The sequence below is a fragment of the Cornus florida genome, unplaced genomic scaffold (genome assembly GCF_030987335.1).
Source record: "Cornus florida cultivar Cherokee Brave unplaced genomic scaffold, ASM3098733v1 CherokeeBrave_3.0.0_Hap2_Chr01, whole genome shotgun sequence".
Taxonomy (NCBI): Eukaryota; Viridiplantae; Streptophyta; class Magnoliopsida; order Cornales; family Cornaceae; genus Cornus; species Cornus florida.
In genome coordinates, this window is record NW_026775571.1 from 80,671,683 (window position 1) to 80,743,771 (window position 72,089).

The following is a 72,089-nucleotide window of genomic DNA, read 5'->3' on the forward strand; positions in this document are numbered from 1 at the left end:
AGGTTGTTGAGTTATGAATGTAGTCTATAGGTTGTAGGTGTGTATTACAGGTGTTTTGGTATGATCTAAGGGAGAGTGTTAATTATGGTTGGTTGAGATGTGATTCCCATTCTGGGAAACTATAGGATTGTGTCACGAGTAATTGACTTTCGGTAAGTTGATTGCATGGCTTGGTCGATAAGCAAGGTTCTAGGTTGGCACGGTTGTCGAGAAAGTCTCGAGGTGAGATATAGTAGTTAGTTTTAGCTGTATAGTGTAGGGTTGCATGCTAGGGTAGGTTGTATGGGGTCATTGAAGTACTCGGTTGTTTGCGAATGAAGTGATAGATGGTAGGTATTGTGTTACTAAATGAATTATGTTTTGAAATTGAAAGTTGTGGACAAGAGTTGAATTTTATGTTGCGTCTAGGGTATGAGGAGGTAGTGTTGGTTGTTTGAAGATCCGAAGAGGTAGACTGATGATCAGAATAATTGGGACGAGGGTGATTTGTAGGTCTAGTTGGTAGCCCCATTTGACTTTCGTCGGGGCCAAGGGTGTTCTGAGGAACGATGAAGAGGGGAGGTAATGACGTTGAACCTAGGGTATAAAGTTTCTCTTTTAAATGCGTAAATTGTCTTAGGAAGAGTGGTTTGAGTGTTCAGTTTAGCGTTAGTGATTGATTGCATCATTGATGATTTTAAGGAAACAATTGGGTGTTGAGCATTCTGAGATTTGTGCTCTTTTTGTTTTGAGGATTTGTCGGTGTGGCATTATCGTATGGAGGTTCTTTTCTAGTGGTAAATAGTGATTGATGTGGGGAGCATCGAGAGTAATGGTTATCTTCTTGTTATGATAGTGTTGTCTTAAGGATATTTGAGGAATAATTACTTGGTAGTGGCTTAATAGTCCGGTGGGATGATAGGTTTAAACTGTTGTTTAGAATGAGTGACAATGAAGGTGTAATAGTGTGATGTTTAGTGCTGATAAGCGAAACAATTTGAGGTATAATCAGAATGTGGTTTAGGGATTATGAGTTGTTTGTTGTGTGTTGTCGGGTAATTGATGAGATTGTGCACTAGTTGAGGTAGTTGTGGATGGCTTAGACTTAGAGTTAGTGAGGATGGTGTTTCTAGTTAGGCACCTTTTTCTTTTGAAGAGTCAGTAGGTTGTTATGACTGAGGTCACTGGTCTTGTGCACACGGTGATTGAGGCAGTGTCGCCTGGGTATGTAGAGATGAAATGGATGGTAAAATGTCGCTTCACGGTGTAAAGGTTGTTGGTTGGGAGTAACTGATTCTAGGTAGAACAAGACGCGGTGTCTGAAGGTTTGTGATTGTTTCTAGTATTAGTGTGCCATGAGCGTCGGTGTTCTTATCTGATTGGTTTTGGTTAGTATGAGTGTCGCGGTGTATCGTGTGTGAGGTTTCTGTGTGATAGTGTTTGACGGTTTGTTTATGGCGAGGTATCCTAGATTTGGGTTCGTAGTTCCGAACGGGTATCCAGTTGGTTCTCCTCCTTATGTGTAAGGAGTTCATTTCATCTTAGATGAGATTGGGTGTCTATGGTTGGACGATTGGTGAGTAGTGTATGATAGGGTGTCAGGTGCACTTGGGTATAAGTTGTCAGTCTCTTGTGAGAGCGGGGTCGTTACCCTTTCCGTTTGTTCTAGTCCTGGCAAAGACATCGTTTGTCGCAAGCTTTGTTCCCCATCTAAGAGTTGTGCTCGTCCGTGAATGGGTTGATCGTGTGTGGTTTGTTATGTTGTTAGAGTTCATCGGTAAGGTTTAGCTGGATAAGTTAACTCACTCCTATAGAGGGAGGTGGAATCTTTGGTTTTTGTAGTGCTTGTTCTAAGAGTGGTTTTGACCGGTGGAATGTGAGGTACGAGTTGCCGAGTGGAGATTGTTTTTTCGGTGTCTTGTATTACCCGTGATGGCTAGGGGTATGCCATGAATTGTAAGCTTAAAGATGGCTAGGTGATGTGATATGAATCATGTACTCGGGTGTTCTATAGATGTCTGAATTGATCGATACCTTGAGGACAAGTGTCGATGTTGTCTTAGAATTTTGTGATTAGAGAAAGTGAATACGTGATTCTATTGAGGAATAATAGGAATGATTGACTTTGGTTTTGAGGTTTCAGGTATGAGATAGTCGTATTGCGTATTTTGACGAGGTAAGAATTGAATCGAATGATCTTAGGGAGTTGTTTGCATGGTATGGGTGTTATGAAGAGATCAAAGATCTTATGCGCTGACCGATGATTATGGTACTTGGTGTCGTATTGCTATTAGCCTGTTATGGGTTATGTGATTGAGGTATGAACGGATTTTAAAATTGGTATGTGACTGTATAGTTGTTGAGGTTATGTAAAGCGATGGATTGATTAGAGAGTGGATCTCGTGGTTGTTTTGTGGACTATGTGGGGTTGTATTTGAGGTTTAGACCTGAGGACAGGAATGATGTCTGTGTTGAGATTGGATCAATGATGAGAATGGCCTAGCCAACCATTTCTCCTGAGTCAGTCCATCTTTAGCACGATGTCGGGTCAAAGGTCTATAATTATTTTAGTTTGTCAAGAACAGTGAGAGTACGGTATTGCGGGCTATGTCGGTGTAATAATGTGGATTCAAGTGGTTGTCTCGGGTAACGAGGTATGTTAGGTAAAACCAAGTTTCTGATAAAGGGTTATGGTATGATCATTGATTATTAAAGATCTTGTTTTGAAGATTTGGGTTCTAAGTGTAGGATAATATGTTTCATTGTTCTGATGACTAATGATTATGTAGCTGTTGGGAGAATTGTAATTAGATTTGGGAATGATAAGTATTGTGATTGTTGATTTGTATGGTTGGTAGTCATTTATAAGGATATGAGGTAGTGTAATTAAGTGTTAGATAGTGAGTATTGGTTTGACAGGGATGTATAAATTAAAGTTAAGATTAATTGTGAGTTAGAAGGGATTCCTCATCTGAAGTCTAGTGTGTCCATTGAAGGATGAGTTGGGTTTGGACGTTGTCGTGTTTGGTAGTCTAATGTCTGTTCTTTTTTGAGCTTTGGAGCCTTTAGTGTCAAGGTAGAGTGGATCAATCTCCGTCTTGAGTCGAGTATAGTGTTGAACGTACTAGATGGTTTTGTGTTGCGATGTCATGAGAAATGGGTACCCTCATAGGGTGGTGAGCATTGGGGTTTTGTGGTAGTAGTGGTTCTGTTACCTAGTGACATCTGGTGTCGAAGGCAATAATGTTGGTGAGTTCATGATTTTGGGGTTTTGTGAGGTTTTCTTGGAAAGGTGTGTGGCTGTGAGCTCCTTTTTTAAGGAGAGTAGATTTCGAGAACGAAATCTTTTAAGAAGGGTAGATTGTAATGTTTCTGATTTTCGCCATTTTCTTTTTCTGGAAATTTTTATTTTTGCAAGGGCATTTTCATATTTTCTCGTTTTGCGTACTGGACACCGTGGGGTGTGCCGGGAATGTCCGAGAGTTGATTGGGGCATTCGATTGAGTTTAAGACTCTTGGAAATGCACCGGTTGCTATTTAGGTGTTTTTCCATTTTTCGGGCCGGAGGGTCTCGTGTGGGACCCATTTCTGGAATTATCGTGCACGGGGGTGTTGGTTGAGCCCACTTGTATTTCATTTAATTTATTTAGGTGTGTTTTAAGTGGTATTTGTATAGTTTATATGCATTTATGTGTGCGTGGTGGAAAAGAAAAGAAAAGAAAAAGTCAAAAATGAATTTTTGTGGTGGGACCCCCACTAATGTAATTTGTGTGGCCAAGAGGCCACTTCGCCTCACAATTTCTCTCCCTCATTCTCTCTCCTCGGCACCATCTCTTCTTCCCCTTTTCATTTCATTTTTTTCTTTCACTTTGCTTCAAGATTTCAAAGTTTGATTTCTTTTCAACTGGTAAGAAATTTTAGGTGTCGTTTGTGGCAAAACAGACAGCTCGGTGAAATCTACATGTGGGTAGAAGCAATTTCCCCATTTGGCCAACCTTGGGATTTCGAAATTAAGGACTAAAATTGGGGTTTTCTCCTTCATTGAGGTAGGGGTGTTCTAATGCATAATTTCTTGTATTTTTGTGAGTTTTCTAGCTTTCATGTCTAATATGTTCAATTGGTATAAATTCTTGCAAAATCGTTTAAATGATAAATATGGAATATATATGACTACTTGTTAGTTGTTTTGTGGTGATTAAACATGCCTATATGAAGTTGAACCCATGTCCTAAATGTTTATTATGCGAAGTAAATGTTGAATGAAAGCTTGAGTTATATACTTTAGAAATCTGCTTTGTATAGAATGTGTGAAAGTTTTATGGTTTAATTGATGAGTTGAAGCATGAAGCATTCATGCATCCATTGGGAAAGAAAAAGGGGAAAAGTATTTTGAAAACAAAGGAAATTGAATATTTTTTTTTTTTTTTTGGAAAAATATTTTCAAAAAGTGGTTGTGAAAACCGGACACTTAGGAGTTGCCTAATGGTGTGTGGTGTTAGTGTAATCTAGGGCGGACTAAAGATTGAGCTAACTAGGCTGGATGCGGCACCTTGGAGGTGCCTTGTGGTTATGGATAGTTAGTCAATCCTCCTTTCGTGACGCCTTGGAGATGCCTTGGGTCGGATTACATTAACGGTTTGGAAGTTGAAAAGGAAATGTTTCAGGTATGAGAAGCGACATTCGCATGACACTTCATTAGAATATATGGTGTGTATGTGTTGGGATAATAATTGTTAAATACTTGTCGTTGTAGTTGTTGCCAAGTGCCCCCTATGTTATGATCCCGTTTCCTTTTACCTATTCCTTAGATAGATTCACGGGGTTATAAGAAGTGTGTCTTTGACACTTCCTACTGAGCATTTAGCTCACCCCATTTTTTTTAAACATTTTCAGGTTCGGGAAAAGAAGTGGCGGACGACAATTCACCACAACCTTAGCTTGGATTAGAAAAATGTCTATTTTTTACTATCTTTTATATTTAGGCCTAATTTTGTAAAGTGCTGACTTAAAAATGTATTATTTTGCAACATGTGTAGTATTTAGATTCATTTTGTATATGGCCATTGGGGGGATGTAATTAAATTTAATTACACCGAATCCTTTAGTGTATTTTATGTAACGTGTAGTAAATTATATTAACAATGTTATTGTTGTTATTATATTAGGTGTTGAAATGTATATAAATATGTACGTGGGTGTAGTAGTGTTGGGTGGTTGGTTATCAAATGTTGTTATATCTCAATTTCTTTTGGACAGTGGGCATTTTGAGTGTGGGTAGCCCAACTAGTCGACATGAAATCCCATACGCTGACCGAATGATCTGAACCAGACGACGTGAATTTTCCACACATTGACCGGTATCTTGGCAGAGAGCTTTTCTACTGTACATGTCTCAAACCAGTCGACGTGTAACTTCCCACACGTCGACTGATATCTCCTATATTTGGGCAGTAAGTAATGTCACTGTGCATGACCCAAGTCAGTTAACGTGAAATGTATATACATCGACCAGTTCCTATGTAGTAAATGTTTGTGGCTTTTTTTCCCATTTTTCCCTTAATCACTCACTCAAGTGTATTGTCACACATTATAAGGCCAGTAAAATACAATAATTATATTTTAACCATAGAAAAGACTATATTACCTCGGACTTTATCTTATTTATTATTTGATAAGAGTAAATGACTATTATGCCCCTTTGAGTCTCAAACCATTTGAATTGTGGCAAATGACCATCTTGTCCTTTTTGAACTTTAATATATAAATTTAACGTGAAAGGACCATATGAACCTTGGATATTTTGGGTCGGGTAAAGACCCGTTTAATGATCCGGATCCAATGGATTTGGGTCGTTACATCAATCACATGATTCGTATTGGTCACTAAAATATAAAGGTTATAGCATATAAAGCCTTTGGTACCATGATTTAGTAACGGACATTAGGACACTTGAATGAGCCTCATGAAAAACTATCTTTTTTGCGAAGTGTGAAAAATGAATTTTTTTAATAATGATTATTTCAAAATAATTTTTTCCGGTAATTACTCTTACACTTTAAATAGCCTAAACTGATTTTATGGAATTTTTTCATCAATTCTACATAAGCCTACTCAGAGAATTAAGTTTTACCAAAACTGTTGGGAACCCCAATTTGTACTAAAGCTGAATTTGATTTTTAATTAAATTTCTATGATCAAACAGAGTTTTAAAGGTTAAGTGAGATCCAATCCATACGTGACTTTACAATAAGAAAATCTGGTTTCAGTAACTATGTACGTTGTTTTATATTTTGGGTATGTCTCAGATTTGAATTTATGCTTCACTCCATGCATTTTCTTTATGTAAAAAATGTGTGCATATGATATTATGTTGAGTTTGATGAACCGTTAATAATTAATTAATGGATATGTGTGATAGTCACCTATTAATGAAATTGGTTACTAGTTCTGTTACTCACTGCTATATATGAATGATATATTTATTGGTTGATTTTGTAACGACCCGAACTCGAGGGTCCGAATCGCTAACCGGGTCCTTGTCCGAATCAGAGGTCAAATAAGGACACTACTATCCTTTCCTACATCAATACATAATATACGTGTCATCCCAGGGTTTTAAAAAAATAGTAATAGCAATAATAATTAAATGAGATCATAGCTACAAAATATATCAAAATAGTCCACTAACCCATCGGACCTTGTGAAGGAGCATCGTTCGCCACTTCCCTTCCGTATCCTGAAAAATGTTAATAATAAAAGGGTGAGCATAAACTCAGTAGGAAGTGTCTAAGACACACTTTTTATGACCCCGTGAATCCAAACAACGAAGGAAAAATAGAGTAGTTGGGATCATGCTAGGTCGGGAAGAATATAACCACATAGCAAAACTAACAAATCCAAATCATAAATACAAATGCCATGAAATGGAATGCAATGTCATATAATGTCGCTCCCCATTTTCAAAATCTCTTCCATTTCCTCACTTTTCAAACCGTTAATGTAACCCGTCCCTCGGTAGTCCATCAACGACAAGAGAGAAGGATTGGCTACTGTCCCTGACCCTTGGTAACCCCGCGGCGTCATTTGGGGACAGATAGCTCAATCATGCTAGGGCGATCTCCCTAATTCCCTCTAGGCTACATTAACGCCACGGACTCTCGGTACCCCCTTGGCTTCCGGGTTTTTCACAAAACCATTTAATTTCAAAATCCTTTCCCAAAATTATTTTCCATTACTTTATAAAACAACTTTTTTCCCATTTTATGCCCAATGATAAATGCATGAAATGTCACATGTTATCCAATGTCAATATATAATTATACACATTTCATTAACATTATGCTCGCAAGTTTATAATAAATTCTCACACCAAGTCATATTCTCATTCTCATCAAATATAACTTTATAAATAAATGCAGCATAAAAATAATTCAACTAAACATTTATATTTCATTACAATTCATTTAAATATACACCTAATCACATACAACACATAAAAAAAAATACCTCATCAAGCTTCATTTGCATATAGATTTCAAATAACCATAATAATATTCATAATTTAGTGAACAATTCAACAATTTATATAAAGAAAATTCACAAAGGGTAAAGAAATTGTAACTTAGAAACCCATACGTCATTTAGATGCAAAAACCCCCACATGGGTCCAAAAATTTGAAATCCCTAGAGTTGGTCAAACAAGGAAATGCTCCGATCAAAATGTAGATCTTGACGAGCTCTTCAATTTGCCGCAAACGATACCAACAAACTCGAAAAGATGAGGGAGAAATCAAAATTTGAATATCTGCTTGAAAAAAAAAAAAAAAAAAAAAAAAAAGGGGAAATGAGAGAGAAAACAGCGTGAGGGAGTGAGGGAATGAGAAAAATAAGGCCTACCAAATGGCCTTATGCCATTAAAACTGTGAAATGGGTGGTGAGCCCCACCAATTTTTTCTTTTTAAAATTTTCTTTTTAACTTTATTTTTACACCACAATTATATATATGCACATACACCATGCCACATCCACATAAAACATAATAAATAAAAATGAATGAGATACAATTGGACCTAAACAAAACCCCCGTACGTAACAATTTTGGTAATGGGTTCCACTCGGGATCGTCTGGCCCGAAAAACAAAAAAAATGCCGAAATGAAAACTCTTACATTTCAAAGAGTCCTGAACTAAATAAAATACCTCAACCAGCTCTTGGACACACCCGGCACATCCTGTGTTCGGTACACACAATGAGATTTATTTACTTAAGAAGCATGAAATTGTTTTGTCATGCATGATGGATACTTGATATATGAGTAACATGAATACTTTGTAATGTGGGGGTAAGTATAGCTTCTTAAAGTTACAAGATTTATCGTACTTGTAAAACATTGAAGGTCTGATTATTTATGTGAAATACTAGAACTTTAACTTAGAGCATGCAAATTGCAAAGCTTAAGAATGCTTGTGCAAATTTACGAGACGATAAAAAAAAAATTGAAACGGAATGCCTCTTGGACTTCTAAGAAAAAAAAGTATAATATTGAAAAGGAATATCTCTTGGACTTCTAAGAAAGAGAAGTATATGTTACATTATTTGAGTTACTAGCAATGGTCTACAAAGAAGATTGAATGGCTGAGAATTATGATTAAAAAATAATAATAAAGTTATGGCCACAGCTGAAGCCATCTATATTCTTTGTTTATGCTGGTTCTATTTAAAATATAATGAAATGTCTAGACATATTGGCTTGACAAATAAGTATGTCAATCGGTTACATTAAAGAATATATTTCGTAAGTCATGACTTGGTAGATTTTAATAATATCAAAATCTAGTGAAATATTTACATCTAGTGGAATGAGGGCTAAAACCTTTTTCTTGAAATCACCAGTAATGGTAACCCGACTTTGTATTAGAATACCACTAGTTCAAAGTTTAATGGGTAATAACAAGTTACTGATAAGTGATTGTACATGCACTGAAAAATAATTGTACAATGCCCCTTCTAGGATGTTCAGTGCGTACTGCTACGTTTTTTGAGGATGAGTAGTATACTCTTAAACAAGTTCAAACTAATGTGAAGTGTCTAAAGTAGTAGGGACACATATTAGAACTTCTCCTATATGAACATAAGAAGTGGTGCCGCTTTTAGCAAGGATTATTTGGGTTTACTCTTATAAATGTTTATGAAACCAGGATAAGCACATGGCCATAATAGTGCTAAATAAATTATAAACATCTCAGAGAAACTGGATATGATTACGCGTGTGGTATTTTTGGTTTTAACATTAAGAAGAATTGGTTTAAGCTGCGGCCACCGCTGTTCTTCGTTAAAACTTTAAAGTACTTACACTAATTGAAGGTTTAAATCGAGAGATACCTTCTTGTATACCTGATGATATTACTATAATTTTGACTAGTAGTTATATATTACAATATAGTGGGGGATTGTTGAATATATTGTGATATATATATGGATGAATATTTGGAGTGGAGAAGGGCAGTTAAGTGAATGTACCAAAAGTCACGTCTCTTGAGTTTGTACCAAAAGTTATGCCTGTTGGATTTCTACGAAAAGATATAACTTTTGAATTGGAACTAAAAATCACAACCTTTACACCAAGAGTCATGTCTGTTGTATACACCCCTATGTACTTTATAAATAGGGGTAGGTAATTCAGATTTGATATAAGAATATAATCCTTAATATATTCTCTCCTACTCTAGATTCAGTCATTCTTACAACAGTTTCAACAAAGTGTTTAAGGGAATTATTCTGTATTGCTAACGGCGGATTCCGGCTTTATTGCATCCTGGAGGTGTTTTGCTATGAAACCCGATAGCAAACTCAATTAAAGTGGGGGCAAATAACACCTTAAGAAAAGTGACTATACGCCTCAAAGCCATAAATCATTCTTCATTCTTTAATCTTATGTATTTGACTCAACAATTGTTGATCCACCACTTGAGCACAACACACGACTTAATCTACATGATGGCACACTCTTTGAGATGGTACATTATATCGACAATTGGTTGATAGTACTGTAGTTTAGCTCACCGTCACCTGTCCAGACATCTCTCGTGTCATCCACATATTTAGTCAGTTCATGGTTGCTCCCAGATTTACTCATTTTACTACTGTCCTTCGCATCCTTCGCTATCTTAAAGGCACTATTTTTATGGGCTTTACTTTTTTTATCAGTCGTCACTTATCCTTCGTGCCTATTTAGATGCCGATTGGGCAGGTGATCCTACAAATCGTCGTTCCACCACAAGCTATTGTTTTTTTCTTGTGATTCACTTATCTCTTGGCACAGCAAGAAACAAACTGTAGTTGCTTGATCTAGCACAAAAACTGAATACATGGCATTTACTGATACTACATCTGAGCTTTTGTGGTTCGTTGGCTCCTTCAGGACATAGGAATTTCTTCATCCATTGCCACTCCTATTTATTGTGATAATAGGGGTGCAATTCAAATTGCGCACAATGATATTTTTCACGAGCGTACCAAACACATTGAGATCGATTGCCATTTTGTTCGTCATCATCTTCTTCAGAATACCTTATAGTTGCGGTCCATTACTTCTTATGATTAGATAGCAAATGTCTTCACCAAATCGCTTCCGTCAAGCCGCTTCAAGGATCTTGTTTCCAAACCCAAGATAACTTCATGTAACCCAGCTTGAGTTTGAGGGGGGCTGTTAGAATATATTGTTAGACTGTATTATACCTACTAGGTTTAGGTTATCATATTATTTGTTACCATACACATATAGGGTTTACTTGTTCAACATGCATAACCCCTCCTAAAACCCCTCTTGTATTCATTAATCTTACACATCAATACAATATATAATTTCTCTCCCTCTTTATTTCTAACAATGCCAAATGTCAAGTAGGCCTTTGACACATCGATTAGATGAGTTCTTCATGCCAAAGTTACCTGTTGAATGAGCAACTTAAGTTTGACATATCAGTTGAAAATGCTCTTAGGTATCTAAGACCATCATTTCTACGTGCCTAGGTACAATGCATGGACTGGGCATACGAAGAACCTTTGGGTAATAGAGCTACTTAGGACTATAAAATATAAATACCAACCTTAAAGAAAGCCTTAAAGGAATAGACCAGAAGGCATTAGCAAACTCACATTTACACACTCGTCACAAATACAAACATCCTACATTCACCAATATTCTCAACGGTCCTCGTTCATCCAAAGCTTATTTCTAGGTCCCTCATATTGTGTAATTGATATCACCTTTTTATTTATATTCTACATCGTCGCGAGAACGAATCCTTATTGCGTCAGCTTGTATTAGATTGTTCTTAGTTGTGAAAACATAACGGTTAGTAGAACATGGGAATGCAACGGCTAATTGCATGTATTAACTTTTGTTGGGCCTGGGCCTTTTGATCACTTTTGGGCTTCCTGTTCTTAGCCTAGAAATAGCTTTGTAATGCCTATTGGGCTTGTTTGGCCCCTTTTGCTCATGGACCAATACACATACTGTACATACACTTGTATCAAATTGCTTGAAAAAAAAAAAAAAAGAAAAAAAAAAAAAGAAGAAAAAAGAAAAGAGTCAAGACATTCTAACTAATGGTTATTAGGCTAATTGTATGATTACTGTGTTTGAGCCTATTACGGAAATACTGTAGTATGTGCGTTTGCTTGAACTTTAACGAAATGGAAAGAAATACCTTTAAAACTTGAAGACATAATGCACTTAAACAAAACAAGTACTAAGAACAGTTGAACAACACTTCTCATTCTTTATTTCTACAAAGTACATAAAATCATCAGCAAATAGAGCAATTCATACTACCTCCCTCACACCCAAACAGGAATGATCCAAACAATTTTATTCGTGGATGGCTACAATTTATTTATACTTAAAAACTCAATGCATCAGTGGGAAAAAGGAGGAACACCAGAAGGTTAATCATTCATGAGCAACTACAACTAATTGTTTTCCGACGTTGCGGCCACTAAAAAGTCCTACAAAAGCTGCAGGACCATTCTCAAGGCCTTCAACAATGTCTTCCACATATGTTATCTTCCCTTCTCTAATACAAGGCAGAACAATATCCAAGAACTTGGAATATTGGGGATAGTAATCGTACACTACAAATCCTTCCATACGCACTTGCATGTAGATGAGGCACATCAAATTTTTTACTCCTTCGGGTTTATCAACATTGTATTGTGAAGTCTGTCCGCAAACAACAATCCTGCCATGCTTCCTCATGTTGAGGAGCGCCGCATCCAACATTTCCCCCCCAACATTGTCAAAGTAAATGTCAATACCTTCAGGACTGTACCTGGCAACAGAACAATAATGTAGTCATCCCATTTAGTGTTTGAAGCAATTTTGCTACGTCGACAATAACATCCACTTATATACAGATGCAACCAAATCACTTCTATATGTCATATTATCGCGGTGGCCTTAGTGGGATGCCTTTAAATGTAATGTACGGGAATATGTCTTACATAATCTTGCATTCAATTTTGCTTATCCATCCGATGATATACCTTTCTCCTGCCACGACAATATGGATGCGTAGTCAAAGCTAAAGAACAAGAGAGTTTGAGAGGAAATAGTTGGGGTGCTCTCTCAAAGACCAGGGAGGTTCATTTATACTGGATTATTTATTTATTTATCTATAAAGATTGCCTTCTGATTTAGTAAACCGTTGAACCATGTAACACTCATCTATTTTCTTCTTCTTCTCTTTTCTTTCTTGTTTCATTTTCTGCATTAATTAATTGGTTTCGTGTATTATGCATGCTGTAAACCAAATTCTCAATGCTATATATTTTGATATGACAACCTTAAATCTTTAAAGCATGAGTAACTCACAAACCATGCAACCAATGCACTTGAGTTTTGAAGCATTATTTTGGGCTTGAATAAGCAAAATAAAGGTACTGACCTTTTCAGAGCTGCATCCAAGTCATGCTCTTCCTTGTAATTGAAATACTCATCAAACCCAAACTTGTTCTTCAACAAATCAACCTTATTCAAAATAAAAGCTAAAATGTTAGGTATTCTTGAGGATTGAATCATCTAACTGCAATTTTTTTGCCCAAAAAGAATAAATAAAAAAATCAGAGCAAATTGGTAAAGCTAAAAACATCTGTATTGGGATATTCCATTCCGTAAGAATTTTGCCAATCTAGTTTCTATTATTATATTATAGGGATGTAGCAGTTATTTGAAATTTATCCTGTGGATCATTCGTTGCACAGAGACAAGTTGGTAATTCTCCTACCTCTACCCTATACTGTCTCCCCTCTCTGAATTTTACTCCAGTACATATTTGTGAATTGAATCTCAAATTCTATCATTTTAAATTATCAATTCAAACAAAACCTTAATATTTTCACTGAATGAGATAGGCACATTATTTGGAGTCCATGAAGAGTTCAACCATGCAGTGGGAAGAGAAATACATAATTATTTAATATTGATTTATATGCGGTTTTGAATTATGCATTGAGAAATGTCAAAAACCAATGGCAAAGACATTCAAGCAAGAAATAAAATCATTGCAGGGAAAACAGTTCAATGACAATTTAGAATGTGTAAAATAAAAGAATAAAATAGAGATGGTTTTGCAACTGATCTCATATGGAATTAAAATTTAGTTTTAAATTTTGAATGAATATATAATATGCATGACAGGATGACGATGCCCACAATTAACGAGTATTGTCAATGAAGAACTGAAGCATTACCTTGCAGATATCCAACAAAGCATCCACCAACCAAGAAATGGCTACTGAAAAAAATGAAATGCTTCAGAGAAAAGACTCACCTTTCCTTTACTTCCAGCACTTCCAACAACATAGCACCCCATCAACTTCGCAAACTGCCCAACAAGCTGACCAACTACACCAGATGCTGTAGAGACAAATACATATTCTCCTTTCTTAGGAGTACCAATCTCATAAAAACCAACATAAGCAGTCATTCCATGCATGCCTAATAAGAAACAAATGCACAAAAATTAGATGGAGCATTAGAAATATTAATGACATAACTATAAGAAAGATGTATCTTATTCTGATACTCTGTGATGTTGGCATATTTATCATTAACCAAAAACTTAGCTCTAGAGGTATGCTGGGTACATATGGGTAGGTATGCAGCACTACCAATAGTTTAAGTTTTTTGGTCAACGGGCAAGCACTCGACCCGTTACATTTGGTCTCATAGCCAGACCTAGTCCTTGATCCGAGTCTAGGAGGTGTCCGGTATAGGTAGGCAGGGTGGCTCAAATGCAAAAAGGGTGTCGCAAGTTTGGGTGAGGGAGAATGTTAGAGATTCTTGTCTCATATCGAATCCGGATGGGGAAGAGTATTGGGTATATATGGGTGGACTAATTTACCAATAGAAAAATAACCTATCCCCCAACTTCACTCTATTCAAAGGCCTAGTATGCAACAGAAGTCAACAATTCAACAAATTAACTATGTCAAACTGCACTTAAACAAGATCTGCATCTATATCAGCTATAACTAGGAAAAAATCATCAAATGAGAAATTCTAATTTTGCAGATATATAAATTTTAATGACAACATGCTAGATACTTTACCCAGAACTCCTGCATAGTATGAAAGAGGTACATCAGTATGTTCAATTTTGAAAATGGAATCAGGTGCAGTGATGAGACTGTACTCTTCCCATCCAGTTATCCCCCAAACCAAGTCACCCTTCTTGAAGTTGGGGTGTCCTGAATCCAAAACTTTTGCTACTCCTTCCCCAGTTATCACCTGAAATAATTTCACCATGAAAATTCATATATAAAAGCTTAAGAATCTGCAGCATGTCAATCGGACTGAACATGCATGAAAGCCACTGCTAGTTCCATACTTTTGAGTAATTTCACAATTTAAACTCTATCTGTCTACCTTTATATCTATGATTTTAAAAAGCAAACAACAAATTCTATTTATCAAATGACTTTGAGCACCATGTGAGCTTCCTTTTGAAATTCCCTTATAACTTATAAGATTGAGTCAACCAAGTTTAAACTCCAAAAATTATATATCTGTACAGAGAATGTACTAATATAGTGCTATATATCATTGCATATATCCATACGTTTTGATCTCTATACATAATTTTTGTTGTCCATTGATTTATTATATTTTGCAACTTTTCCAAAAAGATACTAAAATCTGTCAATATATATTATATCCATAACATGACCATGTTTTGCGAATCCTGATATCCTATTATCCATATTTTATTCGTTGTTTAAAGTAAAACAATTGTAGAAATTGCAATGCCTCCATTACCTAGCGTGTTCTCATTAATCAGAGGTGATGAGACAGGTGCATTACTCACACAAATTGATTGCGTCTAGACTCAAAAGCTGGGTCTTCCAACTTGGAGCCGAAACTTTTACCACTGCATCAAGCAATGGAACCTAAAGAATTGTATTTCCCTGATACAAAAAAAAAATTCACCCAATTGCCCTATTTCACAAAATCAACAAACAATTCTGTCTTGGCATAATCCATGAATGAAAATGATGATGATAAATACTGTAATTCCAAAAAGAGATACAGGGCAACTGGTTTCCCTAGCTAGTGGATCTACTTATTATTATTATTTTTTTTCCCCGAAGAATCAACGCATTGGTAACTACTTTGGACTCTACAATGGTTTGCAAATTCCAAATGCATACAGTCGCTACTTTGGACTCTACAATGGTTTGCAAACTCCGAATGCATACAATCGCTCACAAACCACGAGCATCATTTAAGTTCAAATCTCACGTTTGGTGAGTCGAAGACAAGATGGGAGTGCCCAAAGACCTTACCAGTTGAGCTAGGCCATACCAAAAAATAAAAAATAAAAAAATGGTTTACTATGATTTCATTTTACTATGATTCTAACATGTGCATGAAAAAAGAATTGTTTAATAGCCAGCGTCATGACTGAGGAATACTAGTTAATATATTCATATAAATAACAAAATATACGCATAAATAATTTAATTCGGTCCAGAGAATAATGTTTTCACAGAATCATGGTTCCAATAAACGCATATCTTCATATTCTACAATAACTGAAAATATATATATATGCACACACGCAGAGAGAGAGAGAGAGAGAGAGAGAGAGAGAGAGAGACGTACAGAACCAGGGGTGAAGGAAGTGAAGACACTTGGGAATTCTACTTTTTGCATTAAAAGTCCTTTGTAAGTGTCACACGACAAATAGAGATTCTTCACCAAAACACCATTACAACCTTGTGGTACCTTCAAGCGTATAGTCTTATCTGTGCTTATATACATATCACTCTCTTTTGGGAACCCACTTATGTAGTCTTTCAATAACACCTGTTTGTTTCTCACTTCTTCTCCTTCCGCCATTGTTATGCCACTACCTAGCTAGTAACAAACTCTCTCTCTCTCGCTCCCTCTCACTATATATATATATATATATATATATAATCAGCTAATATGTATAAGTGTCATAGTCTGGACCAGAATTACTGCATTGTCATAGTCTAAACCAGAATTGCTAACTAGGAAAGTGAAAAAAAAAAAAAAAAAAAAACAAAAACCCAGAATTGCTCTATTGTCATAGTCTAGACAAGAATTGCTCTATTGTCATTGTTTGGACCAGAGTTGCTCTATTGTCATAGTCTGAACCAAAATTAATCACTATATGATAGTTGGTACTAAAAATTTAGTTGGTACTTTTAACCTTTTGCAGTGGTTCTAAAAATCTAGTTTTTTGAAATGAAAAGAGAATCTCTTTGGAGTTGGCAGATGTGGACCCAGCTGTCTGGGAGAGTATGTACTGAAATGAAAAAGAAACAGTCTTCAACGGTCATTACTCACAAGTTTGGTTCTCAAATTTTCTAGAACTCACCCCATGTGGGATGTACCATCTAGTTGTTTGCCGCATACTTCACTCATGTCATTTACAGTGTATTTGATTTATTGTATATACAGTACTTTGTTTGTAGAATGCAACATCATTATTTCTGGAACTCAATACTTTTTACTTGTAAGTAATGAGTATTGCACATTCGAAGTAACAAGTATTACAAACTCGAAGTGATAATATAATACTTTCAAAGTAATATTGCACTTTCGAAATAATAGACATATTCTTGCCTCTGAGAGTTGTGCTTTTTTTAAAATGATTCTGAAATTTTTCGTACTTTAATTATAAGTGATTTTTAAGTACTTGAAATTTTCCATACTCAATCTTCACTTTTATCAAACAGCACTATTCATACAACTGATCCCAAGCATAGACAAAGGAGGGTCAATTTAAGTAGTTTCATAGTTAACATAAATCTTTTGTCAGGAGGATTTTATGTGTCCGGGGAAGCAGGGGAAAGGATTAACTTGAAGTCTCTTTAAGGGTTTTGAAGGTCTCAAAACAGGCTTCCAAGTCTAAAATGTTCTTCCCCAAAAAGATGAATGTTTGGTGAATGATTTGATGCTGCACTTTAAGGAATAAAACTCAGTTTTATTAATCTAACCTCATGTATTATTTTGTATAGTCCACAAATACAGGTAAACAACATTTCTCATTCTTTATTTCTACAAAGTAGATAAAACAACCAGCAAATAGAGCAATACTACCTCCTTCACATCCAAAAAGGGATGATCAAAACAATGCAATTTGAGGAGGGCTACATTGTATTCATACATAAAACTCAAAGTGCATCAGTGGGAAAAGGATGTACACCAGAAGGTTTCATCATTCACGAGCGACTACAACTAATTGTTTTCCGATGTTGAGGCCACTATAAAGTCCTACAAGAGCTGCAGGGCCACTTTCAAGGCCTTCAGCAATGTCTTCCACATATGTTATCTTCCCTTCTCTAATAGAAGGCAAGACAATATTCAAGAACTGGGAATATTGGGGATAGTATTCGAAAACTCTAAATCCTTCCATACGCACTTTATTGTAGATGAGGCGCGTCAAGTTTTTTACTCCTTCTGGTTTATCAAGATTGTATTGTGACATCATTCCACAGACAGCAATCCTGCCGTGGTTCCTCATGTTGAGGAGCACTGCGTCCAACATCTTTCCCCCAACATTCTCAAAGTAAATGTCAATACCTTCAGGACAGTACCTGGCAATCAACAATATGCTACCTCGAATGTTACTGTCCTCTTATATACAGATGCAGCCACATCATTTAATAAAATAGAGCTAATCTTGAACTAGTGTCATATTATCACAGTGGTCTTCGTGGGGTTCCTTTAAATGTAATTTACAGGAAACTCTTTTAAGTATGAGATGTATTGCATTCTTACTCATTTGATTTCTCTTTTCCATCCGATGATTGAGATCAGAGGATATACTTTCTCCTGCCATAACAATATGAATGTGTAGTCAAAGCAAAAGGACAAGAGTGTTCGAGAGGAAAAAGCTGCAGCTAGTACTCTCTCTGAGACCAATGGAGTTCCAATTAATCTAGATTATTTATTCACTCGCCTTTTTTTATATACACAACTGTTGAACTATATAGCACAGTCTCTTCAATTTACTTCTTGTTCTCTTTTCTTTCTTGTTTCTTTTTTCTGCAGTAATTAATTGGTTTCTTGTTTTATGCATGCTTTAAACCAAAATCTCAGTTCTTTATTTTGATATGACAACTTTAAATTTTTGGGTAAATGATTTCCATGCACACACTTCAGCCTATATGGTATAATCAATCTCAGATTTGCAATCAGAGACATAAGCAATTCTTCAAATAATATAACCTATACAAATGAACACAAATTACTGAATTTGAAAATTTCGGTCGTCTTTCTTATTTTTTTTATTTTTACATTTTCAAACCAAAATTCACAATGTTATAGGTTTAAATTTACAGTTCTATGTTACTATCTACAAATTTTAATTTTTGAGTTTAACAATAACAATAAATGCTGGTGCCATACCATTCATCCTATATGGTTTAAAATCAATCTCAGATTTGCAGTTAGAGGCACATATATCCATGAACAAATCAAATATTTCATACAAATAACTTTTACCGTTAGCTTCATAGATCAAATTTCAAAAGAAAAGACATTTCAGCTAGGGTGAGTTGACGATATCATAAGGTGAGAATTCTGAGAACGGGAGGCCATTTAAGGAAGTGCAAGCCATCATCATCAGAGATGGCACATGATTACTTATTATTCACTATTAGCATTTTGAGAAAGGATGACAATCTTGTGTTTTATTTTATTATGCTGTTAAATGTCAGTCATAATGATGGATTTGAAAAGAGAGTTATATTTAAAACACAAAAAAGAATGTTTTAACTCACAAGCAATGCCCTTGAGTTTTAAAGCAATATTTTGGACTTCAATGTGCAAAATAAAAACACTGACCTTTTCAGAGCGGCATCCAAGTCGTGCTCTTCCTTGTAATTGAAAGCTTCATCAAAGCCAAGCTTGTTCTTCAACAGATCAACCTTATTCAAATTAAAATCAAAACTAAAATTTTAGCTACTGTTGAGGATTGAATTATCCAACTGCAACATTTTTGCCCAAAAGAAATAAAACAATTAATAGATCAAACTAGTTGAATTTTGTATATTCCATTCCTTTAGAATTTTGTCAAACTAGTTTCTATTATTTTATTAGAGTGATGTAGCAATTAATTGAAATTCATCGCATGAATCACTTGCTGCAAAGAGACAAGTTGGTAATTCTCCTAACTCCTTTATGCTGTCTCCCATCTCTCCAAATTTACTCTAGTCAATATTTGTGAATTGAATCTCAAATTCCATCATTTTAAATTATCAATTCAAACAAAACCTCAATATTTTCACTGAATGAGACAAGCTCGTGTTACAGCAAAATTTTTGGAGTCCATGAATAGTACAACCATGCAGTGGGAAGAGAAAAATAAAATTGTTCAATATCAGGATTATATGAGGTTTTGAAAATTTTCATTGAGAATTGTCAAAAATCGTTGGCAAAAACATTCACGTAAGAAATTGAATTAAAAAAATAGGAAAATAATAGAATAAAATAAAGGTCATAGTTTTGTAATTTGTCTCATATGTAATTAACTTTCAGTTCTTAATTTTGAATGACTATATAATACGCATGACAGGATGATGATACCCATAATTAAGGAAGATTGTCAATATGCAACTCAAGCATTACCTTGCAGATATCCCAAAAAACATCCACCAAGAAATGGCTAGTGAAAAAATGAAATGTTACAGAGATAAGACTCACCTTTTCTTTACTTCCAGCACTTCCAACAACATGGCACCCCATCAACTTTGCAAACTGCCCAACGAGCTGACCAACTGCACCAGATGCTGCAGAGACAAATACATATTCTCCTTTCTTAGGAGTACAAATTTCATAAAAACCAGCATAAGCAGTCATTCCGGGCATACCTAATAAGAAACAAATGCACAGAAATTAGATGAGGCATTAGAAATATTAATGACATAACCATGAGAAAGACATATCTAATTCTGATGCTCTATGATACACAGACAAATTTAAAATTAACGTAGTTATCTCTAGTAGTATGTTGTAACGGGCCAGGCGTTTCCCATTTAATAGAATAGCTAAAATTGTTTGGTAGTGCTGCATACCCACCCATATATGTCCAAGTCTATCCCCATTCGGATAGATATGGGACAAGCCTCCTCTAACATTTTCCCCCACCTGAACTTGCAACGTTGAGATTGTACCACCCAGACTATCCCCCTGCCCCAAAATAAATAAATAAATTCCCGTGTGGGTGCTAAGCGTGACACCATATCAAAGACTAGGTCTAGCTTGACCATACTTGGCCTCTAACCCAAAAGCTTAATTTGTTGGGTTGTGTTGCGCACCTGCCCGTATGTCCCCAAGTCTTTTTCCATTCGGAGATCCACTATGGGACAAGTCCCCTCTAACGGATGTCCGTTACTTTTCAAGTGGAACTTCAAATCCCCCATAAAGGGGTAATTGTTTGTGAATGCTTGTGACCTACTTACCAAATAAAAAAGGAATATTTATATTTAGTATTATTAATTTACCAGAAGTAAAATGAGGACTTCATTCATTTGAACACTGAAAACAGGGGAGGTCCACAAATAAGTAAAATGAGGACTTCAATCATTAGAACACTGAAAACAGGGGAGGTCCTCAAATAACATATCCTCCAACATAACTCTATTTGAGACTTCTAAAAGGGAGTTGCAACATGATCAACTTTTAAATTTCAAATGCCGGCAAAGCAACCGATGCTAACAATTCAACACATTAACTATGTCCTCTCCAAACTGGCACTTAAAACAAGATCTGATCAATATCAGCTATATCTGGGAAATCATCAACTAATCAGGATTCTCAACTTAAAATGAAAATTCCACATTCAATGGCCACTATAGCAAGAAATTCCAAGGCCTGTCATATAGGTATACACAATGGATTTAAATGAGACTTTATTTAGCATTGGGATTTAAACTTTAAGGACAAAAGGGTAGATACTTACCCAGAATTCCTGTATAGTATGAAAGAGGTACATCAGTATGTTCAATTTTGAACAAGTAATCTGTTGTCGTAATGAGACTGTACTCTTCCCATCCAGTCATCCCCCAAACCAAGTCACCCTTCTTGAAGTTCGGGTGCCCTGAATCCAAAACTTTTGCCACTCCTTGCCCAATTATCACCTGCATATTTTCACCATGAAACGTCATATGTACAAGCTTAAGAATCTGCAGCATGTCAATCAAAGCAAACGTGCATGCAAGCCACTGTTAGTTCAGAGTTCGAGTCATTTCACAATTTAAACTCTGTCTATCTACCTTTCTATCTGTGATTCTAAAAAGCAATGAACTTCCTATTGATATTTCCTTATAAGGTTGAGTCAATCAAATTTGAACTCCAAAAAGTTTTATTTTATGGGAAATTCGACTGAGACAGTACAGGAATATGATGCGCGAGGATCGTCCTGATAAATTAGACCTCACATAGACCTAGAGAGGGTGTGAATAGGACTTGTTGAAACATTTTAGCAATTTAAAATTCAATTACTGATTTATCTTCAATCTGGCTAAAATTTCTTTCGAAACAAACAAATCAATGGTTGCAAACATAAATAAACAAATCAGTAAAAGCAATATTAAAGCAGCAAAATGGTTAAAAAATCGTAGGACCTAGTCCAGTAAATCAATCCACTATGAAGAAAAAGATGTACAACCACTCGAACTCCTAGTTGAACTCTAGACACAGCAAACTCCAAATCTTTAGTACCCTCCAAGATCTATAGGTCATTAACTCCTCGGTCTACAGTGTTCAATGTCCTCGAACCCCTTCAGTGATTGATCTCAACCCCTAGTCAGTCCAAACACAAATTTGGTAGACTGCACACAACAGTGTTGAAGTAGTCTTTGATGATCATCTTCGAAATGTTTCAACATATACATCAACTCACTAATACCAGCATGTATGATGAAAGATGCTTATCTCACAAGAAAAACATTCAAAACTTTATGTATGATGCGAAGAATGTCAGGTTTTGATCTTGTGGAAAAACAAAGAAAGATATGAGAGGTTTTGAAAAATATGAATGGAAGAATAAAAACTCAATTCAGTGTAAAACATATTTTCGATTCAAAATTAGAACTTTGAATTAAGAATTACGAATATGAATGCATGAAATTTACCTTTTAACCTTAGTAGACGAAGTTGACGAATTTTTCTTTATTGAAGCTCATCTTTTCATGGAGGTAATTCCACAATTAGGGCAAGTCTATCTATCTATACATATATATTGACATGTTTTGTTCTACAAAATTTGTCAAGGGTAGTCTTACAGATCTAACAGTACTATCTGTACATACCATGTACAAAATATCCCAATCATTGCACATGTACACATGCATATTTCATGGTTCACAGGAAACCTATATAAAACCATGTTTGGCACGGAATCGGCCTCTTCAATTTAGAATTGAAAAAAATTAGTATAACTTTAAAACTAAACTTCTTTCGATTTCAAATTCAAAACACCGATTTAGTTCTTCCAAACATAACACAATAGAAATCTAATGTCTCCCTTCAAAAGACCATGTGTTTCTTGGATTATTGTTTAATAGTTAGCATCACGACTCATGAATCAAGAATAGTTTATATAATTAAAGGGCCTTTGGCCCAATGGTATAACCTCCCCATCTTCAAAGAAGAGGGGAGGGGTTCCAGCCTCGGCGTAGACAAAAAAATATGTGTTTACTTTACCATAAATAAAAAAAAAAAAAAAAAATAGTTTTTATATATTCATACAAATAACAAAATATAGCATCAATAAATCGCTCAACTTTCAATAAATACTCCAATTTCAATTATTATCAAGCTAACATATTAAAAACAATTCAAATTAAAAAAAAAAAAAAAATTCTAACAAGAATCGCGCATACTCTTAAATTTTCTAATTTAGAAAGATAAATAAAAAATAAAACTAACAAGTTTATTTGGATTAATTTCGCTATTTTTTGGTAGATCAACATGGTGATTAAAGACAATCTTAAAATTTTAGGTAGAGACTTTTTTTTAAGATTTTGACAAAATTTTAGAAATGTAGTATAAATAAATAAAAATGGGCCGGCTGGCCCCACACAGCCGTCTCCACGTCTATATACATATATATATATATATATATATATATATATATATATATATATGTATAGAGAGAGAGAGAGAGAGAGAGGGAGACGTACAGAACCAGTGGTGAGGGAAAAGAAGGCATTTGGCCCTGGGCCTTCGAATTTTTGCATTAGATGTCGCATGTAAGGATCGCATGACAAGTAAAGATTCTTCACCAAAACCCCATTAGAACCTTCTGGAAGCTTCAAGCATATGGTATTATCAGTGATTATACTCATATCAGACTCCTTTGGGGACCCACTTATGTACGCTTTCAATAACACCTGTTTGTTTCTCACTTCTTCTCCTTCCGCCATTGTTTCAATAACAAAAACTCTCTCTCTCTGTATATGTATAATCCGGTTTGTATATGAAACTGTGTGTATATGTATATACTATCCCCTGTAGGCTGTATGTGTAATTTGTCTGGACCAGAATTGCTATATTTATAGGTGAAAAACTCAGAGGACTATTATTATTTTATCCTTTCCTTCTTGTTGGTACTAATAATAATAAATAAATAATAAAAGAATGAGAGAATTTAATTGCATGAAATGACGAGAGAACCCCTCTGGGAGTTGGAATGTGGACGCGAGCTGTTTGGAAGAATATGTACTAAAATGTAAAAGAAACAATTCCTTGAATGGTCATCACTCTCGTCACTCACAAGTTGTTTGCTTGTGAGTGTTTTTTTGCGTCCAAACCGGCCACATAACTTTCACCGCCTAGTTGAAGGACTAAACCTTAAGAAGGTTTTTTTTTTTTTGGGTAAATAAATTTTAGGGTAAATTGGATTGACACCTTTTAAGGTTTCGGTCAATGTCACTTAGATATTGGACAACGACTCTTTTAACAATGACACTCGTGGTTTCAAATGTCATATTTACCCATGATTATTTAATTTAATTAATTTACAAAATATCAGTCATGTTAATTGACAAAACTATTCTCATTATTTAGTCTCTTTCTCTACCTTAATCTTTAACTCTTTTTTTTTTTTTTTTGATTCATCTTAGTACCTAGCCGTTAACACTCTCTCTTTTTTCTCCCGGTCTCGAACATGGCTATTTTTTTTTTTTTGGTGGGTCTGGGCTGGCCATGGCTGTTTTTAAAGTTTTTTTTGGTGGTTGTGATGGTTATGGTGGTTTCTAGGTTATTAGGGCGTTTCAAAATTTTTATTTTTATTTTTTCGATGGTGGTTCTAGTAGCGTCTCTGTGTGTTGCTGGTGTTATCTTGGTGGGGTGGGGGTTTTGGTGGCGTTTGAGACGTATAAGTATGAGTTAGCCATGACTATTTTCAATTTTTTTTTTCTATTGTGGTGTTTGGGTGTGGTGGTGGTGGTGGTGTGCAATTTTTGGCTATTTAAAAAAAAATTATTTATTTTTTTTATTTTTATTTTTTTTATGTTGTGGTGGTGGTTATAATAGTATAAGTATTATTTTATTATATTAACAATATCTATGCGTATAGAAGAGATAAAGAGGTTAGTTTTATTTTTTATTTTTATGTTGGGGTGGTGGTTATAGTAGTATAAGTATTATTTTATATAAACTATATCTATACGTATAGAAGAAATAAAGAGGTTTGTTTGTTTCATTAAATTTAGTTAGTAGGTTAAATTTGTAATTTCATTATTTAAATTGAGTTGTTGACAAGTCAAATGGTTAAAAGGTAATTTCACATGGTATCAGAGGTCTAGAAGGGTGTCAATGCACATTTTTAAAACCTCAGGGGGTGTTAGTACAATTTATCCTAAATTTTATTAGCAAAAGAAGGAAAAAGAACAAAGGGGCAAAAGCCCAAACAGCCCAAAGGCTACAACCCACAAGGGAAAACAACCCAGCCCAACCCAGCAACGAGGGGAATAAAGAAGTGACCTCGTGAGACGTGAGATGTGAGAAAACAGAGGAACAAAAGGGTGGCTATTTATGTAAATGGGCCCCCAAACAAAGACCAAAAAATTATGGGTCTTAAAAAAAGGAATTTTTACTAATACATGGGCTTAAGGCTAAAATACTACAATATAATGAGGTCAAAGTCTTGATTTATCAAGAAAATAGGGGGACCACACAAACTTTTTCTTAAAGATGGAAGGAACACACAATTATTTCTATAAAATGGACTTAAATTCTACTTGGGACTACACAACAATCTATTTTACTATAATGACCCAAACTATATTTTATTATAACATACAAGCCTTAAAACATGTAATAAGCTTACAGAAAAATCCTTGAACAAACTTTTTGATATTTTTCTTACTAAATTAAAATTTAACCGTAAATTATTATTGACTTTTAGACTTCTTTAGACAAAAGATCTTATATATAAATTAAATTTAACGAACAGTATAGGATCTGATACCAAAATTAAGTTCAATCTAACCGGATAAAAGCATGCAAATAACATAGAGATAAGATTAACAATTAAATCACAGAAATGACTGCCGAACCTAATAACGCTTTGATAACACCCTGCAATAATACCTGAATACCGGCAAGACTGGGCCAACAAGCCAACAGTTCGAGTCAACTCACAAAAGAAATTGTTAAATTAAAAAAAAAACGCTGCTTGTACTGGTTGGATTCAAGAAAATTCTAGGATCTACACTGTCTGGTTAAATAAAATCTATATATTGGATCTTTTGTCAACCGAAGTCTTTTGCCCGCAAGTACTTAAAATACTAAATAGGGATAAGAAAGTTTTGAATAAGAGCAAATTGAATGATTTATTTCATAAGAAATATATACATGGATACACACTGTTTATACATGGATATATTCTCACACAATATTTTACAAAAAGAGAACACTCTAAAAAAAAACACACTAGGACACTATAGTTAGAGACTGGAATGCTTGATGGCTTTTAACTTTTTTGCTCTAAAACTCGATGATCTTTGCTTGAGCAAAGAGACTCCTTTTATAGAAAAGGTAAGAGATGAATCTTCGGTTGAGATTGCAGATGCTGCATAAACGGTTGAGATGAAAGATGTTTTAGAGATAAGATGGCTTGAAGTATTGCTGAACTATTGATGTCTGCTTTTGGAGTGTCTTATCAACTTTTACTGTTGAGAATCTACTTTCGGGGGATCTACTTTTACTGTTACGAATATGCTTTTCTTAGATGTTATTTGCAATTATTAGAAATCTAGCATATTAGACAATTTTTTGTCGGTATTGGTGGGCTGTCATTTCTGTGGGCCACATATGCATCAGTGCTGTCTGGTGAACTAGTTTATTCATTTCCGTAGGCGAGTTCGAACTATTCAAGCAACATCTTTTCTTCATTTATTATTTCTTCAACTTCTGGAGATATCTCAATTTCTGGGGGAGATCTGATAATATAGGGAATTTTGGCTTTGATGAAAATTTTCATGTTTATATTATGGTCGTAGAGTCTAAAACCAAGGTTGTAGCTTGAGTTAACTTGACGATAGGCTTTATAATATACCAAATGGTTAAAGGTAGCTGGTTCTATATCATTACGAAAGCTATTTACAAAATCAATATGTCTTGTCAAAACCTTGACTTTGGTTGGATCAGAATGAATGTAAATTTGATATTGTTCAAAAATTATAGCTCCATCTTTTACCCATTTTGGAGGAGTACTGTGGATTTGAAGGAGAGTTGGACTTTCTGGCATGAAATTATGGGTTTGTTTTTGTTCGAAAGCAATGGCTTGGTTTAATCAATTGGGAAAGTTATCTAAGGAGTTTAGATATTCTAATGGCATGTCTTTTGGTATGGAAATGCTGTTGACCATTCCTAATTCTAAGAGCTTGTTTAAGTAATAGGTGGTAGTTCTTGTAGAGAAACAGGTTTTTCTGGTTATTTCAATAGGATAGAAGAAAACAATGTCTATGTCTAACAAGATGATGGTAGGTATATAGTTGCCAGTTTGTACAAATCGTAAAAAATAATAATGATAACGGGTTCCTTTGGGTGGACTATTGTTTCTGAGGTAGTTTTGGATATCAACCCATTCTTTGAAACTATCAGACTTAACTTCTTCAAGGATAAGTTCTTTGATGTCATCAGGAAAGAGCTCAACTTGTTGTCTTAAGATTTCTCTGTAAGTTGGAGAGAAAATGGGTAATAACTTGGCATATTTGGTTTGTACTTGTAGAAATTGAACTTTCTAAAGATTTTCATCTTCATTAGTCCTTTGCTCAGAAATGGTTAGTTCTGTGGGATTCGCTATTGTTTTTTGATAAGCTAGATTCAACTTTTTAAAATGAGATATAGATGTCTCATGTTCTTGCTGTAGAGTATGATATACTTTGTTAGATGCTACAAAATATTCACTTAAAGTATTTAAATTTCTAAAGAGGGTTTTATCGGGATTATTTCTCGAAAACCAAATATTATCTAAAATAAGTTTTTGGTCTGGAAAAAGATTATGTCTAGCGCGGAACTGTTGAGCTTGGTTTTGGATAATCAAAAAAGGATTAGAGGTGCTTGGTATAAGGCTATAGCTATTGCTGCTCTTCGATTCCATCCTGCAAAATTCAACAATCAATTAATAATCGACATAGAATATTTGCTAAATAATTTTCTTTTCATTTGACATGTTCAAATATAGGTTTGAAACCTCTTCCAGTAATACAGTTAATAAAGGAACTCCATCTTATTGAAGACATCCGCTGTTGCTTTGCATTGTTTGCAAATTTGATGATGTTATCACAATCTGTTCTTATAAGAAATTCTTAATCAAGGAAGATCTGAAATTTTTCAATGAAGTTTGTGACTCCTAAAATTTCTAGATCTGTTGATGGTAAAGTAGATTGTGCTTTATTAAAGGTTCCACTAGCATGACGACAAATTTGTTCTTCATCTCGAGAAGATTATTTTGTAGGTCTTTGAAGAAGTAAACCTGCCCATCCTTGTGTTGATGCATCTATTTGAATTATTTTGTAACTATTTTCAAGTGAGAGTTGTAAGGTTTCTAACTGAGTAACTAAGGATTTAATTTTTTTTAACTAATTCTATGTCTTGAATATTAAAATATTTTTGACCATTTTTACCTAATTTTGAATACAATGGTCTTACTAATTGTCCTAACTTTGGGATAAAATTGTGACCGTAATTTAATAATCTTAAAAATGCTTGTAGTAACTTGGTTTCTTCTAATTTATCTAGAAAATCTAAAATCTTCTGAACAATATGTGGTTGTAATTCTACTTTTCCATCCTTTTATGTATAAACCTAATAATTCAATGTCTTATTTTTCTAATATCATCTTTTTACTACTTATGATGAGTCCTTGTGTTATAAATACGTTTAATATAATTTCAAGATGTTTTTTATGCTCTTCTTTAGTTTGACTGAAGACTAGAATATAGTCTATATAAATACAACAGAATTTTGAATGTCTATTGAATATAGTATCCATTTTTCGTTGGAACTCTTGTGGTGTATTTTTTAATCCAAAGGGCATAACAAACCATTCATAATATTCTTCAGGACATGTGAACGTCGTCTATTTAATGAATTCTTCAGCCATACGGATTTGCCAAAATCCTGATTTGCAGTCAAATTTAGAAAATCATTTTCTATCTTGTATTCGATTTATTAAGACATCTTTATTAGAAATTTTATAGCTCTCATCATAAGTATTATCGTTTAATCTTTTATAATTGATAACCATACGAGTTTTTCCTCTTTTATTTCAACTTGATTTCTAACCATAAAAGCTGGACTCCTATGTCTACTATTGTTTTTTTCTTATTACTTTTAGCAATAAAAGTTTTTTGATTTGTTTTTTGGAATTCTTCTTCATCGTCTAGGGTATGAGGATTATCTTGTGTTATTATAGTTATGAAAGGATTTATTATTTTTAATTTGGCTTCGATTTTATTTTTATACCAGTGTTTCTAGGGATCTTCTCCTAAAATCTCAGTGGTTTCAGCTAATCGTAAAAGATTATCTACGTTTAATTTGGGGTTTTTTTAATATAGCTTTATTATTAAGGAAAATCTTTAGTTCATCTAAATGACTAAGAAACATTAATGCTTCAGAAACATCTTCTAAGAATTCAGTTACATCAAATAAATTTTCTTTTGTAGTTTCCTCGGTCACAGGTAAAGTATTGACATAAGTAATAGCTCCTTATTCTTTTTGAAGAATATAAGGATCTTTAGATGGAATAAAGGTTCCTTTCTTAAAGAACTATAAACCCATAGGGGTATACATGAATCCGCCGGTGAGTGAGTTAATTAAATTTAATCCTAAAATAAAATTATAAGTACTGGGAATATTATTAACTACGTAGGTTTGTGGTAAAACAAAATTTTCATTATTAATTAATATAGGAATATTCTAAACACAATGAGTTATTTGTAGTTTTTCATTATTATATTAACTCATATTAACATTATAATTTAATTTTATTAACGCTTCCTCCGATACAAAATATTTTTAAATTATGCTTTTAGATGCTCCAGTATCTAACATAACGGAAGTTTGGACTAATCTTTCTTTAAATTCTAATCTTACCGGAAATTGAATTAGACTCGAGGGTTTATATATTGAATTTATGGATTCAACTAATGTATTTTCTAAGGTATTTTCATATTTTAAATAACAGTCTTGACATAATAAGGTTTTACAATGGTTTCTACAATAATGTTTTAGCTCTAATAAAAGAGTTACATTGTTTACGGTTGTAAGCTGAGAAAAGAAAATTAATGAAATCGTAATGACATGAGGGATTGCTTATAGTACAAATAAAATCTTCTATAGAATGAAATTCTTGTTCAAGATCCTCATCATAATCGGATTCGTTATCAATGCTTTCTATATTATATATGCTTTCATTGTCGTAGTTGGAATCATAAACACTTTTTAATTCATATAATTATTCCATTTGTTCCTCAATATCCTCAAGTTTGTCGATTTTTTCTTGTATTTGTTTGATAAGGTTTTGCTTATATCTATAAGGGCAATTTGGTATTATATGACCTAAATCTCCACAAATAAAATATTTGCAACTTCGTTCCCTTGTGGGTAATGTATTAACTTTGTTGTCTTTATTATCTTTTTTATCTTTAATTATTTTTCATTTTTTATACCAAGGACGCTTTCTAAATGGTTTGGGGTTGCTTTTTAAAATATGGCTTTTTATTATTATAGTTTTTATAGGTTCTACTTTTTCGTAATTTATATTTTCTTGGTTTATTTCGTTTAAAGATTTTCTGGGGTATACAACCATATTGTGGCGGAAAGTCTAATTGTTTACATACATCAAAAAATTGTTTCTTAATTTGTTTAGATTCTTTACGTTGTCGGCATTCCTTTTTTAACATATCATAAAAATAGTTAACTCTATCTCCTATAATTAATTTATCTCTTCGATGATTCTCTAACCATTTTTCCCAAATCTTAGTTCCTACACTTACTGGTAATTTCTGAAGATATCTATCGAGTAAGGTTATGTCTCCGATTTTTCATGTAGCGGCGAAATATTCAAAAAACTTATTCATATAATCTTTTATGTATCTAAAATTACAAATTTGTAATAATTCTAGATTACGTAAGGCTTCATTTTGTTTTATTTGAGTTTCTTCTAGTAATCTGTCTTCACCTAATAATACCTTTTTGCTTAAACTGGTAAACGTTTGGATTGTAAAATTATCTTTTAAGAGGGCGTAATTATTAGCATAAGTAACTTTATAAGATTACCACCAGTTTTGAATTGTACCTCTTAATAGGGTTTCACAATAAGTTAATGCTTGTGTTCTATTATCTAATCGTTAGAATAGCTGTTCTAATACAGTCTTGTTCCCAATCGTTGATTACTCTTGCCCAATCTTAGAGATCGTGTCTTGATATGTCTAATATAGTTCTTGTGTCATGTGCTGGGATATTATCGTAACGTTTACGATGTGGTGTCCACGTGTATATATCTGGTATGTTTTTTGTTTTCAACATAGGTTTTTTGTGTAGGTTATAATCTTTGTCCAATGCTATAGTCATCATTTGTTTTATTAGTACTACTAGTTGCATTATGCATTTCTTGGTCTACTGATCCTGTAGGTTGAGAGGTGGATCCTTCTGGCTCTTTTCCTTCCCTATGTTCTACCTGTTCTATTACATTTAACTTTTCTTTTAAAGTGTTAAGTTTGTGTTTTGTGTAGAAAGATTCAAACCCTACTTTTAGTATATTTTTTTTAATATCATCGTTATTTCCTTCTCCTAAATAAATACTTTCTATGAGTTGATAATTTAGATATTTATCTTTCAAATCTTTTAGCTCAAGATTATCAAAATCATGCATTATTTTATCTTGAAGTTTATCTTCTAATCTATCATAGAGGACATTTATTTCTTTGGGAGATTCTATTTCTATTAGTGTAGTTAAAAAGTCTTCTTGGGTATCATCTACTAAATTATCACGTCTTTTATAATTACTAAACCTTATACTAGCTTCTCCACTATTTTTTACACATATCATATTACTTTCAGGGATCTTTTTAGTTGTAGAAGTAAGATTAGGTAATTTCCATTCGGTTCCTTCATAGGTAATACTACTTACTTTTTTAGCTTCTATCATCTGGACATATTTACTACTTAAAGGTTTAACTATTTCACTGAATTGGGCTTTAAATTTTAAATTATATTGATTAACTGCCTTTCCTATAGATAAAGTATTAACTAATATGTTTTCAAATTGTTTTGTCATATTATATCCTTTTGTCGATATAGCTATTTTAATATGTTTACTGAATTCTCTAGTGGTCATCGTGTAATTGGGGATACATCCTACGATGGCTGCGTTGGTTGCTAGATCTATTTCAGTGCTAGCTATTTGTGTTTGTTGATGGTTATTCCATCGATCATCATAAATATAAGCAAAGGCTCTAGTTCCTACTTCCACTCTGTTTAGTCGTACTATTCCTATCATTATGACACTTAAATGCATAAGTTCTAAATTATTATCATTTAACTCTTGATAAGCTTCAGGTGTTATAAGGTCTAAAATAACTTGGTTGTTAAATGCACTTATTCGTTTTTGGCTAAGATGATTATATATCTTGCTCTGAAAATCTAGTAAATTATTGGAATAAAGATTGACTTTATTTTTTACCTTCTTCATTCCTTGTTCTATATATTTTTTAGTATCATGCTCATTATCATATAAATCTTCTACTCTAATTATTTCTTTGGCTTTTCTAAAGATAATGACCATTGTCTATGTGGTTGTAATAAATTTACACGCTTGGTGGTTGTAGGCGAGAACGGATTGGTTGATAATTTTAAATCTTTTATTTTATCTGATAAGTTAGATAATTCTTTAGAAGATTCTCTAGGAATACTTTCTTGTATTACTTCTAATTTTTCTTCAAGTTTGTTGACTTTTTCAGATAACTAGAGTAATAACTGGATTAAAAAGTTATTTTGTCTAATATTTATATTAGTTGATTGTACATCTGTTTTAAAACTTGTAAATCCTACTAGGTCTTTGTTAATTTTCTTGAGTTCTGCTAAAACTGTTAGATAATCAGGATTACTAGTGCTCATAAAACTATTATAATAGCATTTGAATATCAGTTTTAAGAGATTTTAAATAGTCGATAATTATTTTTTGATTGTCAGAAATATTTTTAATATCGCTATTTATATCCTTTATGGCGACTAAAACTATTTTGTTATCTAAATTATTTGGACTAGAATTTTGTGCTACTTGTTCTTTAATACAATCAAGATTTTCTCCTAGTTGTTTTATAGAGTTATCTAAATTATTAAATTCTATTCTACTTATAAACTTAGCTAAAATCTTTGCCATCTAGCCTCTAAAGTATTCTGTATTAGAATAATTCTAGATCTAAGTTTTTCTATTCTTCTTTGTAGGCTGCACGTTGTGTCTCCTAATTCTTGTGCGGTGTAACAGTTCCTAAATGCTATTTGACAAAATTCTAGAGCTTACACAAGTTGTTCTTTAGGTAAGTTGTACATAAAATAATATAATTTTATCTTACTAAAGGGTTCAAATAAAAAGTCTTGACTTTTAGTTCATGATATGGTAAATATGCAAACTACATTAATGAAATGGTAATATACTTTTGTTACTACCACTTTTCTGTAACATTCCCTAAAAAAAAATAAAAACATTTCTATACCATACACCATTAAAATGTGAAAACAGAAGCACTTACATATATAAAACATACTAGAATACAGTGGAACAACACATCACACTCTTATCTTTCTACAAAGTACATAAAACCACCAGCTAACAGAGCAATCAATACTACCTCGCTTACACTCAAAAACAGGGATGATCCAAACAATGTAACTTGAGAAGGACTACATTGTATTCATAGTTCACACTAATTAATGCATCTATCAGTGGGAAAACGATGTACACCAGAAGGTTTAATCATTCACGAGCAACTACAACTACTCATTTACCAACGTTGCGGCCACTAAAAAGTCCTACTAGAGCTGCAGGAGCACTCTCGAGGCCTTTAACGATGTCTTCCACATATGTTATCTTCCCTTCTCTAATGGAAGGCAAAACACTATCCAAGAACTTGGAATATTGGGGGAAGTAATCGAAAACTACAAGTCCTTCCACACGCACTCAATTGTAGACGAGGCAGGTCACGTTTTTTACTCCTTCAGGTTCATCAAGGACGTATTGTGAAGTCTGTCCGCACAGAGCAATCCTGCCGTGGCTCCTTATGTTGAGGATCACTGTGTCCAGCATCTTTCCCCCGACATTATCAAAGTATATGTCAATACCTTCAGGACATACCTGGTAACATACAATAATATTATATTCAGTGTTTGAAATCAACATGTATATAGATGCAGTTGGTACTGACCTTTTCAAAGCTGCATCTAAGTCATGTTCTTCCTTGTAATTGAAAGCCTTGTCAAATGCAAATTTGTTCTTCAACAGATCAACCTTATTCAAATTAAAAGCAAAACTGCCTAACAAGTTGACCAATTGCACCAGATGCTGCAGAGACAAATACATATTCTCTTTTATTAGGATTACAAATCTCATAAAAACTAACATATGCAGTCATACCTACAAGAAACAATGAACAACATTAGATGTGGTGTTCGAAATATTAATGACATAACTATGAGAAAAGCATATCTAAATTCTGATATATTTACAATTAAGGACAAAAGGCAAGATACTTACCGAGAATTCCTGTATAGTATGAGAGGGGTACATCAGTATGTTTAATTTTGAAAAGGGAATCGGTTGCTGTAATGAGACTGTACTCTTCCCATCCAGTTATTCCCTAAACCAGCTCACCCTTCTTGAAGTTGGGGTGTCCTGAATCCAAAACTTTTGCTACTCCTTCCCCAGTTATCACTTGAATATTTTCACCATAAAAATTCATCATACAAGCTTAAGAATATGCAGCATGTCAATCAGAGTGAAAATGCATGCAAAATCACTTTTAGTTCCATATTTTGAGTCATTACACAATTAATTAAACTCTATCTACGTACCTTTCTATCTATGATTTAAAAAGCAATAAACAAATTATATTTGTCAAGTGACTTTGACACTGTGTACACTTCCTTTAATATTTTCTTTTCAAGCAATGATACATATTTCGAATTTGGAAAGTAATAATGCTGATGTGATTGATGGTGTGACATCACTTCACTCACATAATTCGTAGTTGTATCTTTTGAATTCGAAAGATATATCATTAAATATATATATATATATACACACACGCGCGCGCGCACTAGAAATTCGTATGTGCAGTTGCATGTAATTAAAGCTAATATATATAAAAATAAATAAATAAGTGGGTAAAAAGTATTGCGAACAATTATACATTTGTTATTCAATATTGACTTGAAATCCTGGTCATGAAGTCAATTATCCTTAGACGTACCATGTCAGTTGCCACTCGTTTTTATTTCTTTATTGAATTTCTTATATTTCGAATATGGTTGTCTCTTTGGTAAGGTGACAATTTTTCATAACTATTTCTATAATATGCATTCAATTTATCATGTCTATTATCATGTCTTATTGAATTGTTTCACCTATAATAAAAAATATGAAGTAAATAAAGATATATATGTTGTTTTCATATGAAATCTATGTGTCTAATTGAATGGTTTACCTTGCAAACATAATCTTGTTACATCTAATAATTTAATAATAGAAAATATAAAGTAAATTAAGTTGGTATTTCATATAAAATCTGTGTGTCTAATTAAACGATCTACCTTACAAAGATCGATGATGATATTTTTTTTAGTCACAAGTTTTTCTGCATTTTATATATTCATTGAAACAAAATAAGAAAATGGTTTTAACAATAAGAAAAAACAAACTATTCCAGACCTTAATAAGTGCTTTAATATTTAATGCACAAAAAAAGTACACATAAGTCAACATAATAGAAGATTTTTATTAACCACAAGCGAGATAAAAAAACTAAATTGTAAAGTATAAATTTTCAACTCACTTGTAATTTTTATCCCTTTTTATTTGAAATTAGCACTCTATGTTGCTCAACTTGAACTCATCAAGGATATAAACATAATTACGTTAGCATTAAAAAAAAATAATAATAAAAAAAAAAATAAAAAATAAAAAATAAATAAAAATTGATTGCATATAATGAAATTGATGAAACTTTAGTGTCTCGTTGAATTGTTTCACATAATAAGTAAGCATAAAGTAATTTAAGATGATGATGAAAATTCTAGGAAAAAAAGGCCAAAGTTAATCATTAATGGTATGGAAAAGAACATGATAAGTAGAAATTGGGAAAATGAAATCAAAACTCTCAAAAATAAAAATAGGTGATAAATTTGTGCCACTTAAGTATTGAATTCAATGACCCAAAAAATACAAAAGTCAGGAAAAAATGATTTAGTTGATTGAAATGAGGTATGATACTTTTTTAAAAAATTTAATAAATGGCTAATTTTGTAAAAGAGTGACAAAAAAAAAAAAAAATAAAAAAAAATAGAGAAATAAAAATATGATGCATCATGATAGTATTACAGTAACACTCAATAGGCTAATATCCACTAAATGATTAATATTTAGGTTATTTTAAATTTATTTATATAAAGAAAAGTGAATACAAATATACATAGTAGTAATAAGAAATCAATAAAATGAATAACTAACGTTGACTCAGGCTAATATCCACTAACATATATGATTAATATTCAGATTATTTTAAAGTTATTTATATAGTAATAACATATCAATAAAATGAATAACTGAGGTTGACTTTTCATACATTTTTTTATCTTTTTTATTATAACAACCATTCCAAGTGCATTGTGTTAATTTTTTTTTAAGATTACGAAAGAAGATAGAAATACTTTTAAGAAAAGATAAAGAGAGAACATCAAAGGTTTAGAGAGGAAGAATGAACTAATTTAAAATTGGTCATTTTTCTTCAAAAAGGGAAAATGGTTATTTTATTAAAATAATTTTTAATTAAATCAATTGATTTAAAGTGTATAATCTGCCTCAAGGATTAGAAAGCAACAAGGAACTAACTTTTAAAAGAACAATTATTTTTTTTTGTGAGGAAAAAGGAAATTTGTCTCCAATCCAACGTCTATATATATAATATTTCCCTAAAAGGGTTTAAAGTAAGGATGTGCCCGGATGGTTAAAAAGCAGAAGGTAAAATAGCTTTTTAGTTTTTAAATATTGATTATGACTTAAAAATTAGAAGAATTTTTAGTTTTTAGATTTTTAAATATTTATCTAAGCAAATATTATTCAGATAGAAAAGTTGTATTAGATATGACTTAAAAAATATCGATTAACCATTAAGGAAGGGGAAATAAAAAATATTGATGTATGAGTCATATTGAAACGTAATTTTTTTTCTGTTTAAGAACATTTTAGAGTAATTGGGATGGAGTGAATCAATTATGGAAAGCTTCAAATGATATATATAGGAAATAGTAGTAAAGGAAAAAAAAATAATCATTGTATGAATTCTGTTGGAAGGTAATTTTTTGTATTTAAAAAGAATAGTTTGAAGTAATTAGGATAGAATGACTAAACAGTACCAAAAAAAAAATAAAAAAAAAACCATGGTATGAATTTTCTATTTAAGAATTACATTGGGAAGTACGGTTTAACTTTCAGAATGAGAGATCTTCGAAAAATAAATCAAAGCACAATTTCTTTCTAATTTAAAATGACCCACTAAAAAATTAATCAAACTGAAAATAGTTTATGCAAATAGAACTATTACTCAGGTATTCTAAACACAAGTGTAGTAACCTATTGAAAGAAAGAAACAATCAATCAATTATGTTTTATCAGTGCAATAAAGTATATATTCAATAAAGTAAACAACAATCGGATATACTGCAACAATCCAAATCAAGTAGATAAGGTTGAAAAAAATATATGTTTCATGTGACATAAGATATAACAAACCTTATATTAATATGTTATGAGATAATTAACAATATGTTAAGAAATCATTAATTAAATATGCAACTCTAAATTTGATTAAATATGCAAAATAAAGTAATAAAATAATAATAATAAATAAAGAACCTGGACTGAGGCTACTATTAGATACTATGTCCTTAAGACAAATTCACCCCGCTATGGTGCTAATGGACTCAGTGGCGTCTATCTCCCAAGATACAACAGTCTACATCCACCAGTAACAACATTACAAACTCGTGGATACGGCGAACCTTCTTCGTGTAATACTTTCTCTGACTAAAAAATGCAGCTATACTATATAAATGTTGAACTGGGTACAATCCGAACCAAATGGTTCGGACCAATCTTAATATGGCTCGATAAAATTGGATTAGGGTCTAAGTGGTTCGGACCACTTAACATATGGTTTGAACCCACTTGGGTTGAGTTCAAGTCTAGAGAGGGAGATAGAAGAAAAATGAAAATGAATGATTTGCAAATAATCTAAAGGGGGGTATTTATAGGCAACAAGGTGCCTTTTCGGATGGGTGTGTCTCTTCATCATTGGACACAATCATATATATGTGTGTCTCTTCACACTGGACACATCCACTCCAATTGGTTGCAATGGTTCACATGGTGTCTGTTCACCAATAGACACATCCACTCCAATAGGTTACAATGGTTCACATGAATAGTTATGTCTATTGGTTTTGAGTTGAAACCCTTTAGAAACAGATGCAACTCTTTGAAAAATAGATGCAACCCTTTGAAAAAAAACTAGCTTTTAATTTAAATTCAAAAACTAACCACCCATTTAAATAATCCCAGCCCAAAATTAAAGGCCCAATCCAAGATTCCATTTAGTAAAAAGAATAATTGGACTTTACAATTAGGCCCAAGCCCAAGCCCAAATTTAGCTTATTTTAAATTTCAATTGGTTTCAACATTTTTTTCCATATGGGACAAACACTACCCACATTTTGCATACCCATTTAGGCTTATCAAAACACCATACTTTGGAGCTAATTTCTCATTCACTCGGAAATGGATTTAAGAAAGTAAATATACCATATTCATCTCCTTGCAGAGAGAAACACGCTCGTCTAAAGATCCGCAAAAAATTATTAGCGGAATATATTCCAAATCTCATCCAAAGTTTATGTTTTTAATATCCCCGTTTCCAACAATCCCCCACATGAATGGAAATTTGCATAAAATACAAAAGGATGATCATGCAGACACTAGAGAGAGTATAGTCAGAAAGTTACTACATCAGAATAGGTAGTTTTTGGTTTTGAACCTTCCCTAGTGTATTGCTATCGGATTTACTGGCTAACCAGTGAACCCGATGCCTTGAACTGTTCAGCCGTTTGTGTAAACCAAGATAATAACAAACACACAATACATTTCCTCACAAAGTTGGTTCTCATTGTTGTGTTCATTTTTGCCCTGAACAACTCTTGGTATTCAATGAGTGCTCCAGAAAACTTAGCTTTTATAGTTCTCATAGAAGCGGCCCTACTTCACACTCATATAGGTGACTTCTTATTAAGAGTATCCTACCATACCCCACTTGAATTTTCAAGGTATAAAAGTCATTAAAATCATAGCTTATCCTAATCCTCGCTGTAGGTAGCATTGTCTCATCATAGAAATGGGCAAAAGATTTATATCTTTCCTGTACTTCTAGTGAGTCACTTAGAATTTCTGTTGTCCTTTTGAACCTAGATCTTGGGATCTTTAGTCAACTAGGTTGGGTTTCCATTAAGGTGACTCGTTAGTTTTCGGCTTTTAATCACATTTCCCTCGATGATCTGTACAATTGCTCTCTAATACAACCCTCAATTTTATAAATGGCCACAAGGTTGTGTTTAGAAATATTACACTCTGCAGAAATTTCTCCAGGTAAGAGCAACTGTATACTTTGTGCCCTAAAATTGCTTATTGTTAGCAATATCATTTTCTTTAATGGCACAGGTGTAGACTTACTTTGAAATGTCCTATAGGTGAAGTTTATTGGCTTTTCTATTTGATTTATTCAAAGTTTCTAATTTTGAGTTATATTAAGAACATACAACTACACCTTTAACATAAAAGACATATCCAATCTTGGATTTGAAGTCTTTAATATCCCATATCCAGATTGCATCACTATTACACCTCTAATTTAGTTAGATACCTCGATCTATGCAATATTGGACTTAGAGTGTATCTCAACTACCCAATTTGTTACTTTTCAGTAATCCTATCCTGGATTGAAAATGTGTAATTAAACACAGTTATTAAGATGCCTTGTAATCTCAACCAATGATATACTTTGACTAATATTTATATTTGAGATTTACATCTACAAAAGTTAGCTAAGCTTTTGTTATCATAACTAGTATTATCTCAATCTCACTCTATTGAGAATATACTATGTTATCAGACGTTAAATCTTTCATATCAAATATACTAATTAGTATGTCATTAATTTTTTAAGGCATAAAATGACTTATGCATCACATTATGTCATTTTCTCAGTACATACTTTAATCCACTTAAGGACTTATAAGCTTGCACACTTACCTCTTTAGCTGGAACAATGAACTCCTCTAATTGTCCCATTAAATATTTTTCCTCATAGGAAACAACATGCACAACTATGATAATACTCTAATTGATTTTTTGTTCTATCCTAAAACTCTTAGGACTCGGAACCCCCCACATTTATAAGTATTTCTCTTAAGATGAGATGACTTGTAGCAAATTTCATTTATGGATAATATCTCCCCACAACTTTGGGATAATCATGAAATTTTATCTCTAATGTATTTATTATGATTTCTCAACTATGGAACTATCATATATTAAATATTTCACCTCATCTACCTTTTCAAGGTTCCATATTAGTTTCTCAACAAGTATATATAACAATCTCTAGTGCATATGTACTCACTTTATCTCTAACATATTCTTATAATAATTCACCGAAATTACCGTGAATTAATGCTAAAGATATTAATTACAATGGCCTCTAATTAATATTTGTTTTTACATCTTTTGTATTTATGAATTGAGTTATTCATATTTGGGTTCATGTTAAGTCAGTCATATTAATATGTCATAATCTTTTATGTGTCACACATCACATAACTCAATCATTTAAGCAAATAATTATCTTATTATTTAAGCTTTGGATACAATCACCACAGAGTGAGCACTCACTTGTTAACTAACATAACTAGTTAAAAGTGAGTTCTTAGCTATCATTACTAGCTTAAATTAAGTACACTCTTCTCATATCTTACTACTAGGTTATGATGAGCACCCACTTTTCAGTTATTACCATTAGCTTGATGTTAAGTTTGTTTAGCTATCAATTTTAGTAGTTCATAACTTTAGTACACACTTATCTAAGTAGTCTATCTTGGTAGTAGAGTAATTTGTTTTGAAGAATATTCTTCAAAAACTATTACTTTACAAGTAGTATTATTCCCTCCTACATGAGCAGATATGATGTATAGTTCAAATAGTTTATGGCTAAAATGGCTACTCATCACCCTCATGTTTTTTACTATCAAGTTGAGAGATAGAACCAACTAACAGTTTTTTTATCTTCCTCTTAGGTTCTGTGCACCTCATTAATCATTTTAGCTTATAACTAAGTTAACTAGTTTGCAACTCAATAACATTTTAGCTTTTAGCTAAATTGTACATTAGAGCTAACTAGCTTGATTTAGCTTGTCTCGGTGTACTTGCTTAGTGTATCCATAATATTTTCCATTAAACTCTTTTGAGTTATTGAAAAATCTTCTCTTATTCAGCCCATTTACAGCTATACGTGTCTTAAACACTAGTATAGATCTTTTTCCATTGACTATCGGGAAAATTGATATAGTTGGACTAATCAATTTTTGTTTGTTGTATTACATACACAAACCAGTCATGAATTCATACAAATTCAATAATATCACGTATTAAATATATTATGTTGTAATTTTGAATTACAACACACATTAAGTAATTCAACTAAATAATTCAATATTATAGTATCAAATAAAAATAAACATTTATAAAAATAATATTGAACTTGCATAACAATATAGTTTCGTATTATATCACATTATTAATTATATCACATAATTAATTTAATAAAAAAGATTTGTGGCTCATTCTCCAATAAACATGCTAGAAAACCAGGACCAAAAGATTTAGATGTTCTAGCTCTCTTGCTACGTCTAAACTCATCCTTATTTTTATTGTATGCACAAGAAAATGATATGCAATACTGTTATGGGCATAACCTATCAAATGTTTTATGTAACGATTCACTCCACCACATGGTATGATATTATCTGCTTTAGACCCAAGCCCGCATGATTTTATTCTTGGGTTTTATCTCAGAAGGCCCCATACCAATTGGAGATAACACTAGCACATAAAAGCACTTCACATTTTCTTTCCTTAAGTGATGTGGGACTGTACACCTGTAGTTCGCCCAGTATGGTAGCCTATCGGTGCTTCTTGCACTCGCCTATGACACACCCACCCACAAGGTTGCCACATTTTAGGTCGTACTTTAACTTTCTTAAGAGTAAGAACTACAACCTTAGCTAGACACCCCCACACTTTTAAGAATTTATAGGAAGGTTTTCAACCTTCCATAATTCATATGGTGTCACATTCATTTTCTTTAGAGCTGTTTTATTGAGAACATAGTTTGCGGAAAGCAAAATTTACCCCCCACAAATTCTGAGTTAAACCAATATATAACATTCATCATGATATCATGTTCTGAACAAATATTAGCACAAGTGTTTTGATCTTTTTGCTAAGTTGATTCTCAACCTTATTTTTGTAATGTTTAAAACATTTCTAAGGTTTTATATTTGCTTCGTAGCAAATATATATAACAGTATCTTATGCAATCATCAATAAAACTAACGAAGTACCATTTTCGACCTCTTGTTGATATAAATTTAAGATAATATAATATACTACATCATATTATAAAATTAAAATAATTCAACCAATATTGAATTATATAAATAATTCAATATTATACTTATATAACATGCTTCAATTTCATATAATATTAAACACATCAATATTCAGAATATTATCATATAATAATGTATATAACATTATTTTATTATATCTCAATTATTAGTATAATCTCTACTTTTTTATATCTGAAATAGAAGCATATAATGAATTCTACGCAAGAAAGAATCTGTCTTAAGATTGTTAGAAAAAATATATGCTTCATGTGACATTTAAGATATAACAAACCTTATACTAATATGTCATGAGATAATTAACAATATGCTAAGAAATCATTAATTAAATATGCAACTCTAAATTTAATTAAATATGCAAAATAAAGTAATAAAATAATAATAATAAATAAAGAACCTGGATCGAGGCTAGTATTGGATACTATGTCCTTAAAACAAATTCACCCCACTATGGTGCTAATGGACTCAGTGTCATCTATCTCCCAAATACAACGGTCTACAGCTACCAGTAGTAGCACTACAAACTCGTGGATACGACGAACCTTCTCCGTGTAATACTCTCTTTGACTCAAAAATGCATCTATGCTATATAAATGCTGAATTGGTTGCAATCCGAACCAAATGGTCCGGACGAATCTTAATATGGCTCGATGAAATTGGATTAGGGTCTAAGTGGTTCGGACCACTTAACCTATGATTTGGACCCACTTGGGTTGAGTTCAAGTCTAGAGAGGGAGATAGAAGAAAAATGAAAATGAATGATTTGCAAATGATCCAAATGGGGATATTTATAGGCAACAAGGTGCCTTTTCGGGTGGGTGTGTCTCTTCATCATTGGACACAACCATATATATGTGTGTCTCTTCACACTGGACACATCCACTCCAATTGGTTGCAATGGTTCACATAATGTCTGTTCACTAATTGACACATTCACTCCAATAGGTTGTAATAGTTCACATGAATAGTTATGTCTATTGGTTTTGAGTTGAAATCCTTTAGAAACAGATGCAACTCTTTGAAAAACAGAATCATTAGAAATAGATGCAACCATTTGAAAAAAAACTAACTTTTAATTTAAATTCAAAAACCAATCACCCATTTAAATAAGCCCAGCTCAAAATTAATGGCCCAATCCAAGATTCTATTTAGTAAAAAGAATAATTGGACTTTACAATTAGGCCTAAGCCCAAGCCTAAGCCCATATTTGGCTTATTTTAAATTTCAATTGGTTTCAATATTTTTTTCATATGGGACAAATACTTTCCACATTTTATATACCCATTTAGGCTTATCAAAACACCAAACTTTGGAACTAATTTCTCATTCACCCGGAAACGGATTTGAGAAAGTAAATATACCATGTTCATCTCCTTACGGAGGGAAACACGCTCATCTAGAGATCTGCAAAAAATTATTAGCGGAATCTATTTCAAATCTCATCCAAAGTTTATGTTTTTAATGCCCCGTTTCCAACAGATAAGCAAACCAATAACAAAAATATAGATAACTACTAAAATATAAAGCGATATATGCTCGAGCTTGAACTAAAATAGAAACCTAAGTTTGGTTCTAGGAAATATCCATGTCATGATGTCACCATTGAAGTTGAATTTTGTATACATAATATAGATAACTACTAATTCATGCGTGCCAAACTCGTCAGATATTATAGCTTATATATATATATATATATTAAATTATATATATATATATATATATATATATATATAAAATTATAAGCATATTGAGAATACCATAATGAATAATTCTGACTCAGAATAGAAAAAACATTTCCAGACACTAAATTCTAAAAAACAAAAATATAAGCAATACCAAATATATATTAAAACATACCTTAAGTCAAAATAGGCTTAGGGTTCTCCGCATAAAGCAAATACTGACTTTATTGGGTACGCTTTGAAGTTGAGTTAGATGACAAAAGTAATGCTCTTCATACACCAACCACCGTGTAGACATGTTGGTTTGTTTTTTATTGTTTAGAAACATTGAATAATAGAAACTCTTTGATTTTTATTTTTAAAGAAGAGGAATAGAAAGGGAAACTGTTTTTATTTTTTATAATTTTTAAAATAAAACTAACAAGTGACAATTTAGTTAAAACAGTTTGATATATATATATATATATATATATATATATATTTTTAAAAAAAAAAAACGAAGGGGAAAAAGAAAGGGGAATAGAAAGGGAAACTGTTTTGTTTTTTTTTTGGAATTTTAAAAATAAAATGAAAGGGTTAAAATTTTGGAAGGGACATATGTAATGAAAAAACTGGATAGACCTTTTTTATAATCGAAAAGTGCGTATTTTTTTTTTTTATTTAAAAAAACCAAAACGTCGCGTGTACAAAAATACAATTAGAAGTGGAATACACTTTTATAGGGTATCTATATATATATATATATATATATAACTTCATATAAGAAATTAAGAACTCAATAAATAAGTAACATGCAACACAATCGGTAAGAAATCATATTACACAACACATATACTGTATTATATATGTGGCATATCTATAGAGGGAGACTTACAGAACCAGGGCTGAGGGAAGTGAAGAGACTTGGGCCTTCAATTTTTTGCATTAGAAGTCGCGTGTAAGGGTCACATGACAAGTAGAGATTCTTCACCAAAACCCCATTAGAGCCTTCTGGCACCTTCAAGCATATACTATTATCTGCGCTTATAGCCTTATACACATATCACTCTCTTTTGGGAACCCACTTATGTACCCTTTAAATAACACCCGTGTGTTTCTTCTCACTTCTTCTCCTTCCCCCATTGTTATCCCACCAGAGACCTACAAACAGTCTCTCTCATTCTATATACAATCAGAGCGTGTATATATATCTATACGTGTCTTTAGTCTGGACCAGAATTGCTCTATTTATGGCTGAAAAACTCAGATGATCCACTATTATTCTATTACCCTTTTGTGGTTTGTACCAATAATTTAGTTGCGTGATACTTATAAAAGTATAAGAAACGAAAAAGGAGAGTGGTTGCGTGAAATGACAAGAGAACCCCTTCGGAGTTTGGAGATGTGGACACGAGCTGTTTGGGAGAGTATCTACTGATATGTAAAAGAGTCCGCTCTTCCACCACTAGTAATCACGCATGTCACTTCAATGGATTGTCTGCTATTGGATTCTTATTCCATCCACTCCCACCGCGTAACTTCGCTGCATACTTCAGCACTCACGACAATCACACCGTTCAAAGATTGAAACGGCACCTTGAGTACAACAAAGAACTGTCAAAGAAAGATGAGAATAGAGACCTCAAGGATTAATTCTCACAAAATTTAACATTTGACTCTCCAAATTTACATAAACTTGTAATAGGTTCCGCGAAATCCACATGTTATTTGCCTCATTAAAATTCATACTATCCCTTCGTCCTAATATAAGCCTTCATCTTTTTATTTACATTTGTTCCAAACTAGTTGTGTCAATTGAAAAATTATAATACCATTTTTTTTAGACATTATTAATTTAATTTTCTTGCATTGAACTTATAAAATCACTTTTTAAACTCACTATGAATAGAATTCATTAACTATCAATATAATATAAAACAATATTAAAACTCATCTTCTTATAAAGTTAGATTTCTAATAAAAGTTACATCCAATGATCCAACTCTACTTGATTATTATTTTCTTATTCCTGGCAAAATATAATTAATTTGTCGAGAAGCAAATAAATTACAAAGCATCATTGGTGACCAAGAAGGAGAGTTACTATCGGTCACATTATTTGTTTCCATGTGAAACAAATGCAAAGAGTAGCCTTCAAATTAATTGACCAATAAGATCAATGAATTTAAATCGGCATAGTTCCATTTGTAAGATTCTGAAAATCCGTGAAAAAAAGAACCTATCTAAAACCTCTTTGTATAGAAAATTGAAAAGTATGGGATACGTGGGATATATAATAGGATTTTTTTTTTTCCCTTTATTTTGTATGTATCAAGATTCACAGTATTAGTTGCGATCGCGGTGTAACGGATTCGGACAAAAGCAATATAAATTAACCGATACGGATCGCGCATCAAATTTAAAAAAAGAACGCATATCAAACGATACGGTGAATTATTTGACTATATATATATATATATTAGCACAAATGGATTGAAATGTTTTTTTATTTATAAGCAATCTTATCTTAGATCTTCTTTTACATTAAAAATATATTTACCAACAAAAAATGTGTATCATAATAGAAAATTATAATAAACTCAGCCAAACAAAGCAGCCAAGCCTCACCCATGTGATGCACAATGTTCTTGCCATCCCACATCCGAAAGTTGGAAGAAAAAAATAAAAAAAACATGTGTAAAGGGGTTGGTTATAAAAAGCCAACTCATGGAGCAGAAGAAAGTTACCGTGTGTCACTAGTGTCACGTTAAAAAGCTACGTAAAATAGGTGAACAATGGTTGGTTATCATTGTGTTTCTAACTTTAGTCAAATGTTAAAGTAATTGATTGGATTAAACCGGCGGTTCTCGGAACAAAATCCTGCGCTACAGGAGAATCGGTGTCATTGGGTGTGTTAAAATGGTAAAGGTTAAAAATTTGAAAAACAAAACTTTTGTATATATATACATAATATTTTGAGATCTACGTCCAGAAAGGGGATGTTGGAAAGGAAAAAATTGGGATATACGTTAAAAAAAATGTAATGATATAAGGCCAACGTCTTAACATTTTCCTAACATATATCCCAAACATGATAAAGAGATGAATAGAGGGATGCTGGTAAGGTCAAAGTTAGACTATACATTAGGAAAATGTTGTGATACAAGGCCAACGTTGTAATATTTTTTTAACATGTATTCCAAACAGGATAAAGAGATGAATAGTGGGATGTTGGTAAGGGGAAAGTTAGTATGTTTTTTTTTTTTCTTAGTTGGTACTCACATACACATGTTTCTTTTGAGACTTGAATCCCTGACCTTCCTTTGGGAAGTAAGAGACCGATACCACTAAGGTACTGGCCCGTTAGTAGAAAGTTAGTATGTTGGTAAAGAAAAAATTAGAATGTAAGTTAGAAAAATATTGTGATATACAGTTTGTACCAAAATATGTTTATTTATGTAGTTACATAATAAGTGGAATGTTGGTAAAGAGAAAATTGGAATGTTGGTAAATTGTGATGTTGGTTAGGAAATTGTTGTGATATACAGTTTGAACCAAAATATGTTTATTTATGTATTTGTAAGTAACTTAATGCGATAAATTTTTTTCTCACTTGTTTGGGCAGCGACTCAACAAGAGCCAAGCAATGTTCACTAGCTTAGACAGGAGGACTGTAGTGCTGAAGAGAATTTTGATCCCTCTCTCTTTCACACACACACACACATATATATAGCCGTCTCTCTTTCACACACACACACATAAATATATATAGCCGGCTTTGAGTGGGTGAAAGTCCAAAAAAATGTAACAAAAGTCTTGTTGCTCAGACTTTCTTTGTAACCTAATCTCTTGGAATGTTAATTTGTATGAGGTGTCATGATATATGCGCGCCTTCAACAAGCCTAACACAGACACAAATAAATAAATAAAAATGTCACCCAACAATTATACATAATTAATTAAGCCAGCTTATTAGAAGTCAAATGAATATTGCAGATTGAGAGAGACAAATAGACAATATCTGTAGTAATTTTTGTCAGCAAGGAGGCATCAATGTCATTGTAATTAGGAGCTAAATATCTAAGATTCTACGTGACATGGCCGCCGCCTAAGATAAGCTTGATGAGATTTGGTTGATGTGTCACTATCACATAGATCTAATATTTTAGTTATGGAAAGTTGGTAACCTAATTGTAAATTGGAGATTGCATGGAGGCTATGGAGCTCAGTTTGTCACCAAGGTGAGTTTGGGACAGGTACCTTCTTCACCCCTAATCTTCATCCTTATCAATAGGGGTGGTGTACAGGTTCTGATTTGGTCCGTTTCAGGTTAATTTAAAATCCAATCATTCTTTATTTTATTTTAAAAAAATTGAAACCAAAATCAAAATCGTTGACACAAAAACTGAATCAAACTGTATATCAATATATATTTAGTTCAATTCGTACTGCTTCCAAAGGTCTTTTGTATGTCACTTTGTCATCATTTGTCAATTGGATTTTATTCTTTAAAAAAAAAAAAAAAAAAAAAAAACACACGCACACATATCTTCTAAGTTGCAATGTCAAGGAGCTAAATTGTTGTGTGTGTGTGTGTGTTACTTGTAACTGGTTATCTAAGATTTAAGATGACTCCTCCTAAGATAAGATTGATGAGGTTTGGTTGACAAGTCACTGTCACACACACAATCATATATGTAATATCAAACATGAATGTTAATTTGCTCGAATTGCCATTTATTGTACAATCATCTAAAAGGGTAGCAACCTTGGTCTGATGACTGAAATAGGATATTCCAATTATTAAATTCTGAAGTAATTTATGAGAAAATATTCAGGACTTTGCAACTTAGCATTATCTTCTCTACAATAAAAATAAATGGTGAAAGTTTATACTCTATCGAAGCAAATTGATGCGTGAGTTTGAAAAACAATTACGAGAAAAGGGATAATTTTAGAAGGCTAAAGGGAATGATTTTACAAAGGTTTTATAATTTGACAGCTTGGAAATAAGGTGTAAAAGTGTCCCCTGAGTCCACAGATGTGGGACATGACTAAACATAAATATGTCCAGTTTTCCAACCTTCTTTCTTCTCTCTTCTTCTCTCTCCACAGTCTACGAACCCAAAAAAATGTTTAAGGAGTCCAAAAGATGGAATTTCGGTTACTTGAAATTGGAGAATCCAAGGTGCCACCTAATATTGAATTAATAATGTTATTCAAATATGTCTCAAATTTTCTTGAACTAATAAAAAATTTGAATGTTATTCATTTCTACTAAAATATAACAATTAGCATGTAAGGGGCCTGTTGTAAGGTGAGTGCTTCACGATCCAACCCAAAAATTTTAAGTTATTACTTATTAGCTAGGTAGGCACCTAACCCATCTATATTCATGTTTGGAGGCCTTGCCCACTTAACAGATACGCATGATATATATATATATATATATACACACACACACACATACATACATACACACACACACAATCTAAAATTGAATGTGACATGCCCAAATCAATAATTTGATCTAGCATAGGTATAAATACAATACAGAGAACCAACTAAGAGAGAAGACTGTTGGAAACGGGGGCATACAAAAGATATACTTCGGATGAAATTTGAATTAGATTTTGCTAAGAGTTTTTTGCGGATCTATAGACAGACAAGTAGATGAACGTGGTATATTTACTTTCTTAAATTCGTTTCCGGGTGAAAAAGAAATTAACTTCAAAGTAAGGTGTTTGATAAATATAAATGAGTTTGCAAAATGTAGGAAATGTATGTCCCATATGGAAAAAATATTGAAACCATTTGAAGTTTAAATAAACCAAGTATGGGATTTGGGTTTGGGCCAAGGGCACCCAAGTTTTTAAGAGGGAGAGGACTTAGGCAAGCTGTCCAAACCATCTACCACACACGTGTGCGCCCCGCCTGATCCGAGCTTGGTTATAAAATCTGTTTAATTTTTTATAACGAAATTAGGCCTGTGTTGGATTTTATGTTTTGCTGGGCTTATTCAGAATTCAGATGGGCAAAATTGGGCCTATTTGCTGGACTTATTCAGATGGGCTGGTATTTAAATTAAAAATCAGTTTTCAGTTTTTTCCAAAAGAGCTGCACCCATTCTAATTTAAACTTTTCATTCAGTTTTAACCATTTAAACTAAACCATCACATCCCATGCAGGTAATGGTTTAGGCCACCCGAAAAGGCACCTTGATGCCTATATAAACCCCCATTGGGTTCATTTCCAAACCACACCAATACAGAATACTTCTTCTCATTTTTGAATTCTCTTATTCCTTTCATCTTCTTGTGGGTTCGAGCCTTCGTCTGTGAGTTCGAGCTTTTGTCAGTGAGTTCGAGTTAGAGAATACTACACCGAGCTGGTTCGCCTATTTCTTTGGTTTGCAGTGCTACTACCGAAGAAAGACAAGTCGTTGTATCCTGAGAGATAGACGCCACTGAGTCCGTTAGCACCATAGTAGAGTGAATATGTCATAAGGACATAGAATCAAATTCTAGCCTCGACTTTTAACCAGGTTTTTTTATTTTATAGTTTTTTAATTTATTTCTTATAATTATGTTTTATAAGAAATTATATATATATATATATATATTATTTTATAAATAACTATATATATATATATATATATATTATATATTTGCAAAATAATTAAATAATAATACTATAGTATATGGTATAGTTATGCCATATATTTTGGACTACAATCTTAGGACTGATTCGGCATTAACATAGTATTAATTATTTAAATATTATTGTTGTAATTATATTGCTGTAAATTGACTTGTGGTCTGTATATTTAATATATAACAGATGAATGGCAAGTACGAGTATTACTATACCTAATATTCTCGTCAGTCATATGGAGAAGCTCAAAAAATTTAATGGGGCGAAGTTTAAAAGGTAGTAACAAAAAAAGGTGTTCTACCTTATAATTCTGAATTTAAGTAAGTTCCTAACTGAGACTGCCCCAGTGCTACAAGAGGGAGAGACTGACATTACAAAGTTAGTAGTTGTTGACGCATAGAAGCATAGAGATTTCTTATACAAGAAATACATCCTCAATGGATTGGGCAACACTCTATATAATGTGTACAGTCCAATAAATACTGGCTTGAAGAAGTTTGTGGTCGGACAATTTCTGGACTTCAAAATGGTAGACTCTAAGATAGTCTTGAGCCAAGTGGAGGAGCTCCAGCTGATCCTAAATAAGATACATGTTGAGAAAATGACATTGAGTGAATCTTTTCAAGTGGCTTCAATTATTAAAAAATTACCACATACTTGGAAAGATTTCAAAAATTACTTGAAGCATAAACGCAAGGAAATGGGGCTTGAAGACCTGATTGTCAGGCTGAGAATTGAAGAAGATAACTGTACATCTAAAAAGAAAGCCAGGAATTCTTTAATTGTGTCAAAGGCAAATGTAGTGGAAGTTGGGCAGAAAAAGAAGAAGAGGAAGCAATCTGGAGAAGGTTGATGAGCGCTGAAAAGTGTGCATTTAAACCCCTTAAGCTTAAGTATTCTAGTACCTTTATCTATCTTATTTTCCCACCTTAGATTGATTTTGTATTATTTCCATTTTCAGGTACTTATCCCCAAAATAAGCTAACTCAGCTAAATAAGAGCATAATTGAAGCAATCTTGAGATGAATCAAAGAAAGGAGCAAAGTGGGAGCAAAAGGAAGCAAGTGGTGGAAATTCAGCAAGTTTGATCGATCTCAGGAAATATTCGATCGATCAAAAGTTCATCGATCTAGACATTTCAAGATGGATCCAAGCTCTTTTGTCCTTATCCAAAGATCCTATAAAGTTCGATCGATCCAACTTTCTTCCGGTCGATCGAAAAGATTTCATCTTATCCAGTTGTACCACCACACCTACCACTTTTGTCTCATTCCCCAAAATATCTCAGATTTGTCTTTATCCAAAAAGGCGCCACCAGAGAGGATCGATCCAGCTTAAGTTCGATGGATCTCAGTTATGTTTGATTAATCTCACCACAAGTTCAATCGATCGAACTTCCCCAAGTGCAAGAAAATTCAATTTCCAGCTCATTAAAAGTTGTCTCATATCCAATCATTGGGAGGAATATTGGTGTAGGAGCCCAGGTCATTAGGGTGACATTTTAACCTATCTATATAAAAAATATGAGCCACTCTTGAGATAAGACATATACATACACTAGAGACACAATTTCCATATCATATCCTTAGTGAAGAAGAAAAGAAGAGAGGAGGCTAGAGATATAAGCTTGGAGTTCTTCCATCAACCAAGAAGAGGAGCAATCTCTCCCATGGAGTTAGCCTTTGAGGGTTGGAGGACACCATCCATGAGTGGCTAGACATCCTCTTGGGGCTAGAGTTAGCCCTAAGCATGCTTTCTACATCTTGATTTATGTATTTTTAAGGGGATTTGTATTGTGATATATGTTTTGATACTTTTTATATATAGATCTTGTTTATTCAATGATTTGTGAGGTTTAATGTTTCCAGTTGATCATTTCATTTTATCCATATGTCTATGTATGCTAGAATAGATGTTCATGTGTTTGTCTCTTGATTTTGTGTTATTGATGCATGTCTATGTGTGTTGATGCTATAGATCTAGAGATTGTCAAGATATAGTGCTTAATAGAATACTCTTGTGGTTTATTTGATGGTTCATACTCATTTCTTGATGAATTGTGCCTCTCCCTTAGTTTAATTAGTTTAATTGCATATCATTAGCTTAATTGTAGTGTAGTTGTAGTTTAGATGTTAAATGGGAGGACAATCCATGCTTGTTGTTTGATATTCCGGATATTGGTAAAGAAACGATTCTTGTCGTTCTTCGACCAAAAAGTTGGTAGCTTGCCTACTGCCAAATAATTCACAATGTCGGCAAATCAAAGCATTTTTCCATTGGAAATTTGAAAGAGTTGTTCATCCGGAAAAGAGTCACAAATTGGTAAACTAGGGAAAGGCTCTATCGATAACCTAGAAAGATGATCGGCAACCACATTTTCGGTGCCTTTCTTGTCCTCGATTTCAAAATTGAATTCCTAGAGAAACAAAATCCATCTAATTAACCTAGGTTTTGTTTCCTTTTTTGTCAATAGATGTCTCATGGCGGCATGATCAGAATAAACAACAACCTTGGACCCTAAGAGATAGGAACGAAATTTATCAAAAGCATACACTACGACAAGTAATTCTTTCTCGGTAGTGGAGTAATTCAATTGAGCTCCTGAGAAAGTTTTACTTGCATAGTAGATGGCACAAGGAAGCTTACCCACTCTTTGTCCCAAAACTGCTCCCATGGCATAATCAGAAGCATCACATATGATTTCAAATGGCAATGACCAATTGAGAGGTTGCATGATAGGAGCAGATGATAATAATTCACGCAATTTATGAAAAGTGTTTAAGCATGCTTGGTCAAAGACAAAAGGAGTTTCCTTGGCAAGAAGATTGCACAAGGGTCAAGCAATTTTGCTAAAGTCTTTGATAAAACAGCGGTAAAAGCCAGCATAACCTAGAAAGGAGCGAACCTCTCTCACCGTTGAAGGTGGAGGTAATTCAGAAATAAGCTCAACCTTCGCTTTATCTACCTTTATTCCTCTCCTTGAGATAACGTGACCCAAAACAATACCCTCTTGAACCACGGAATGGCTCTTCTCCTAGTTAAGTACAAGGTTGGTTTCACGATATCTCTTAAGCACTAGATCTAAATTTTTGAGGCATACATTAAATGAAGACCCAAAAATAGAAAAATCATCCATGAAAACCTCTAGATACTCTTCCACCATATCCGAGAAAATTGACATCATACACCTTCGGAATGTGGCGGGTGCATTGCACAAACCAAAAGGCATCCGTCTATAAGCAAATGTGCCGAGTGGACATGTAAAGGTGGTTTTCTCTTGGTCTAATGGGTCGAGAGCTACTTGATTGTACCCCGAATAGCCATCAAAGAAGCAATAATATTGTTGCCTGGCCAATCTCTCTAGAATTTGATCAATGAATGGCAAATGAAAGTGATCCTTTCTAGTGGCGGCATTCAATTTGTGGTAATCACTGTATACACACCATGAATTGGTGGTACGCTTAGAGATTTCCTTACCCTTTGCATTCTGAACCACCGTAATCCTCAATTTTTTTGGGAACTACTTAAGTTGGACTCACCCATTTGCTATCGGAGATTGGGTAAATGATTCCGGCATCTAAGAGTTTGACAACTTCCTTCTTAACTACCTCCTTCATATTTGGATTAAGTCTTCTTTGGGCATCCCTAAAGTTTGCATCATCTTCTATAAGTATGCGATGCATACAAATAGAAAGGTCAATTCTCTTAAGATTCACCACACTCCATCCTATGGCTTTCTTATTTTCTTTAAGCACACTTAAGAGAGCATCTTCTTGATCTTTTTCAAGACTTGAAGAAATGATAACCGGAAGAGTCTCTTTTGGTCCTAAGAATGCATACTTGAGATTGGAAGGTAGAGTTTTAAGCTCAAGAATTGGTGGAGAGACTAAAGATGAGACTGGTGGAGTGCTAGAGAGTGGAGGAAGAGGTTCTATTAGAGTTTTCCAAGACGGAAAATGTGACGACCCTGGTTTTTAGGCCAGCGTGTCCTGTGATGAACCGTAAGGATGATCCGATAACGAATCCGAAATGCAGAAGCGAAAACAGAAAACAAGACTCTAAGAAGTCAAAGTGACCTTCCATGAGGTCGTGGAACTCAATGAGAACTGATGCGGAAGTAAAAGATAAAAAATATGACAAATAAGCCCCCAGGGGCAAAATAGTCATTTTTAAAAAATGTGGATTCGGGTGCCACCGAGCACACCGCTGGAAAGACAACAAAAAAAAAAATCAGGATGGACTCAAGAATTGCATGATTCAGAGTCCAGACAAAGGAGAAACGGCCTGACGAAGAAAAACGAGCACTTAAGGCTAAAAGGGTAAACTGGTAATTATCCAAGAAGATCCGGGTGCAACCGAGAAAACCATTGGAAAGACAGCGAAAAATTAGTCAAGTTCAAAAAAAAGTTCACCCGATTTGGAGTCCAGACGAGGGAGAAACAAAGGTTTGAAGTTGAGACGTCGTGGCGGCCTGACGAAGGCTATGGCGCACACGGCGCCCATGCCGGTGCCCAATGGCATGCACAAGCTGACAGCAAGAAAAAAAAAGTGAGATTCCAGAACTGAGGCTTGAAACAGAGGCTAAGACGAGTTTTTTTGGAAAAAAACAGAAAGCTGAACTTTGCGATGGATTTCCGATACCAAGACGATGTTTTCTGGAAAAATACGAAGAAGAAACCCCCCCTCAAATCATGTTTTCTAAATGACTATGTCGAAAGAAGAAAATAAAACTGATGTAAAAAGTCTATAATGCTCCTAGAATAGATTATGCAACAAAATTGAAAAATGATTCCATAGGAGGCTTAAATCACAACGGAAAGGTTTTTTCCCTGAAACGATCATGCACGTAGACGTAAATGGTGATTTTGAGTGCGCAGGAATGATCCGCGGCTTCCAGAAATGGCCGAGTCAAAATCCGACCCCGCAACGGCTAAAAAGGCAAAAATGAACTTGAAATGGAAAATATGGAAACCAAAATTAGGAAATGGTTTCAAATGACCGTTTGGCCCTTGGCCACACTTCATACAAGATAAATGAGACCTAGTAGAGGTGCCGGAATACACTTTGCACCATCCGATTTGAAAATGAACCCTTAAAGGCTCGGATGTTTACTATTTAGCCCAAAAATGCAATAAGTGAAATAAAATGCAAAAATGAAAACTAAATGGTGTTTGGCCTTTGGCCACACCTCACATATGGCAAATGAATACTAAATGATGAATTACATACACAATGCATGCACTGGTGCGAAAATGACATAATATCTCATGAATTTTCAATATTTCCATAATGAAGTTTGTAAGTAAAAGTGCATAACATACATAATATATGATATTGGCCTCCGGTCTCATTACATACACATCAAAAGAGTGTCAAAAGGTGCACTTAAGTGCACATTACATGGCTTAAACAATAAGTACAAGTTTTGTCAAAATAAACAAAAGTAAACATGATATACTATCATGTGCGTATTCAATGTCATCAAAAATACTTCAAGACTTCTAACATGTCTAAGAGTGTTGTGTATCCCACAATAAAGCTTCTTTACCTGCAAAACACCCAGTAACTTCGGGGTGAATAAACAAGTCTAACAAGTTTATTCGTAGGGGACGAGCATGCATGACTCGATTTCTTTAAGATTTTTAGACAACATGAATCATTTTAAAAAGTGATCATGTCACCTAACGTCTATGTCAAAGATTAGACTCAGGGATCATCCTAAGCTATCTTAGATCATTTCTAGCATAAATCACACCATCTATGCAATTCAAACAATATGGAAGTACGTTATACAAAGCAACAAGATAAAGGTTCTTAAAGGTATCAACTTGCAATCTAGAATACAGAAACAACTAAAGTGATCATGCCACCTAACGTCTATGTTCTAAATAAGTCTAAGGAATCATCCTAGACCATGTTGAACAATCAAAGCACAAATTACAATTTCAATGCAATCTAGCCACATAAAAGCATGTTATACAAGGCAACAAAATACAAATTCTTAAAGCTATCAGCTTGAAATCTAAAGTACGAAAACAACAGAAGTGGGTCATGCCACCTAACGTCTATGTTCCAATTGAATCTATAGGATCATTCCTAAACTACATTAGAACATCAAAACACAAATCACAATATCGATGCCATCTAACCAACATTAGAACTTCTAATACAACGCATAAAGCATGGTTTCTCAAAGTAAACATCCTGAAACTTAAAACGAGAAAACAAGTAAGAAACAACAAGTCATAACATCATCTAGTTATCAACTTGAAATGAAATGCGAAATCAAATAAAGTGGATACTTGGACGTCACGCCGGATCAAACTGACAATGTGGTTACTTTAGGGTTACTAGCCCATGGGTAACCTCCCTATGTGCGCACTAGATTATATAGAGGGACTGTCCCCCGTACTAGAATCACGTCATAGCCGTAGCCAAACAACGACATCCCTAAGTTTCTAAAATCAACAAGTTGTGCAACAACGTATATATCAGCATGTATATACAAGATAATCAACTATCTACTATGCACAACCAAATTTGGAAACATATACAATACATGCTCTAAGTCCACAACTAATATGATATGATGAATGTCGAATCTTCAGTGTGCGATTCGTTACATGCTATGCATGAAAAATGTTAAATATGAAATGTGCAAATCATTACACAAGGTAACAATATATTCAATAAGGAAAACGTATTCTCATGAGTATAAATATAACAACTATGTTATCCAATGCTCAAAACATAACCAAATGAATATACAACAAGTTCATGTCTAGGATTTTCATATAGAAACGACTTTCAAACACAATTAAATCCATGGCTCAATTAGATAGAATTTAATTAAATAAAAATAATTAAATTCCCTAAATTCTAATTCAATTCTAAATAATCTCAAATTAATACATATTAAAGAACATGGCATTGTCATCACCTATATCCATGCTAAAACTCAATTAGGTTATTGGAACAACAAAGTAGAACTCTAATTAAATCATGCTAATTTAATTACCAAGGTTCTAAAGTAACTTTAAATGGTCCACAATTAATATATATTAGTAAACAAGTCATGGCCAATACAAATATCAAGTTAAAATCTTAATTAAGCTAATGGGACCACAAAATAGATTTTAATTAATTCTTTTAATTAAAATCTCTAGATTTTCAAACTTAACCAAATGCTCTCAATTTAACATATCTTAGAGAACATGCGAAGGACTAATGTAATATCACATTACAAGTTTATTTCATTCAATTTACGACCATGTGAATTAAACTTTCACTAAAGTTAAATATAAAATAAAAGTTGCAATTCTCATGCAATTAATCCCAATTTAATATATGTGAACAACCATACAAAAGCCTAATTTTCTAGCATGCCACAATTCAATTCCAAGTTGTATATCACCATGATGATTGAATCTTAAACAAGGAAATTAATTAAATGAAAGGTTTCAAAACCTCACCAAATATTTTAAATCAAATATATGTGAAGCTATATGGCATGTAGATCAAGAATATCAAGTCGGAATTCAAATGGAGTGAATCGTGCACTCGGGGCAAATTAATTAATCAAATTAATTAAAAATCGCTAGATTTCAAAACATCTCCAATTACTTTCAAGTTAAACTATGTTAAAGAGTATGCTAAAGCCTAATATAATATGCTATCACACATTGATTTCAAGCTAGATAAGGCCACATGATTTAATATTTCGTTCAAGATAAATATTAAATAAAATCTTCATTTCTTATCCAAATGCTCCAATTTTAATATATGTTAATCAACATATCAAGGTGTAATATAATGTCAAGCCACAAGTTTAAAACATGCTATAACTCACCGGGACAATTAAATTTCTTACTAGAAAATAAATAATCAAAAATTCTAGATTTAATATCCAAGCATGCAATTGAGTTGAATAAGCATCACAAGCATGTAATAGAGTAAGAAAGTAAATTATAACACCCCCTACCTCAATTCGAGATGAAAACCTCAAAGGCTCACAAAGAAAAAGTGTTCCGAATCCGCCGAAACTGAAGGGTTTTGTCGGGGACAACACGATCTACATGAATCTGAAGGAAGCCCCATGAAAATCACAACTTGACCTCAAACCCAAACTCAAGAAATTGTCAAAAATGAATTCTAATAAGGGGGAATGGTAGAACACGTCGAGGGAAACAAAAAACGTGAAAGCCGAAGACTTTTCACTTAGGAAAAGTAAATCAAAGGAGGAGAGAGAAGGTGGCAGCTCTATGGGCATCCATAGCTGCTTTAGGTCGTGCAAGAGGAGTGGGGAAGATGAAGAATGAAATATCTCATCCCTTTTTATAGAAATCTCAAAAAGTGCCCCGAACGGGCCCCGCCGGGTCCGGAAAAGTGGATTTTGAGCAAACGCGCTCAAACGGAAAAACTCCGTGAACGAAAAAGATTTAAAATGAGAAAATATGAACAACAGAAGAAACGGCTTGAAAACCGAGTCCCGTGCATAAAGTTATGCCCCGAACAAGTTCAGCGGCAACCGGGTCCAGAAACTCTGAAACTGGAGAAAAACGACCAGAAGGAAATTCTATGAATTTATGAGTCAACGAAAAGTGAAAATGAATCCCATATGAGGATCCAGCTCCAGACGAGATATTTTGCAATAACTTTTGTTAATTGCACAATGTCCCCTACAAAATGGGTTAACTACGAAACCGCCCCAGAATGAAAATATCTTCCAAAAGATATTTTCTTAGATACCCTGAAATAAAATATCTTGAAAAGATATTTATGAAAAACACCCCATGAAATGAAAAAGATTCTGAAGAATTGTGCATCCATGCCCCTATGGGCACCGGAGCAATCAGAGTACTTTCTTGCAAAAGTAAAGATACGTATTTCAAGGAAACCACTCAAGATGAAGGCACGTGAAGTCAAAAACCAACTCCGAGCATGAGAAGTGAGGTTGTGCCAACAATGTGACAAATGGGGAAAAGACAGAATAGGGAAAAGGACGAAATAATGCATAGTGTCCTAAAAGTAAAAATGCGAAAATGACTCGGTCCTCAAAGGAAGTTGTCAATTCACATGAAAGTGTCTCAGAAACCAATTCCGAGCACTCGAGATGACACTAAGCGACACGAAACAGAGCTCAGAAAAGAAAATTAAACGAAAAAAATTCATTCGTAAAATTTCAGGAAAAGGAAAGGAAGGCAAATGACCGGGTCGTTACAAAAAATCTAAGCTTGCAATAGATTCCATGAGATTGCTTACTTCATTAATTGATTTTTCATCATCAAATCCACAACTTTCATACATTTCAAGAAGATAAGAAGCAAGAGGATTATCGGATAAGAGAGATAAAAGACTATCCTCAATTGGTTATTTCATTACCATCGTTGGAATTGATTCCTCAACAACCTCATCTAACACATCAACAAGGCAACACTCATCTTCATCTATGGGATGTCGACTTGCATGGAAAACATTAAGTTTGATCATCATATTGCCAAAAAAAAGGTCCATAATCCCGGATCTACAATTAATTGTTGCATTTGCGGTGGCAAGGAATGGTTTTCCCAAGATGATTGGGATATGGTTGATAGGATTAGCAACCGGTTCAGTATCAAGAACTACAAAATCAACCGGGAAGTAGAATTTATCCACTTTGACAAGGATGTCCTCAACCATACACCTAGGTGTTTTGACGGATCTATCGGCCATTTGAAGCACCACTGAGGTTGGCTTCAATTCATTCAACCCTAATTGGACATATACGGAGTAAGGAATCAAATTAACGCTTGCACCTAAGTCAAGAAGAGCTCTACGAATTTCATGGGTTCCGATTACACAAGATATAGTCGGAGCACCGGGATCTTTGAACTTAAGTGGAGTGTTTTGTTGAAGAATGTAGCTCACTTGCTCCGTGAGGAACACTTTTTTAGGGCTTGGTCCCTTGCTCTTCCTATTTTGTGTGCAAAGATCTTTCAAGAATTTTGCATAAGGTGGAATTTGCTTAATGGCATCCAAAAGAGGAAGATTGATGTTGACTTGCTTAGAAACTTCCATCATGTCATGTATTTTCCCTTCTTGCCTCCCATAAGGTGAAGTTTCTTTTAAAGCATAAGGGAATGGAGCTTTTGGCTCACAAGACTTTGTAATTTGAGAGGATGATGTAGAAGATTGAGAATTCCAGTTATGATCATTTTCATTCAAGGAAGTAGGAGTGGAATTGGGAATTGGATGGGTGACAACTTTAGGTTGCACCAATTCACTATCTTCCTTTGGTAGTTCAACCCTATTGTCCACTTGCTTACCACTTCTCAAGGTGGTGATGGCTTGCGTTTGAGCTTGTGAAGAACACCCCGATGTAGGGTTTGCTTTCATACAAAATTGGGCTTTTGGATTCCTCTCGGGTTGACTAGGTAATTTCCCAATTTCTCTTTCATTCAAGGCATTAACTATGGTCCCAATTTGGGATTCAAGCTTTGATATGGATTGAGAGTGGGAATGCAACAAGTTGGTATCCTTCTCTAAGCTACCCAAGGCCATCAAAACCTTATCTTCAAATATGGAATTACTAGAAAGTGTGTGAGGATAATGAAAGCCAACTTGGGAATCACACATTTGAGAATGTGAGAGGTCATTCATCCTTTGATGATGGAAAGAAGAAGAAATAAACCCTTAAGAATATCCATTTCTTTTATGAGGTGGAATGTATTTTCTTTGAAGATTTTTAGCTTAATAAGGGCTTTCATTCCACAATAGAACATATGCATTTGAATAAGGGTGAGCAAATGTAGCATTAACTTGTTCAAAGTGTTCATTAACAACATGTCAATGGGGACAATCGAAAGTAGTATGCAAGACACTTGAACATGTTATGCAAGGCTTACAAAAATGAGTTGTATGACGAAAAGGAGATGAATTGATAGCCAGTTTTTGATTCAACAAGAATTGATCAAGTTTTTGAGAAAGAGTTTTAACCTCGGCTACAATTTCCCTTGAACTTTTAATTTGACACACTGTTACACTTTTCTCCTTTTTATTAAAACCATGATCAAGCTAAGAAGTGTAATATTTGTGCAAAGAGTTTTCACTCGTTTTTTCAAAAAGGTGTCAAATGTCATCTTCATGTTTTCCAAAATACGAACCTCCATATGAGGTATCAACTATGTCCTTTTGCATGTTGAATAGGCTTTCATAGAAGTATTGGACAACTTGCCATTTTGGAATACCATGATGTGGACACTTTCTTAGCAAGTCATTCAATCTCTCCCAAAGCCTCATGCAACAACTCTCCTTCCCTTTGAGAAAATTCTCTAATTGAAGCACACATTACATTGGTTAAACTTACGGGGTAAATTTTTTTTAAAAACTCATTTTGCATTTGTGCCCAAGATGTTATTGAATTTACCCCTAAAGTATTGAACCAATGCTTTGCTTTATTTTTAAGCGTGAAAGGGAAGAGAAGTAATTTAAGAACTTCCTCCGAGACATCCATATACCTCACGGTGGAACATAATTTAAGAAATTCATTAAGATGCCTATATGGTTCCTCTTCATCTAAGCCATAAAAAAGTGGACACATTTGAATGGTCTCGGGCTTGATTTCATATTGATTAGCCTCAAAATTAGGCAACACAATGCAAGTAGGTGCATGGTATGCATGAAGATTATAATGATCACGAAGGACCATTGGAGGAATTGGATCTTAAACTCCGGGGCCATGTTGATTAAGAGGTAGGTTTTGCAAGAAACGTGGGTCTAAGTAGCCAAGATTATCCTCTAGATGTTCCATGTGAATGCCTAGAATGTATGATATGACAAGGTCTATTCCTGACTACAAGCGACACACAAATCACAACAAAACAAACAAGCACTCCTTCTTCGTAACAAATCAACAATCAACAAACTTCCTCCACATACAATGTTCCCATACTCCCATTCTCAAACAATATGCAAAGAACAATTAAAAATGCCTCCACGTGGGCTCACGATTTATCTAAGAAATTAAAAACAAGCCTCTACGCGGGCCGATGATTTAACTAAAGGATTGAGTAAAGAAAGTCTCACAAAGGTCCTATAGCACTTTAACTCCAAATTTATAGTTTAGCTTAGCAATTTTTTAAATGCTTAGCATTTTTCCTTTCTTGCTTAGTTCCTTTGCTTTAATGCTCCTTTACTTGCTTCCTAGCTCAATGTTCCTTGTCAAAGATGAACAAACACAATAAGTAACAAAAAAAATAAATAAAAACAAAGTAAAGACACGATCAAAAGAGTACTAATTCCTAATTGATTCCACAAATACGACGTTGCCTAATCCTCGACAACGGCGCCAAAATTTGACGAGGCCGCTTGGTATACGCCAAAATAATGTAGTGAATGTGCGGTTCAAGAAAAGCCTTTTAGGTCAAGTTTAAATTTATGAAACCACTACCACCACACTACTAACGTAGCAAGAGTGAGTAGGGATTGTCCAAAGGGATTGGAGTCGTACTAGCTTGTGGAATCGCTATTAGGGTTAGTAGATCGAGTGATCAAACAAATAGTTGGTTGGTTGATTAAACTAGAGAGCAAATTAAACTAAATAATTGAATGTAATAAAGAGTAAGTAAGAGAGAGAGAGATCTTGGGGTTTAGAGGTCACCACTAAACAATGCTTTTCAGTTAGTAAGGGTGACCAATTAAACATACATTGTCTAATCTACATGTGAAAAGTACAAATTTTCTAGCAATTAACTATATATTGTCTAAATAGCATATGAAAAACACTATATATCTAGCAAGTCATTAATCATTTCATTAAGCTCACAAGCCAAATACACCACAAGGTTAGAGACATATGCTTCTTGCATTCAAAAGTATGGAACATCAAATAACAAGCATGGATTGTCTTCCCATCTAACAACTATGCTACCACTACACCATAATTAAGCTAATGACATGAAATTAAACTAATTAAGCTAAGGGAGAGGCACAATCCATCAAGAAATGAGCATGAACCATCTAGAAAATTACAAGAGCATTCCATTAAGCACTATGTTTTGACAATTTCTAGATCTATGGCATTAATACATATAGACATGCATCAATAACACAAGAAATAGAGACAAACACATGAACATCTATTCTAGCATACATAGACATATGGATAGAATGAAATGATCAATTGGAAGCATTAAACCACATAAATCATTGAATAAACAAGATTTATATATATATAAGTGCCAAAACATGTATTACAACACTAATCCCTCGATAATACACAAAATCAAGAGGTAGAAAGCATGTTTGGCGCTAACTCTAGCCCCAACAGGATGTCTAGCCACTCATGGTAGTGCTTCTCCAACCCTCAAGGGCTAACTCCATGGTAGAGATTTGCTCTTTGGTTGATGAAGAGTCTCCAATGGTGTCTCTAGCCTCCTCTTCCTCTAAGCTTGCTCTCCAAGAGTTTTTACAAGGTATATGATGATATGATGTGATATGGTATCATTTGTGTAAAAAGTAATCCTTATCCTTATATAGGTAGGTCAAATGAAACTCAAAATGAGCTTGGGTCGTGCAAAAATATTCCCCAATGATTGGATAAAGGACAACTTTCAATGAGCTGAAAATTTAACTTTTTCGCATTGGAGGAAGTTCGATCGATCGAATCTTGGACTTGGATCGATCGAACATAGCTGAGATCTATCGAACTGAAGTTGGATCGATCCTCAATGGCGGCGCTTTTTAGATAAAAACAAATCTGAGATATTTTGGAGATATTTTTGGGAAAAGGACAAAAGTGGTTAGTAGGGTGATATAATTAGATGAGATCAATCATTTGAATAAGGACAAGGTAGTTCGATCGATCGAAGAATGGTGTTAGATTGATCGAACTTTTGAGATCTCTGAAAATGTCATCATGGCTCTAATCTATCTTGAAGTGCTGAGATCGATCATGTTGGATCGATCGAACCTTGATCTGAGATCGATCGAAGATGTTGATTTCCACCTTTTTCTTCCTTTTGCTTCCAATTGGCTCCTTTCTTTTATTTATCCTAGAATTGCTTCATTTCTGCTCTTATTTGGCTGAGTTAGCTTATTTTCGGGATAAGTGCCTGAAAATGAAAATAATACGAAATCAATCTAAAACGGTAAAGTAAGATAGATAAAGGTACTAGAATGCCTAAGCTTAAGGGGTTTAAATACGCACTTTTTAGCACTCATCACTTTACACATCCATTACCCATCAAATCAGACGTTTTCTATAATTTTCTTTATAAAATTACTGTTCCCGTCACTCCCGACCATTTTTGACATCAAAATCGGCTTAAAATTGAAAGTGGACATTTTATTTACAAAATCGGTTCTCGACACCTTTTGATTCATTTTTAGATAAAACGGTCATTTTGGTCGTTTACGACTTTTCAAAAACTCACTTTTAAGGAAGTGGTCATTTTTGCCCTTTTTGGCACTAAAACATTTTCCGTGTCAAAGTGGTCATTTTGGTCACTTTTGGCACCTTAAAAACCCACTTTTTCGTAAGTGGTCATTTTTAGCCACTCCGGCAACAAAAATAATTTTCTTACCGAAATGGTCATTTGCAACAACTTTCGGTACAAAAACATTTTTCAAACAAAGTGACCATTTTGATTATTTTTGGATCATCAAAAACCATTTCAAGGTGTGTTGTATATTTTCAAGTAAATAAAACGACCTCTACATCAAACGTCTATTTTCAAGTTTAAAATTGCGCTAACAAACCATTGACATATTCACACACATTCACTTTGCACTTTAATCCAACCATCCAATTAAATCAATCTTCATAAACATCTCTCCCAAAAGAAATCACAAGCACAAAAACATGCACACACAAGCACATGTTCCAAGAGCACATAAGTTCTCAATATCATCCCTTGTTCGGAAATACCTGGAATGAATGGATAATCAAAGTTCATCAATGCGTCTAATAATGTCCAGCAAAACTTTGTCCACCGGCTTACGGGTCCAAGGTTTATGGTTTTTAAGTAGGACCGATGTGACCCCTCCATATTACTTGGAAGCTTACTGGTTCATTGGTTGACAAATTGAGAAAGTCTTACTAAAGTTGACTTAGATAATGAAATTCATACCAGTGCTCAAACATTAGAGCTTATACAGAATCTAAACCATCTATGTCATAATATAAAATGACAAACCATAGAGATGAAAAATATATAGCCAAAAGATGATGATCTTACAAACTGTAACAGGATTTTAATGAAAGACATTCCAGGTTGCTTAGGTTGATCTAGCCGATGAGATAACTAACTTGGTAGAAACAATGACATAGCATCCACATTATTGCTACTAAAGTTGACTTAGATAATGAAATTCATACCAGTGCTCAAACATTAGAGCTTATACAGAATCCAAACCATCTATGTCATAATATAAAATTACAAACCATAGAGATGAAAAATACATAAGCTAAAAGATGATGATCTTACAAACTGTAACAGGATTTTAATGAAAGACATTCCAGGTTGCTTAGGATGATCTAGCCGATGAGATAATTAATTTGGTAGAAACAATGACACAACATCCACATTATTGCATACTTCAGCTCTTTAACATATACCTATTTCTTACCATAATAAGAAAGGATGGTATAGATTGTCTGCAGCGAGCTGAGGACAAAAATGAAAATGGCAGCAAAGACTGATAAGCCTGTCCATGGATTACCAAAATAGTCACGATTAAGTCTTGCTACACAACGTGGCCAGAAAAGGTTGCAGTAATCAGTCACCTGATTGCATGGCTCATTAAAGTGGAAACCACCTACATAAACATTCTTGCATATATTGTTGTAGAGATGCGCCCCCTCTTCACTCGAACCCAAATAGTTGCGTATCACTCCTGCTTGTACAAGCAGGTCTACATCCTTCGCAGTGTTGAGGAGTTTATCCATGAGGAAAGCATAAGATGTGAAATAACGATTACCATCAGAGTAAAATTGCTCCATAGCGATGAGATTTCTCAAGAATGGTTCAGTTGAGGAAGTAATGGAGAAAGGTGGAATTTCAAAGCAACCACTTCTGAACAAATGACAACAAGAATGATCAATATGAAAGTTTACCTCGAAGAGGCTGTTGATTTGAGAAGGAGCTGGCTTAAACATGACTCCTGCCAAGTCAAGTTGTGTTGCAGAATATTCAAATTTGGATTCTGATGTGGCCGACGGTAAAAGTTGACCAGAAGGCCAGTAGCAACGGTGTAAAAGATCGAGTATGTGAATGGTGTTTACCGGATTCAGGTTTGGTATTTTTTCTGTGCCTATCATACCTTTAAAGAATAAGAGGATACATCCCTTGAGAGAGATTTGGTATTGTTGTATTAGTAGATCTGCCAATGTCAGGTTGAACAATATATCAAGAACAAAGAAGGGAATCTGATTCTCCAGTCGCATCAAGTCATGTCGGACCGCAGACGTCATGGAATAGTTGTCCAAAATGGGGTCCTTAATGTTGAGGTCCTTACTCCGTTGGTAGTTCTTGAATAAAAGTTGAAGAATGAAGCAACCATCAATAAGCATCATTTCTGCGAACTCAGCCCTTGCTGAATCTCCATTATCAACTCTAATCTTCAAGTCTGCATACCACGTACGAGCATCAGATTCGTTATAAAGCATAGCGTTCACACAACGTTCTTGCCTTGCCGTAGCATCAGTGAAATGGATAAATAGGTACTGCATGTAGCTCAATTTGTCCGCCTCCATTGCTTTCAGATGTTCTCTCCCTCTGTGAAGAGGCCCAATGGACACAACGCTCGGTGTATAGGCACGTTCATCTACTTTGCGAATCTCAACTGGAATCCTATAAATAAAGGAGGCCCAGTTCTGCTTGTAGGTCTTCAGACCCTCAAAATTGTCATTGTTGGAAATGATCTTCGTTTTCAGGGACTGCGAAAGGAGAGTCTTAATTGTGTTCGCCATTAGCAAGCAATATATACTGCAGTGGCTTTGGTTTAAGAAAGCCAGGACTGCTGCAATGACCCAACTAATTACTTGTATTATTGCTTTCTAGTGCAACCTTAATCACGATAACCAGAATAGTGCGAATCTCGATACTCCTAATGTTTTATTCTTTTATCTTAATGCAAAACTGTCATTTAGGGAGAAAAAAATATATATACATGTTGTGCATCTCAACATTTTGTTCAAATTGGCCGGCAAAATTGACGGTGAATTGCACGTCAAAACAAATGTGGTATAAATAATTGTAGGACAGAGACCTCTCAACATTTTGTTCAAATTGGCCGGCAAAATTGACGGTGAATTGCACGTCAAAACAAATGTGGTATAAATAATTGTAGGACAGAGATCACTTCCTATGTTATCTTATTTTTATTAATTTATTAATTATTGTTATTAAATATAACAAATAAAATACTATTGAGTTAATTCCAATAATTTTTTTTTTTTTTTTTTTTGAATATAAAATTAAAATATTCTCTTCATTCTTTACTTTAGGTGTTTGGCAACGGTTTGTAAAATATTTTGTACATTAATTTTTGTACACAATTAACTTCTCTCTTCTTTAGTGTTCCTCACTAACAAGGAATTGAACCCCCACAAACCATCCTCCTTTCTCCCTTGTTACTTCCTCTCTCTCTCTCTCTCTCCTAAATTAACCATCGCTTTCTCTCCTTCTCGTTTCTTTCTCTCTCCACTCTCTCGTTACTCTCTCTACGCTGAACTAATCATTCCTTCTGGTTACTTCCTTCTCTAAATTAACCATTCCTTCCTCTCCTTCTTGTTACTTTCTTTTTCCACTATCTCTCTATACCTCTTGACCCAAATATGTTCCTCGACCAACTCAAATTTGTGCCTCTCTCACTCTATGTATACATATAGAAAGAGAAGACTGTGTACAAAATGATTACATAAGATTAGATTGGGAGGACTGAAAAAATTAGTTATTAGAAGGACAAAGGGGCTCAATAAAAATACGAATGGTTAGATAACTCAAGCTGGTCCGTAAAAAATGATTTACGTAAACTTTTTTCGTATATAAAATTCAATCATTTGGAATAAAATGATTTAAATAGAAAATAATTATCTAACTCAAACACCAAAAAATAAAAAATAAAAAAGTAATAATATCATATGTGCCAACTGAAAAACAATGTCACTATGAGTTGACATCCCAATGGGATAGTTTGTTAGCGATGCAAATGCATCTATATCACGCATGAAGCGTGGCAAACCAGTCGGTACAAAAGATTCTATTCCATGAAAGATGAAAGCACTAAAATAAGTGCATAATAACATGGGCACCCCTGATGAGGCCCAGTTAGCTAACAATGATAAAGTAGCCCTTGATGAAGCAGAGGCACTTAATGTGGTTTATGTAAACATGATGAAATAGGTGCTCCTGTAGAGACCCAGTTAGCTAAAAGTGATAAAATGAGGTACTTGCTAAAGAGCACGATGAATGATGACAAGAGTACTTCTGAGGAGGCCAAATTAGCTAATAGTGATAAAATTACCCTTGATAAAACATATGCCCTTTTATATGGCAAAAGGACTTGATGAGGCCCAAGGACCTAACGAGGTTAAGTTAGCTAACTATGATAATATTTCAAAGGTACCTGAATATAATGAGATCTCAATAAATTATGAAAAGAAATGGAACAAAAAATGAAATTGTTGTAGGCACTATATTCTCTTATACAATTTCTCTTAATATAAATAACGACGATCTGGAACCTTAGAATGTTTAAGAAAGTCGATGAAGACATGATTGGCCATCATGGAAAAAAGAAATACAGGCAGAGCTAACTGCATCAGCTTGACAAGAAGTCTTTGGACTAGTGGTCCAGACACTTGAGGGTGTAAAGCCTGTTTAGTACAAATGGGTGTTTGTACGAAAACGAAATGAGCATAATAAAATTATGAAATACAAAGCCTGATTGGTAGCTCAAGGTTTTCACTAAAACCTAATATTACTTATGAGGAGATATACTGTTCTATGATAGATGAAATCTCACTCCACTTTATAATCAATTTGGTATTCACAGAAAAACTGTATATGCATCTAATGGATGTGGTTACAACATATTTATATGGATCATTAGATAGTGATATTTATATGAAAATCCTAGAAGGATTTAAAATGCCTGAAACAAAATCACGTAGTATGTACTAGATAGAATTACAACGATCCTTATATGGATTAAAGTAATCTGGGCGAATGTGGTACAATCGCCTTAGTGAGTACTTACTCAAAGAAGGATATGAGAACAACCATCTTTATCGATGCATTTTTATTAAAAAATCAAAATTTGTTTTTGTTATTGTTGTAGTGTATATTGATGATCTGAATCTTGTGGGAACATTGGACGAGATCGAAAACACTGTCTGATGTAGTATTTTCAGTCAATTTATTAATAAGATGCTGGCTATCTCTTTGACTCACATAAAGCTCATTGACAAATAGGATTGGTTAAGATCAATGATCTAACATATTCGAACAACATGTGTTCTCTCATCAATAAAAGATAGCCCAAAAGTATCATATGAACATAACGCCACACATATTACACAGATGAAAGAAGGGTATATTAAAAGTGACAGGACCAAACACTTCTCACCAAAATTCTTTTATGCACATAAACGCTAGAAAAAAGGTGATATTGATATTAGAAAATACGTTCATGTGAAAATCTAGCAGATTTATTCACTAAAGTGCTTCCAACTACAACATTTAAGAAATTAATGCATAACATTCAAATACGTCAACTAAGGATCTTCAAGGTTGATCTAATGCAACAATGAGGGGGAGCAATTGATCGAAAAGTTATTGACATATTGTACTCTTTTTCCTTCATCCAGATTTTATCCCACTAGTTTTCCTGGCAAGGTTTTAATGAGATAGTTTTAACCTATGCAATACCATTTTCATATACATAAGAATAATGTAATATTTTTCCTTCGCTAACAAGGTTTTAATGAGGCATATTCTTAGTATAGTGCAGTGGATTCCAAGGGGGAGTGTTATGAAAGTGGAATCCACAACATTACATATTAGGTAATGCAATCAAGTATTGAGGCATGAATTATATATATGTGCAATAGACCTTGCATCAACCAAACCTTGGAAATCGTGTCACCTATAATGATTCAGCACTTACCTTTGTGTGAGGAGAAAGTGTTTACATTAGCTTCCATAGGAAGCTGGATTGTAAAGCCTATATATATCTACTTAATATTGTTCTTGAGGAGGTACTTGAGAAAATATGTTAATAACATATCTCTTGCTCCTTCTATATTTTTCTATTGCCTCTTCACATTACTTTATATACATATATATTTATAATACCATTGAAGTTTTTATGTTTTTTGTTTTATTTTGCTCAGAAGGTTCCATTGAAATCTCTTTAGTGGCAAAAAGTCTTCAATCCCAGAATATTTTAAACGTTAGTGGTTTGTTAAGGTATAAAATTATTGCTTGAGCTCTAGGTACAGCTAATACGATGGTGTATTTTTGGACCGCCTCTCAAGTGCTCTTTCAAACCTAGAACCTTGGTTCACCTCCGAGCTTAATGGGCTGCCAACAATAACTAAAATTTAATTAGATATAACAAATAATATAATGATTTTATTACTAATAAATGTGTTGGGGATTAATTAACTCCGTCCAACCCACTTAACGGTCGGCTGTTGTTGATAGTTAAACCCCTCATTCATCACACACAGTGGAAGTATCATAACATCATATCAA

General features: G+C 33.8%; 3 protein-coding genes and 1 pseudogene across 3 annotated transcripts; all 4 read right to left on the minus strand.

The window, feature by feature from the left end:
* Positions 1 to 11,932: 11,932 nt before the first annotated feature.
* On the minus strand, positions 11,933 to 16,381 carry LOC132303039 (2-alkenal reductase (NADP(+)-dependent)-like). The gene is made up of 5 exons (XM_059800114.1): positions 16,145 to 16,381; positions 14,593 to 14,770; positions 13,812 to 13,978; positions 12,927 to 13,009; positions 11,933 to 12,311 (listed from the first exon to the last, which is right to left on the minus strand). The coding sequence occupies exons 1-5, from the start codon at positions 16,379 to 16,381 to the stop codon at positions 11,933 to 11,935; spliced, it is 1,044 nt and encodes a 347-aa protein (XP_059656097.1).
* A 1,153-nt stretch (positions 16,382 to 17,534) lies between these two features.
* On the minus strand, positions 17,535 to 21,660 carry LOC132303096 (2-alkenal reductase (NADP(+)-dependent)-like). The gene is made up of 4 exons (XM_059800225.1): positions 21,477 to 21,660; positions 20,219 to 20,385; positions 19,355 to 19,443; positions 17,535 to 18,126 (listed from the first exon to the last, which is right to left on the minus strand). Exons 1-4 carry the CDS (start codon positions 21,658 to 21,660, stop codon positions 17,730 to 17,732), a joined length of 837 nt encoding a protein of 278 aa, XP_059656208.1. The 3' UTR covers positions 17,535 to 17,729.
* A 12,099-nt stretch (positions 21,661 to 33,759) lies between these two features.
* LOC132302662 (2-alkenal reductase (NADP(+)-dependent)-like) lies at positions 33,760 to 45,983 on the minus strand (annotated as a pseudogene).
* A 20,963-nt stretch (positions 45,984 to 66,946) lies between these two features.
* Positions 66,947 to 68,299, minus strand: LOC132275958 (UPF0481 protein At3g47200-like). Its single transcript, XM_059777181.1, has one exon. It carries the CDS (start codon positions 68,297 to 68,299, stop codon positions 66,947 to 66,949), a length of 1,353 nt encoding a protein of 450 aa, XP_059633164.1.
* Positions 68,300 to 72,089: the final 3,790 nt, after the last annotated feature.

Excerpts from the sequence above, each read along its gene's own strand:
- LOC132275958 (XM_059777181.1), bottom strand. The coding sequence starts at position 68,299 with ATGGCGAACACAATTAAGACTCTCCTTTCGCAGTCCCTGAAAACGAAG.
- LOC132303096 (XM_059800225.1), bottom strand. The coding sequence starts at position 21,660 with ATGCAGGTGATAATTGGGCAAGGAGTGGCAAAAGTTTTGGATTCAGGG. Across the intron at positions 20,386-21,476 it reads ATACTATACAGGAATTCTGG|GTATGCCCGGAATGACTGCT; the intron begins GTAAGTATCTAC and ends GTTTCTTATTAG. Across the intron at positions 19,444-20,218 it reads GTGCTGGAAGTAAAGAAAAG|GTTGATCTGTTGAAGAACAA; the intron begins GTGAGTCTTATC and ends AATTTGAATAAG.
- LOC132303039 (XM_059800114.1), bottom strand. The coding sequence starts at position 16,381 with ATGGCGGAAGGAGAAGAAGTGAGAAACAAACAGGTGTTATTGAAAGAC. Across the intron at positions 14,771-16,144 it reads CTTCCTTCACCCCTGGTTCT|GTGATAACTGGGGAAGGAGT; the intron begins GTACGTCTCTCT and ends AAATTATTTCAG. Across the intron at positions 13,010-13,811 it reads GTGCTGGAAGTAAAGGAAAG|GTTGATTTGTTGAAGAACAA; the intron begins GTGAGTCTTTTC and ends ATTTTGAATAAG.